This window comes from Aedes aegypti, chromosome 2 (genome assembly GCF_002204515.2).
Source record: "Aedes aegypti strain LVP_AGWG chromosome 2, AaegL5.0 Primary Assembly, whole genome shotgun sequence".
NCBI lineage: Eukaryota > Metazoa > Arthropoda > Insecta > Diptera > Culicidae > Aedes > Aedes aegypti.
Genome location: NC_035108.1, coordinates 54,719,953 through 54,792,041, shown reverse-complemented (window position 1 = coordinate 54,792,041; position 72,089 = coordinate 54,719,953). Strand labels below are relative to the sequence as shown.

The window sequence follows — 72,089 nt, the reverse complement described above, 5'->3', positions numbered from 1 at the left end:
CCTCGTTGACTTTCATCTACTCTCATTGGTTTTTATTGATTCTCATACATTCTGATAGATTTTCATCGTTTTTCAATTATTTTCATCGATACCTTGTAAGGTACATCTTAACTTTCATTTATTACAATAGAGAAAAAATCCAATTCTTTTTCTTTTAGCCTCTCTTCCGACAGTTCAGCAATGCTTCCAAATTCATCTTTGTTAAATGTCTCTTCAGCGAAGTATTATGAGAAGTTGGTATAAATCTATTAAATGGTGCATGGACTTCGATATACTTTATCAATAATGAAGGTTATAGGTGTCATCTATTGTTTGGCAATGACAAACTGTATTCATTTGCTTAAATCTTTGGAATAATGGAAAAGTATTGAGATTGTGTCTATAATTGACCCAATTCCATATTCGTACACCTAACAAAAAAGAAATATACAGCATTCAAAACTAATTTTTAATGGACTAGATGATTACTTAAGCTCTTCGTTGTGTTGTTCAGATGCAGTAGAATACATTTGGAAAATTTAAAAGCGGACATATTTGAAACTTAAGTAAATTTAAGAAAAATACCAGTTTTCCCATGTGTTTTGCTAAAATATTCGGGAAGTCGAACAATAAATTGCATTTTTTTCAACATCACTTCCTTAGGAATGATAACTGCGAATATTGCACAAGTTTCAAAAAATTATAATCAGTTTTAGAGTAGCTAGGAATGGATATCGACAACTTATACTTTTGAATCTTAGGTAGTATAACATTTATAACAAATCCAAAACCAAAAATTTTAGCCAATTTCTTTATGTTTGGCTTCTAAATGTATATACATAATCCATAGTTAATGTTCCTATCAAAACATTGCGTAATTATCATTTTGAATTTACATTTTACTACTAAACATGATTATAGAGATTTAAAGAATAAATATTATTGCCATAACCGCAACACAGACGTTTTTTAAAATGATGAAAACAACAGGATATATTCTATTAAATAGTATATCAATGCTCTCTGCTCATTCAATTTATTTTGTATTTTTCTTATAAAATCAATAAATTGCAAAATAGGGTGCTATTTTGAATATAATTTGAATATTATTTCACAGATTATTGAATTTTACGATGACATCAATTATGTGGAGGTATGTACAGCGTAGTTTAGGGTACTTTATTGTAAAACGAAGTTCGTAGTTCAAATTATTTTTACAGACAAATTCAAAATTAACATTTACCTGTTGTTTAGAACGAAAATTTGGTTTGCATTGATTAAAAATATCATTTTAGAAGAGTTTTGAACTTATGGCACAACAATTTTCTGAACTCAAAAGGGATAAAAACTGTTTATGATTTCTGTAAACTATATATATATTTCAACTAAATTTCTATCAGAGCTTACGAGTATAATCTATAGATTGAATCCAATGACAAAAATAAACGTTATTGTTCGAATTATAGGATTTAATAGCAAAAATCATTGGAAAACTGGCATTTCTCATAACTTTTCCTAAATTTGGTCCCGAGACCTTCAAAACACGAAAAAACGGAAACTATTGAGTTTTTTCATGTAAAAAACACATTTTTTGTGAAATTTTATATTTTTCCCGAAAAGTCAAAATCTTTAGCCTTCATTTCGTCCAAAAAGATTGAAAATCGGTCAAACGGTTCAAAAGTTATAATTTTTTTAAAAACAAAAATTTTGCAAAATCGCGATTTTTCTGGTCACTTTATTTCGGAAATGGTCACCCTAATCAAAAAATCCAAAAATACGTGTATCCGAATTCCGTGCAAATTTGCTATTTTGTTCCTTATCCGAAATAAGGATACACGTATTTTTGGATTTTTTGATTAGGGTGACCATTTCCGAAATAGGGTGACCAGAAAAATCGCGATTATGCAAAATTTTTATTTTGTTTTTGAGATATATTTTTTCGAAAATAAAAAATCAGTCATTTTCCATCGGCACACACTGTAGATCTCAGCGCATTAGATTTGTAATATTTAAAAAAAATCATAACTTTTGAACAGCTCAACCGATTTCCAATCTTTTTCTATGGAATGAAAGCTTAAAATTTCAACTATTCAGACAAAATTGAAAAATCTGATAAAAATATGTTTAAACGTGAAAAAATATAAAAATTTCTAGTTGTGCAAATTTGCTATTTTGTTCCTTATCCGAAAAAACGATACACGTATTTTTGGATTTTTTGATTAGGGTGACCATTTCCGAAATAGGGTGACCAGAAAAATCGCGATTTTGCAAAATTTTTATTTTTAAATAAATTATTACTTTTGAACCGTTTGACCGATTTTCAATCTTTTTGGACGAAATGAAGGCTAAGATTTTGACTTTTCGGGAATAATATAAAATTTCACAAAAATTGTGTTTTTTACATGGAAAAACTCAATAGTTTCCGTTTTTTCGTGCTTTGAAGGCCTCGGGACAAAGGGGCTATTGCTGCTCTCATTTTTTCTTAAAAGTTCAGAAAATTTTACGTAAACTGTCAAATTTTCAGCGATGTATGTTTTTTAGTTTTTGAGATATATTTTTTTGAAAATAAAAAATCAGCCATTTTCCATCGGCACACACTGTAGATCTCAGCGCATTAGATTTGTAATGTTAAAAAAAAATCATAACTTTTGAACAGCTCAACCGATTTCCAATCTTTTTTTATGAAATGAAAGCTAAAGGTCTCAACTTTTCAGAAAAAATACGTATTTGACAGTATACGTAAAATTTTCTGAACTTTTAAGAAAAAATGAGAACAGCGATAGCCCCTTTGGTCCCGAGGCCTTCAAAACACGAAAAAACGGAAACTATTGAGTTTTTTCATGAAAAAAACACAATTTTTGTAAAATTTTATATTTTTCCTGAAAAGTCAAAATCTTTGGCCTTCATTTCGTCCAAAAAGATTGAAAATCGGTCGAACGGTTCAAAAGTTATATATTTTTTTAAATAAAAATTTTGAAAAATCGCGATTTTTCTGGTCACCCTATTTCGGAAATGGTCACCCTAATCAAAAAATCCAAAAATACGTGTATCCTTATTTCGGATAAGGAACAAAATAGCAAATTTTCACGGAATTCTGAGACCCACTAGATCGGTTTTTCATGGAATGGCTGTATATATATATATATATATATATATATATATATATATGTATATATATATATATATATATATATATATATATATATATATATATATATATATATATATATATATATATATATATATATATATATATATATATATATATATATATATATATATATATATATATATATATATATATATATACATATATATATATATATATATATATATATATATATATGTATATATATATATATATACACATATATATATATATATATATATATATATATATATATATATATATATATATATATATATATATATATATATATATATATATATATATATATATATATATATATATATATATATATATATATATATATATATATATATATATATATATATATATATATATATATATATATATATATATATATATATATATATATATATATATATATATATAAGTGAAGAAGGGTGTCACCAGACTAAGTTTTAAAAAAAGAACTTATTCGATCTACTGCCTAAAACGAACTGAACTTTTATTCAATTATTGATTACGATCAAACCTCACTACCTACTGCAATGCTTATGCTGTTGCTGTGGAAGAACTGCTGTTGCCGCGGGTCCAAAGGGCTGTGGCTTCGTTTAGTGGTCTCGTTCGGTGGTTGTCCACGTAAATGCTACCTATGTTGTCAGGTGATGAAATGCTGATGCTAGACTACTGTTTCCGTTCTACTAGCTGGGCTATCGTCGTCGGTGTCGTGGACGTCGTCGTTGTTGTTGTTGTTGCCGGGAATGATGAAAATGATGATACACCAATAAAGCGATTGGTGTATGGATGATTGTTGAGGATCGGTAAGGGTTCGATCTTCTCTTATATATATATATATATATATATATATATATATATATATATATATATATATATATATATATATATATATATATATATATATATATATATATATATATATATATATATATATATATATATATATATATATATATATATATATATATATATATATATATATATATATATACATATATATATATATATATATATATATATATATATACCGTAAAACGGGGTAACTTTGATAGTTTTTTCGAAGAAAACTTGAATATTTATGCATGCTGTTTCAAAGAATAATAATTTATATTTTTAAAACAAGTACTGGCATCCTAGCTATCGATTGCAGTCGATAGATTTCCTAAAGATTTATTGTGAATGGATATATAATTTTTCATATAATCGAAAGTTGGTTTTCTCTTTTGGGGTAACTTTGATAATGGAGTATGAATTGAATGAATAACGAACATTTGTAGGGCATTGCATACCTCTAGGCGTTTAACGTTATATGGAAATTTCTGACTTAGATTACAAAAATGGTCCCAGTTTGTGAAAATGCTATTCGCTAAGAGATTTGAGACCGTAGTCAAGTTCTATGATAACTAGGCTGTCAAAGATAAGTGGCCAACTATTCAAAACTACATCAAATAGTGATCGTAGAACAGATTGTTTGTAAGCGTTTCGAAAATGCTAAAATTGTGTCAATTTTTAATATTCGTATAAAAAGCCTCAAATGCACTTGATTCCAATGAAAATAGCTTTGACATGAAGTGTCATACTAATACTCTTTACTTCTGCATTCGTTTTGCTTAACTGATTAACAGAAACTTCGTTATTTCGTTTAATATGTTGTGGGTCTCGCACTATCAAAGTTACCCGCATTATCAAAGTTACCCCGTTTTACGGTATATATATATACAAGCTTAACATTCGGCTGATATTGTCAGCGCGGTAAAAAGGTTCAAGGTCATTTTTTAGGTCAATAAATAACGAAATTTCTGAAACTATCGCCGAGAGCCAACTTGTGCACTGTCATATTTTGTATTACATGCTAAAAATATGTGAAATTTGTCCTGAAAAAGCTTTTTGAAGGAACTAAACTTTAATCAACTCGTGGGGCAAAACGCCCACCCCTATTTCATAAGACCTAAACAGCCGTTTGAATTGAAATTTTACCAAACGTAATGCCACGTTGAAATTACGCATAAATTGGAACCTTACCGCATCGCCATGAAAACTATTATTAAACAGTAACATCTGAACAAGCGCCCGGATGTATGCAACATATTAAAAAGCATGAATGTGTGCGTACGTTTATAGCACGGCTAACGCCGAACTCAAGCGGGGCGTTTTACCCCACAATACAATACATGTGCAGCAATCATTTTTTTAATTAATTTATAAACCTCGGAAAAGCTGAAATGGATAGCTGTTTCTAGTATTTTAAGAAAACATGTTTGTTTATCCCCCTTAATTATAAAAGAGCATAAACTAATGTTTTTCACATTTTAAATCGCTGTTTCATCAACGTGGGCATACTACCCCCAGTCCACCTAACGCTTTGGAAAGTTTCACTGAAATGTTTCCTTGAGTGCTACGGCATAAAGTTTAAAGCACTACAACTGCAGAATATTCGAGAATTTCCCATATAGACTAATCCAGTTGCCTGCGTAGTAGTGCAATGTTGACAAAATTTTCTTTGTTTGCTGTGAAAACTGTCACAACATTGCTTTTGTTTGCTGTGTGAATCCAAATATAAACATAATTGCTGCAAAACAACCACTTCCTTGTTGGCCTGTCGTTGACCGAAAGCTCAATAGCGTCAAACAAACATCGATACGTTTTCATCACAGACAAACAGACGTAACACTTAGAACAAATCCCGATCAAAATCATAGTCACGATGACATGTACGCCCAATGCTAAAATCGGTGTGTTTGGCCGATGGACCAACAGATGGCGGTAGTGTGTAAACGCCAAACGCGAACAAAAACGATGCGAGCGCTGTGGGTGGTGGATTGGCCACCTACCGTAAAATGGGGTGAAGTTGATCAATTTAGAGCGATTCTGTTCTGTAACTCCTAGTAGAATACATGTATTATCTTCCAAATATTTTTAAAATATGTACTGGTTGGATATCTATCGAATTATACACACGAAATTTCGACAAAATGTTCTCTTCATAACAAAAACATTTAAAAAAAATCAAAAAGTGGGGTTTTTGATTCCGGGGTGAAGTTGATCAATTATTGCGATAAATTTCCTAAGATAAAGAGATATGCTATTCGCTAAATTTGGGGTCACTGAATCCGGATCAAGTCTCAAAAATCTTACAACTCAATGATATATCGGTCAATTTTAAATTTGAATGTTGTAAATTACAGAATACACCACATTAAACGCCTAAGAGTATGCAATTTTCTTTGAAATTAGCAGCTCACGCACCAAAAAATACATTTTTTACTCAGAAAATGATTGTTTATCCACAATGAACATTCTGAACTGGATTCACAGAACATACCTGGAATGTATGAAACAGTTTATTTATATGGTGTCTTTATATAGCCTTGTCAATAGTCGATTGTTTGGAGGGGAACCCTTCAACAGTGCATCAAACATTTCCAAAAAAGTATGTTTTTACATGTTAGAATTATCTTGATTGTCAAACAGAATTTAGGTTGATGATCCAACAGCCATCAGGTAATACGACGCCACATAAATTGTGCTAATTGAAAGCGAATCATAGCTCTCTTGACAGTTTATACATGTGGGTACGTGAATGATCAACTTCTCCCCACTGATCAACTACACCCCGAATTACGGTACCATATATTTGAATCGGCCGTTAAAAAGGTGGTCGATGGACATCGGTGAGAGTGTGACGTTTGTTTATCTGTGTTTTCATTCTGAGGAAATCGACTTGTGTAAGATTAATTGTGCGTTGGTGTTCGTGACAGTTTGCTTGGGGACCTCTATACTTCTCTCCAATTCGTAGAACGTTTTGGAATTTTTAAATGTTTCACTGAAGAAGAAAACAATACAACAGCATTTAACCCTGTGATTTTTGAGTTTGGAGCCTTACAACATCATAGAGGCAAAATGATCAAAGAAGTATGATTAGAGCATAAAATTAGAGTTTCTCCGGTAGCTCCTGTTGGAATTCCTTCGAAAGTTCCTGTAGGAGTTCTTCCGCAATTTATTGCAGGAGTTCCTCTGGACGTTCCTGCAGCAGTTCATCCGAAAAATCCCCTGGGAGTTACTTCATACGTTCCTGTATTTTGTTTTGGCGAATGTTCCTCGGATTTCTTCTGGAAGATGCTTCGGAAATTGCTCTGGTTTTTTGCAACGAAATACTCCAGAAGTTACCCAGGAATTCCTCCAGAAGTTCACCTAATAGTTCCTCCTTCCTTCGAAAGATCTTTTAAAATGATCCTAAACCTTCGAGCTGTTTAGTGGAATACCTATAAGTAGATGAAAAACCGAATTAATTACTATACCATTTAATTCCACTAGAGTTTGTATCCTTGGACAGATACGCGTATTTCGACCTCAAATGTAAGGCCGTCTTCAGTGTCGTGTAGTAGACTGGACAAGTCAAGGAGTTACTACGAAAGTTCCACTAAGAGTTTCTTCAGAATTTCCGCTGGGAGTTCCTTTTAGGAGTTGCTCCGAAAATTCCAGTAGGAGTTCTTCCGAAATTTCCTCTAAGAGTTCCTCCAGAAGCTCCTGTAGATATTTCTGGGTAAAACCAAACTGTAACTGGAAAATCACCCATCACGCAGACAACCACTGCGGAAGGGAACACACGTCTTCCTTTGTAATGCACTCCACTATGACTGATTGATCGGTGAGCCTGCCCGATGGTTGCACAAACACACTGTTGTCATCTCGTCCCACACAGTTTCACTAGGATTTCTTCCAGAAGTTCCTCCGGAAGTCACGTACGAGTACCTCCAGAAGTTTCTTCAGTTTTGGAGTTTTTCTGAAAGTTTTCTGAGGTGTCTTTTGCAAGTTCTTCTAAGAGTTCTTCCGCTAGTTTTCTTAATAGTTCCTCCGCAAATGTAACCAACAGTCACTTCCGGTCTGCAAAGAATTTTTCCGGAAGTTCCGCTAGGAGTTTTTCCAGAATCTCCGCTAAGTTTTCCTTCAGAAGTTCCGCAAGGAGTTACTCCGGAATTTCCACTAGTAGTTCATCTAAAAGTTTTTTCTGGAATTCTTCCGAGAGTTTATCCTAGAAATTATTCTTCAAAGGCGAACACCTTGTTTCTGAAGAGTTCTTCTAGAATTGCACTACAAAGATTAGAGCAATAATGACCGCCATGCGTATTCATTCGATTGTAATAAAGATAGGAAGCTGGATCCTATTCTTGGCACTTTCGATTCACTTCAGCTTTGAGGTTTTTTGAAAGCTACTGAGCACATATTTGGCCACAATATGCATCGTATTGAAGTGCTTCTTATTGCAAAGTTTCAGACGATTCGGCCGAGAAAAAACCCCAATGCCAAAGTGATTCATGGAAGTTCCCAAGTAGGTCTGCACCCTAGACTTACTCTTGTTATACAGCATACTGGATAGTTGCACAGCAGTTGTATAAACAATCAGATTGACATATGGCTCAGTACAACTCGTCCACATCCATCAATTGACTTGCACTCCGAATTTCATAAACAGTATCGCCATAAATGTGTATCATGTATCTAGAAGAAGATTACAAACGATTAGATAAACGTGTGTTCAACAACCTTCTTAGTTATGAATTCAGTCAATCGTTACGTCTTGTGTATTGCATTGATTGCGTTGTTCGTCGCATCTTTCACTACAGCTGAGGAAAACTGTGAAATTTCCGCAAACGAATTGGGCAAAATCGAGCAAACGTTAACTCATATCAATCAACCAATTTACACCGGAGATGACGAGTCGGAAGTAAGTGATAGTGATCAGTGTGCTCAAATGCTGAGGGGTATCCACTTTCAACTTCGTCGCCTGACCCAGAAATACAAACTAATGAACAAAGGCTACGTGAAAGCAGAAGAATTTGCGAAAATGGCTAGAGATTACGAAGATCAATTATCCGTGCTTAAAAATGATTTGGAACAGTTGAAAATTGGCGCTGATAGCAGTGCGAAACAGAAGATGCAAGAGCTCAAGAAAGATATTGCAACACTTGAGCAGAACGTTAACACGCTGCACAAGGATCTTGAAGGGATAACTGACGAGCTCGGGAAAGTGAGGATGGATCTCTGTTTGACGTATATGGAATCGAATCAGCTCAGCAATGCGCAGGATAAAGTGAAAACTCTTGCTCCCAAGTATTTGATGGAACTTGTGGAACAGTTTTTGAATAAAAGTGAGAAAAATTGGCTACCGGTGGTTGATTTATCTGTAGCAATTCCTGATCTGGATGATCGAGGCCAGGTATACAAGACTGTTCACGAGTTTCTCAAAACAAAGAACCGAGATGGAGGCGAAGATTCCATATTGTTGGAAGCAGAAGTTTTAAAAATGAATGCCACCTTCCATCCGGGATCGAAAATTACTGAAGATAGGAAGAAGGAAATTCAAGATTTGCTGGAAAAGCTGAGTTTGACATCGACGAAGATATTCGATCAGTGGACGCAAGATTTGGCCAAGTTGGAAAATTCTGCTGTTTATAAGAATTCAATAGATCGAATGTTCCTAACGCAGATGGAGAAATTTGGAGAACGTGTTATGGCCAAAGATGATTATTACAGCTTACGAAATTTTCTAAAACTACTTGTAGTTTCAACGAATTACTACAAAATTGCTGCATATAGGAAATTGATTCAGGAAAAAATTGGACATACATTAGCTGTACTAATGTTCGATATGATGTCCATGGAAAGAACAGAACTGCAATACGATCCACACGTTCCTGACGAAGTAGTGAGAATGTATGACGAATCGATTACCGCGCTTCCTGACAGTTTAAAGAATATTCGCTCGTGTCTGAAACTAGTGAAAATCTACAACCATGTTACCAATCAATGCATTCTAGCAACGAATGAAGTAGAAGATGTAAATAATTCAAATCCAAAATTCAAGTCAAATGTTCTAGGACGACGTAAGCTAGTAAAAACTGCATCAAACGATTGCACGCCATTTCGACTGGAACCATCTGCCGACAAAGCTTCCATAAGAATTATAACTCCCAAAGGAGATGCACTGACAAACATCAACTCTATACAACCAGGCTTGAGTTGGTTTAACCGCGTGGGAGCTCCTTACACCAATAATCACAATATGAAGCTGGATTATAGCGCGGATTGGATATTGGACGCAAACTATGCCAATGATTCGATCAAGATCGAGTCGGAGTTCAACGCCTATCAAACGATGAAAAGCGTTGACCATCTGATGGTTACTAATGTTGGTAAAGTTCCACATGTCGTTGTGGCACAATATGGCTTGAAAGGAATGGAATATGCAGGAGCGGGCATGAAAGATGCGGAATGGAAATTTAAGTGTGACAATTAAAAATTTATTACGAACGGGACAAAGCTGTTATTTTTGTTAATAATTAATTAAGCTTCAATATCCTATTATCAGATTGAATAAAAAACACCCGCTCAACTTTGAATTCTCTTCCTAGAAATTACTGGACAAAATTTGGTTTACCGAAAACGTTAAGTAATCTACTTTTTTGATTTTCTAAATTTCTCATGAAAACTAAACAAAATGTTTGTGGCGAACTGCTTTCAAAACAATTTGAAAAGATTACCGAGTTTGGTAATGTAAATTAGATATGCAACTAATTTATATGATTCTTAGTTCTTCGCTTTGGTCAGTGGCCAACAGGTTAGCTTGATCGTCATAAGTTACGCTTATCCAGTTTCTTGATGTACATTTAGCTACGGTTGCCGATTCCTCTTTTGATCATTGTACAAGGCGCAACCATAAAACGTTCGCATATCAGTCCAGCTCAGTGTTTTATGGCTTCTGTCTATCTATTTTTTATTATTTTTTTTTTTTATTTCTTACTCATTACATTCATTTCTTATATCTCAGTGTTCTATGTTATTAGACAACACTATCATCCTAATTTGGTAAAACAAATTTAAGCTTCTGTCTATCATTCTCTCTCATTTCTTTGTGTGGCAGCTATCGCCTGCTTTTGTTAGCACTCTCTGGTATTCCTCCGGGGATTTCGTACAGGAATTTCTCTGGAGATTTTCACCAGTAATTCCTCCGGGGATTTAATTATGAAATATCTCTAGGCATTTTCTCCATAAATTCCTTCGGGAATATTTTCACAGAATTTATTCGGGAATTTCCTCCAGAAGTTTCTCTGGGGATTTGCACTTGCTATTTTTCCGGGGATTTAGTCCAGGAATTCTTCTGGGGATTTCATCCAGGAATTCCTCCAAGAAATTCCTCCACGAATTATTCCAGGGATTACCCCAGGAATTCCTGCTGAAAATTTGCTTTAGGAGTTCCTCCGGGGATTTTCTCCAGAAATGTTAGGAGATTTCCTCAAGGAATTGGTCCAACAATTTCCTCCAGGAGTTCCTCCGGGAAATTCAAGGAAACCCCCGGGGATATAAGTACTATTTTTTTTTTCCAAGAATTCCTTCGGGGATTTGAATGATTCTTCCGGAGATATTCCCCAAGAACTCGTCCGGGGCTTTCCTCCAGGAATATCTCCAAAAATTGCTCCGTAGATTACCTCCAAAAAATCTTCCGGGGATTTTCTCCCTTTGAGAATTTCTGCGGGGATTTCACTCAGGAATTTATCTGTGGATTTTATTCTGAAATTATTCCGGGAATTTACTCTAGAAGCACCTCCAAAGATTTCTTCAGGGAGTTCGTTAAGATATTCCGCCGGGGATTTTTTCCGATAATATATTCGGAGATTTCCTCCAAGAATTTCACTGGGGATTTGCACCAGGAATTTCTCGGGACATTTCGTCTAGGATTTCCTCTAGGCAGTGATGTCACACACACACAGATTTATCTGTAATTACACAGTTTTTTTCCTGATCTTGCCTAAAGATATCTGTGATCACAGATCACAGATTTTTGAGATAAAAAAGATTTATAAGATTTTAGGATATTTCTCGAGTTAAGGACATAGTTTTAGAAGAAATGAAAAAGAAATGCTACTTCTCTGTTTAGTTTTTCTCAAAAACTTAAGCATTTAAATAAATAAATAATTGTTTCTAAATTATGCATTTTTATTCTACATCAACGAGAATAAGTTCGAGAGTGTTTCGGAAAGCCCAAGCAAGACAGTTTGTTCTCGGGACGCCGGGGTTTGTGTTTCGTTTTCGCGCGTTTTGCTGGGGAGTTCTGTTTGATCTTTCGACCTTGACGCTTGCTTTTGCCGGAGCGAGCGACGAGGGCAGGATCAAACATGTCGCGCGTCGATCTCGTAAGTGAAAAAGTGGCGTGATCGGGGAGTTCGGTTGGAGTAAGTTAAAAAGTGCCGCGATCGGTTCGTTCATTTTGATCTTTCGACGACCTTGACGCTTGCTCCTGGGCAGTGCGTCAAGAAAGCCCGAGCTGTCGTCCGTGTTTTTTTTTCGGGTCACGCGCCTATTTTTTATTTTTTTTTTCTGAGTGCTAGCCGAGCAAACGAGTGAAGCTGAAAGTGGATTGTGGCTGCTCAGTCAAGGATAACGGATCAATTGGTGAGCTCGTTTCATGCTACTATTTTCTAATCTATAAAATGTATGACTGCACATTTAATCGTTACAATGGTGGGATGTAAATATGATGTTTCAACAAACTATGGATGGTTCGTCACTGTGAGTGTCGACACAAACTCTGATTCATGATTTATTTATGTTTAACATTTTTTTGTCAGAACACCCCTTATATACCTTTATTTTTGTAATTAAAAAAACTTTGAATGGTTCGACACTACAAGTGTAGACTTGCGAAAGGTTCACTTTATTCACAAATCTCCCAACTGGTGGGGGAACGTGCCTTTGGAGCCGGCCTTCTGATGATGTCCCACCCAATCAAGTTTTTTGTTTCTTTTCAAATGAGTAAAATATAATAACACATGCTTTCGTACTGACAGCTGTAGCAATGTTACATTTAGGTATTTGTCCAACAAACTTTGAATGGTTCGTCACCTCAAGTGTCGGCATAATTTTCCTCTACATAGAAATTATATGAACAATTATATTTACGTATAAGCATGTATATATCTCACAAATCATTGTTTATCATGGTCTAATCGCTTATCAAAGTGAATCCTTTGACCCAACGATCCTCCCCATTGACAAACATCCCTCCCAGTAACCTTTGTGGAGATGCAGAGGCAAACACGGTCTCCAAATAGCAAAGGTTACACACTAACATTCCTTCCCTCAATCCCACCTGACTGCAAGGACGTGGCCGGCGCCGTTATTGACCTTGTATAAATAGAGGCACTGAATTATGCACACTGAAGAAGATTATGGCCAATCCCAGCTGAACTTCTAGTTGATTCTTTGTGCATTTTCACTGACTTCGGTCAATCACGGAATAGCAACCATTGATATGTGTAGTCAGTCTAAGCTAAGCTAAGCTAAGCTACATCAACGAGAATAAGTTCGAATAAAAAATGGTTGACATGCGAAGTACAGCCGAAATACGTTCGCAAAGGGTCTTTTTGATCTAAAAATATTAAAAATTAATTTTTTTTGGGACGCAGATTTTTACCAAGATTTTTGGAGGTGGACTTGAGATAAAATAGATTTTTCCGGCCGAAAAAAACAGATGAGAGTTGGAAAAAATGTGGCAACACTGCCACTGGGTGTTTCGTCCAGAATTTCATTAAAAAATTCCTCCAGGGATTTTCTCCAGTGATCGGGGTTTTTTCCAGTGATTTTTTATCCGGAGATTTCCTCCAAGAAGTTCTTTTGGGGATTCCAAAAAGCAATTCCTTGGGGGAAATCAGGAATTCCTCCAGAAATTTTTCCGGAGATTTCCTTTAGAAATTTCGGGGATTTGTTACAGAAATTCCTTCGGTAATTTTCTCCAGAATTTTTTTCAGAGAGTTCCTTTAGGGATCTCCCAAGAACTCTCATTACCCCCGTAAAACGGGGTATCTTTGATAATGCGGGTAACTTTGATAGTGCGTAACCAACCACATACTAAACGTAATATCATAATTTCTGTTCGGTTAAGCAAAACTAATGCAAAACTAAAGAATATTAGTATGACACTTACATGGGCTATTTTCATTTGAATCGAGAACATTTGAGGCTCTTTATACGAATATTTATTAAAAATTGACACAATTTTAGCATTTTCGGAACGCTTACAAACAATCTGTTCTACGATCACTTTTTGATGTAGTTTTGTATAGTTGGCCACTTATCTTTGACAGTGTAGTTATCATAGAACTTGAATACCGTCTCAAATCTCTTAGCGAAAAGCATTTTCACAAACTGGGACCATTTTTGTAGTCTAAGTCAGAAATTTCCATATAACGTTAAACGCCTAGAGGTATGCATTGCCTTACAAATGTTCATAATTCATTCAATTTTGTTCGATTCGTACTTCATTATCAAAGTTAGGGACTGTCCATTAATTACGTAAGGGTTTATGGGGGAGGGGGGGTCTGAGATTTCTTACGCGCCATACAATTTATTTTTAATTTTCATACAAAGAGTCTTACCATGGGGGGAGAGGGGGTTGAAAAACCCCAAAAATTGTCTTACGTAATTAATGGACCGCCCCTTACCCCAAAACAGAAAACCGACTTTCGATTATATGAAAAATTATGTATTCATTCAAAATAAATCTTTTGGCAATCTATCAACTGTAATCGATAGCTAGGATGCCAGTACTTGCTTTAAAAATATAAATTATAATACTTTGAAACAGCATTCATAAATATTCAAATTTTCTCCCAAAAAACTATCAAAGTTACGGTTTTACGGTAGATGATATATTCTCTTTCATCTAATGGAATAATGGAAAATTATTGAATGTGTGTTTTAAACTGAACATTTATACTATAGAACTAACATTCGACAAGAGTTTTCAAGTTATGGCCTATGTTTTTCCTCATTCCAAAGGGACAATATTCCTGTACTGTGGAAGAAATTATGGTTCATTATATTTATACATTTTATAATACCTTTATAATAAACAGATACTAACCATTTTTCGGCTGGCTGCTGGTAAATATTTCCTGCGTCCGAGGTTTTCCGTTGGTGAACAATCAATGTGCTCCAGTTTCGACGTTTTTATGCGATTGCAAACCAATGTGTTTGACCTAATCGGATGGCGCAGATCATTGATGCGTGTGACTAGTTACCTATCTCTTTCATTCTCCCGCTGTTCTTATGCAGCACAAATAGTGCAGCTTCATTTTTAACCACTAAAAAATATTCAAATCGCGATAACTTTTTTTCTCGATATTTTTGCACCATTTTTTCGCAAGCCCTTATAAAAACTCTTCTAGTTTTAGAATAATTGTCGATATTAATAATTGGTCAGCTGGATTCGAAGATATTCCGAATTCCTTGGGAGTTCCAACGCGTAGCTATAACCCAAGTAAATATCTCAGGCTACATAATTTGTATCGTTCCTGGGAATGACACATTAATGCGAGTATGTTGTGAAAAAATAAAGAAATTTGGTGCTGCCGTCTTTGGGCATTTATGTTTCTGGTACGCGCGCTTGACAAATAAAGATCTACAAAACTCTAAAAAACCTCATATCGTTATATCTAGATTTCTCCAAGAATAATGAACCGATTAGTATGATTTTTTTAGAGTATTCAGAGTTGAATATTTGTGCTTGCTGTTTCAAAGAATGATAATTTTAATTTTTAAAGCAAGTACTGGCATCCTAGCTACTGATTGCAGTTGATAAATTTCCAAAAGATTTATTTTGAATGAATATATAATTTTTCATATAATCGAAAGTCGGTTTTCTGTTTTGGAGTAACTTGGATAATCGAACAAAATTGAATGAACTACCAAACATGTATAGGGCATTACATACCTCTAGGCGTTTAACGTTATATGGAAATTTCTGACTTAAATTACAAAAATGATCCCAGTTTGTGAAAATGCTTTTCGCTAAAAGATTTGAGACCGTATTCAAGTTTTATGATAACTAGGCTATCAACGATAAGTGACCAACTATTCAAAACTACATCAAATAGCGATCGTAGAACAGATTGTTTGTAAGCGTTTTCGAATATGCTAAAATTGTGTAAATTGTTTAAATTCGTATAAACAGCCTAAAATGTTCTTGATTCAAATGAAAACCGCTCTAACATGAAGTCTCATACTAATATTCTTTAGTTTTGCATTCGTTTTGCTTAACTGATTAACAGAAATTATGATATTTCGTTTAGTATTTGGTGGGTAACGCACTATCAAAGTTACCCGCATTATCTAAGATACCCCGTTTTACGGTACTTTTTTGAGCAGTACAGTCAACATTCACCTTACTTCCAGCAACCGCATGTTGCTCTCAAAGAATCAATACCGATAATTCACGTTTCATCCTAAGGAAATTAACAAGTCTGCACGACAATGCAATGTTTCTCTACTCTGCGAACTATAGCGTAAAACATTTCCTTTTACAAAGGTCAGAAAAAAATAAAGCCATCCATACGGTAAACACTCATCAACGTAACACAACTCAACAATGGTATATGGCCAAGATCTCAAATGACCAAAAATGACGAAACAAACCACCAAAGTGCACAACACCACAACTAGAATATCAACAGAAGCCTTAGTAGGTATGCGGCCCCATTTATTTTGTCTCTGTTCTTTCAGCAAAACGAAAAGCAAGTCCGAACGCATGATAGGCGATTCTTATAACGTATCTCCATATTACTCAACACACAAAATAGCTTTCCAAGATCTCCAGTTTTGTATTCTCCCACAACCAAGCACAAGCCATGAGCTGCTCATTGCGTTCTGTATCTCTTCTATAACTAATGCAGTTTGGCCACCAAATTTCATGACTGTCATCTGTCCTCAAAACTCAATCCCTCAAAAATTTAAACATAAACCTTTCACAACGCAAAATGCATCGTGCAGTTATCAATCCATTTATTGACTTCACAGCACCAAACCGTAATCACGTTTTTTAGGTGATGCAAAGTCCTCTGAGGCGAAGCCAACGTCAAAGTCAAAACAATGGCATGGCGGCTGTGAAGACTTTCGATGACGTAAATAAACGGCTAAACTGATCTCTTACATACCAAGTCCTCAATCGCAAACTACAAAAAATGCTTTGCAATTAAGACATGATCTTTACATCACATCCCAACTCGCTTCACAATATATGTGAAAGCTGGCGATCCTAACAACGCGCACTTACCATATTTTCTGATGTCAGCAGTTCTCTCGAATCACTATTAATCAAGTTACAAGCGGTCCTCCCAACTCGCTATTATTCAAAGGTGGCGGTCCTCACAACGTGCTCTTACCCTATTTAATGATTTGTGCGGTCCTCTCAACTCGCTAAAAATCTCTTCAGAAAAGGTCCTCTCAACTCGCTCTACAATATAAGTGAAAGGTGGCGGTCCTCACAACGCGCACTTACTCTTTTTCCGATCTCAGCGGTCTTCTCGACTCGCTATTAATCAAGTTACATGCGGTCCTCTCAACTCGCTATTATTCCAAGGTGGCGGTCCTCATAACGCGCTCTTATCCTATTTAATGATTTTTGCGGTCCTCTTATTGGGGATTTTGCCCTCCAATAGACACACACCTAAAAAAATGTTGTCCCACCAAAATATTCTCACACCATGTTTACGATATATTGGATCGTCGTAGCTAACAAAACTAGCACGTAATGTACATTGTTGGATTGTGCATTAAATGCCAGATGCGTACTTCTGATAAATTGCCAGAGAGGTCTACAAGCAAAATGCTACGAACACAAACGCACGATCAATCTTACATAAACCGATTTCCTTAGAATGAGCAACGATCGGGCCAAGACGACACAAACACACTGTAGTCATCTCGCCCCACACAGTACCCAAAAGGAGGAGAATGTTGAATGCTGAAAAATCTCATCGATATGGGATGGTACACAAATTATGTCACGCTAAATTTCAACTTTTTTGACCACCTCCCCCCCCCCCCCTTTGTCACGTTTTTTGTATGAGTCCTCCAAAAAATTTGTAAGGCTTGTCAAAATTGGCTTGACCCCCTCCCCCCTCTTGGAGCGTGACGTAATTTGTGCATGACCCCTATGTACAAACTGTACAGTTTCCGTGTCTTCTACTTCGTAAGCTTGAAGAATGCCATCGTATCCAATAATTCAACAGCAATTGATCAGTAAGTAAATATTATATTTCCTTAGATTTCCATCATTTCCTTAATAACACCATATGATGGGTACAAACTTCTATTTAGATGCTTTTTAAATTGCAATAATGAGATTTTTTTGAAACTCGATACCATTCAGTTACACTGTCTTTTGCAGAATTGAAATAACGTTTGGATTGATGTTTGCTGTAGGAGGTATATTTCCTCATTTTGTTTTTTTTTTTGTTGGCTCAAATAGAATCTTATCTTGGAATGGTTTCTTAAGTAAGTGGATAACCATGGACAAGCATTGTCGATTTTGTGATGTTTTTATAATTTCTGTAATTGGCAGCTTGGCTGTTAATAGGCTTTTTTTTATTAAAATGTCAGGCAGTTTGAATAATTTGTGCTTCCAATGTGCCTAATACACTGTTCATAATATTGCAAATGATGAAGCTTGTTAATTCTCTTCTCAAAATGCTCACAAAATAAATCGGTATACAAACGAATGTGTTCGTCTAAACAAATTAAGTTATTCTTCGATACAACTGGAGATAATATGATTCTGGTAATGTTTATTAAATGACCTATCATCGTCATAAGCTTGCAATCCTTGGGTGCCTTGTAACCAAATAAAAATGGGAACGACCTTAGGAACAGAAAGTTTGGGTGAAGTTACTCATTGGGCGTTTTTTTTCTTTCGGCATATCCGTAGTCGAAATTAGTTAGGGTGATGTGCTAGTATCCATCGTATTAAGCATTGATCGGTGAGAAGTGCAATTTTCCAGTATTGCAGTGAATGGAGCTGATACAAACCGATGCCAAACAATTCTTTCTCAAAACGGCTTTAGCATTGTACAATAACATTTTGATAAATCTTGATCTCTTTTTGGAAATAATGCAAAGAAAATGCATCTTACCGTATTCTCAATCCGTCGTATCGTTTTCAACTCCGTCGCAATCAGTTTCCAGATTCGTCTCACAACTTACGGCTCACTGTGTGTATTGAGTGGTTAAAACACAACATATCAACGCTATAAAAAATGTTTTACTAGAATACATAGATCTACGGGCATCTCCCTCCATTCCTTCAGCAGGTTGGGTGACAAAACGTCGAAAGACAAAATATCGAATGCCAAAACGTCGAATGCCAAAATGTCGAAAGGACAAAAAGTCGAAGGGACAAAACGTCGAAAGGACAAAACGTCGAAAGACAAAACGTCGAATGCCAAAATGTCGAATGCCAAATGTCGGAAGGACAAAACGTCGAAGGGACAAAACGTCGAATGCGAAAACGTTGATTGCCACAACGTCGAAAATAACAAAAGTACCCGAATGTCTGACAAAACTTCGACTTTTTCGATTAACTCCTCTACTAGCAGGACCATTTTTTTACTACAACAAAAAATTTAAATCGTTTTTTTGATAATATCTAAAAAACGATTATTTGTGTATCATTTTTCACAATTTCTCAAAAAACTTTTGTACTCGATTTAGTTTATTGATGATTATCTGGATCCGGAGATTCTTCGAAATTTTCCGAAATCTCAGGCTACAGATTTTTTTCCAGTTCGATTATTCACTTTTCGAAATTATAATTTTATGTAAACCTGTTATGGAAAAATAGTAAGAAGTAATCATATTTTTTTTTTTTAAGATTTCATGAAGACGCCTCAACCGATTTGTATGATTATTAAGAGAAGCTCTTGGTGCTGTATAGCCCACATTTAATTTTTTTATATATTGACTGCAACAAAATGTCGTCAAAAGAAATTTTACATAGGGAATATAAATCCCCCGGGAAAATCGGATCAGTGCAAATACATTGTTTTCCAAAGATATCTACGGGATACCATAATTTATAGCTGGTCTTAGAGAGGAAAGTAAAAAAATAAATAGCCAAGTCTTGTCAGAATTGTTTTAGTATTTTTTTTTCAATTTTTGAAACGATAAAACAATTATTGGTGTCTCTGATTAAAGTGCTCATTTTGAGATTCTGTACACAAAAAAAAAAATCAATCCACAGAAGTCATTTCAAAAGTGCATACAAAAATGTGCTGGAAATCCTGATGAAATATATCTATTTCCGAAAAGCAAATCAATAAATCGATTCAATTGTACTTATCCGACAAAAGAATGAGTAATTTTTTGAAGAATAAAGAAATCACTATATGTTGAAAATCCAGTCAATTTGATGAAATTAATGTTACTGATTAGTTGAAAGAAGAGCGAGTCATAAGGTGCGGCGAAAGAAAGCTTATCATCTTTTTCATCTTCAATCGGTCGTCTTTTTCATCAACAGGATTGTTTTGTCTTGTGTAATTCCATTCTCATCACTTCAGCAATTAAGTTTTGCCATAAGAATTTCCTTGAACATATCTTCACTATCGGACATCATCTCAGGCTTCCATTTCAGTTTCCTTCTCAAAGTGCTTCACCGCTTCTTTTCTCGCCAGAAATGACATTTTTCTGAAAAATTTGTCCCACGATTACTTTGATGAAAATTGTAAAGTTTTGCTTTCTCAGGCCGCGCCGTTCGCATCGCAACCATTTTTTCCTTAGAAACGCTTGCCAATAACAATCGCTAGAAAAATGACTGCTTTCGACGTTTTGTCCCTTCGACGTTTTGTCCCTTTCGACGTTTTGGGATTCGACGTTTTGGCATTCGACGTTTTGGGTTTCGACGTTTTGTCTTTCGACATTTTGTCCCTAAACCCCTTCAGCATGATAGAATATACTAATTTTCTTTAAAATTAATTGTTCGTCATCAAAATTCAGCCCAAACATATGAACACAATTCCCTTTGACCTTACAATTATGGCATTTGCTCACGGTACAGCGAAAACAACACAATCAAAGGAACCGTATTTTTACGTCGAGCGTCGCGCACAAGCTTTTTTTTTCTCAGTACGACGGATTGAACTTTGTTTACATTCTCAATTATACGCGGCGGTTGAGGAAATTTCGTAAAATTTGGTGATTTTTGAAGTTTTACGGCGTGTGGTTGGAATGAAATCCTTCAGTGAAGAAGTTCGAAGGTTTTCCATAGTGAAAATAAGTGCCCGGCGAAGAAAGTCACCCACGGAGGCGGGAAGAAACTTGTGTTGGAAAGTGGTGTGGCTCAGTCGATCGCTAAGCATTTCTCTCAAATCCAGGGTTCTGAATTTTCGTATCAATGATGCGAAATCTACGATTTTTCGCACGTAAGGAGAATGCTTTTTTCGCTTGAACATCTTTTATCGCTCACACTAATTTTCCCTGGAGCTACGATGGTGGATTACCGAAAATCACTCCACTCCGGGGATAATATATTTTTCACTCCATCATATTTTCGCTCACCAACTGCTCCCGAGAATTATCACTATGTGGATAAACAAAAACTAGTGCCGGCGACGGGTTTCGAACCTAGAACATTGCTAAAAACAAGCGCGATGCGTGCACGCTAACCATGCTACCACACCAACTTGACGAAATGAGGGGTTAATTTGGTGCATAAAAGCAACTGCTGCTTGTGGCGATGCATACAGGAAAAGTTCTCCATTGATCGGCGAAAGAGAATACAAACTTCTCACAGCTGCGGAAATGTGCAATTATCTATTTTCGCTTTGTTTTGTGGACGGATAAAATCGCAAGGCCGCTAATCGCTGAAAATTGCTGTGAGGGATAAATCCATTATCGTGAGAGTGAGTGAGAATTCGGAAGCCTGCTCAAATCGTGTTCGTTCATGCGATTTCGGTGAAAAAGTGCAAAGTGGATAATTGAACTGAAGTTATTTACCGAAATACAGTAGTTTTGTTGCATTTTTGGTGTATAAGTGTACAAACTATAACAGCTTTCACAAAATTACACTTGGATAGTGAATCTATGTTGCAGGTAAGTTTGAATATCCGCCGTAGTGGAACATTTAAAGTTTGATACGACGAATAGTAGCGCTTACGACGAAGTAGAACAAAACCCTATGCGATAATTTATATATTCTACAGTAATCCCCAGTCTTTTATTTTTTTTAATAATGATTCAGCACTAACTGAAGGGTTAATTACTAACTTCTATGTCATCCTGATACAGGATAAGTCGTACAGCATCAGGATAAAGTTTTAAATATTCACTTTTATCGAAAAGCATTCTATTTTCGATAGAGCTATTTTCCTTAAATTCGGGAGCTTCAATAAAATCATCCTTTGATTTTAACAGTTCAATGTTTCTGGATCGTGGAAAATGAATTTAAGAGTGTCAACCAGGGATGAGAAAAGTACTGGAGCAAACATTTACCGCCTCTACATTTACATCTTTCTACACCACCATCAAAATCCAAAGCAAACCATGACCGTTCAAAACAAAAAAATGTCACGGCTCTTTAAAACTGTAATCTTCTTCTTCCTAACGTTTTTCAACCCCGAATGCGAAATGACTCGAGCACAGTGGTGACACGATTTTTGCGATTTTCGGGGTTTTGCATTTTTGATCGATAAAGGCAGCATGAAATTGAACTTGAAAAAATGTTTCGTTTGTTGTCATTACTTTTGGAATTCCATTGACGTGTCTAACCATTCGTCTATTCACTGCTAGATCTTGAAGGTATGATTTCTGCTGTGACGACTTTTTAACTCCTTTAAATAAATTGAGATCTTGAAAGCAGGTCAAAACATTTTGCGTCGAATCTGTTTCACAATCAACAGCATTTGTCTTGAGAAAATTCTTTGCACGTTTTAACGAGAATTCCGCAAGCTGTGTTATGATATTTTCGTATATTTTAACGGTTTCAGTTATTTCGGTTTGACGAAGTTCCGTTCTTTTTCTTCTTGGCATTACGTCCTCATAGGGACAAAACCTGCTTCTCAGCATAATGTTCTTTTGAGCACTTCTACAGTTATTAACTGAGAGCTTTCTTGCCATTTTCGCATTCGTATATTTTGTGGCGAGTACGATGATAGGGTAACTGGGGGTAAAACGCGCCCTCTAAGGAAGGAAGCGTTTTTAGCTATGAAGAACATTATAATAAGCCTGTTTTTGTTCATTATCTGATAGACAAACATGTTTTCTATCAAATAGTAGAAACAGTCATCCATTTTATTTTTTCTGGAGTTAATGAATCAATTTTTATAAAATGCTTGCTTATCTGCATTTTTATTTTTTGTGGGGTAAAACGCGCCACCTGATCTCGGCATTAGTCGTTCGCGCGCACGCATGCGCAATCATGCTTGCAAATACGTTGCATACATAAGGGCGTTTAATCAGATGTTATTGATCGATTATAGTATACATGCTGATTCGAAAAATGTGCATTTGTAAGGTTCAAATTGGCACGTAACTACAGCTTGGCATTACGTTTGCTGGAATTTGAATTCAAACGGCTGTTTTGGTGTTAAGAAATAGGTGTGGCCGTTTTGCCCCACAAGTTGATTAAAGTTTAAGTCCTTCAATACGCTTTTTAAGGATAAATTCAACACTTTTTTCGCAAGGAATACGAACTATGGGAGTGTACAAGTTGATACACAAGTGATAGTTTCAAAAGTTTTGGTGTTTTATCGGCCTGAAAAATGGCCTAGAAAATAACACAAAATTACAACGGAAACAGCGATAAACGTTTTTTCGAGTTTTTTACGGTTTTTGCCAGGAAAACACTTAAAAATATATATAGAGAAGCATTTTAATACATTTTCCATTATCTCGGGTGAAAAACAGCGTCCCAAAGCACGTAGTTTGTTCGAAACAAGGGTGGCGCGTTTTACCCCAACGGCGCATTTCACACCCAGTTCCCCTACCAGTTTTTTGAGTTAGATGTTTAAAACTGTTGGGAATGGATGAGCACCTTAGTGTATAGCCACCTTGGCTTAAGAGAAGAAAAACAATGTCGAAGCTGACAACACTGTATGCAATAATTGTTCAGTTTCAATAAAGCCAGTGACTTGTGTACACGTGCCTCAAGTTTTTCTATCCGAGAAAGTGTCCGCGGTTCTTTTGTCTGCTCTCGGCGTTTTCCATTCGTCTTCCCGGTGGTTCCGTTGCTACTCTGCTGGTGTGTCCACTTCATCAGGTTGTGGGCCCAGGTGCCGGAAGCGATTTGAGTGTGTTGTGATTGTTTTTTGCGGTGTCGAGAGCCGGTTTTCCGGAAAGTGATTGATTCCGAAGAAAGAAACGGCGTGCGTGTGGTAGAAAACAAAATGGCGGACGGCATGAAGGTGTCTTTTGCGAAGCTAAGTGGCGGTAATTACGTTTCCTGGAAATTCCGGATGAAGGCGTTACTTGAGCGTGAAGAATCATGGGAAGTGATTGCCGAGCCAAAGCCGGAGGAGGACGACGAGAATTTTGCGCAGTGGAAGAAGAAAGATGTGAAAGCTCGTGCGGCTATTTCGTTGTTCATTGATGATAGTCAGCTAAGATGCGTGAAGAAAGCTGAAACAGCGAAAGATATGTGGAACAATCTAAAAACCTATCACGAGAAGGCGACGATAGGTACCCAGGCAATGCTCCTGCAGCAATTGTGTTCGATCAACCTTAGTGAAAGTGGTGAGGTAGAGAAGCACCTCGAAGAAATTGAGAACCTGTTTGAAAGGCTTGACAGTGCGGGTGTTGATCTCAGTGAGCAATTGCGGGTAATTATGATGCTGCGTAGTTTGCCTCCATCGTTCGCGAGTTTTGTAACGTCGCTTGAAAATCGTGCTCCGGAAGATTTAACAATGGACTTGGTGGTTGCTCGTTTGCGCGATGAGTGCAATAAGCGAGCGGGTTCGAGTGGATTCGGTGTGCGAGAAGAAAAAGTCCTCAAGACTGAGGCAAAAGTGAACAGCGACAAGGTTAAGTGCTTCTTTTGTAAGCAACCTGGCCATTACATGAGAAATTGCCGTAAACTAGCTGCAATGAAGAGCAATGACAGTTCAAGTGATTCGAAGAAGAAATCCTCTGGACAGGAGGCCAAAAAGGTGCAAGCGGGAAGTGAGCAGCAGCCAAAACCGGTGGCAGCAGATGATTCGGTCTGTGGTGCTTTGTGTTTCGTGGCGGGTGGTGCTATTCCGGGCGCTTGGACAATCGATAGTGGGTGTACTTGTCATATGACAAATGACAGGGAATTCTTCGTTGAGTTTAAGAACAATGTCGTTGTTGACGTCACATTGGCTGACGTTACGCGCACGAAATCGTGTGGTGTGGGCAGTGGAAACGTTATTGGTGTAAACGGTAATTGCCAGCGTGTTGTGATTACATTGGAAAAAGTGCTGTATGTCCCCGCTTTGGAGGGCGGACTGGTTTTGGTGCGCCAACTGGCCGAAAAAGGATTCACGGTAGTGTTCAAAGTGAACGGATGTGTGTAAGGCGGTAAGAAAATCCCATACCGATGTGTGTCAACACACATGGCACCGGCGGATCGGTCACCGCGACATGAACGTGGTAAGTGCTATCACGTCGAAGGAACTGGTCAGCGGTTTCGAGATCAAGGACTGCGGCGAGCGAGTAGTCTGCGAGTGCTGCATCAGGGGTAAGTTAGCAAGAAAACCTTTCCCATCGTTAAAAGAGCGCCGGTCAACGCAGCCATTGGATCTGATACATTCAGATTTATGTGGTCCAATGGAAAATGCGACACCGAGCGGAAATAAATACTTTATTACCCTGATTGACGACTACAGTCGTTTTTGTGCAGTATTCCTCCTGAAATCAAAAAGCGAGGCCAAACACAAAATTCGGGAATATGTCCGATGGACCGGAAATGTGTTTGGTCGAAAACCTAAAGTAATTAGGTCAGATGGAGGAGGCGAATATGTCGGCGAGAGTTTGCAAGAGTTTTACAAGGCCGAGGGCATTCGCTCGCAGTACACCACCCCATATACGCCGCAGCAGAATGGGGTAGCAGAGAGGAAAAATCGCAGTTTACAAGAGATGGCCAACTGTATGCTGCTGGATGCTGGGCTGCCGAAGTGTTACTGGGGCGAGGCTGTGCTCACAGCAAACTTCGTCCAGAACCGATTGCCATCACGCGCTGTGGATAAGACTCCTTACGAGTTGTGGACGGGACGTGTGCCAGATTTGGCGGAGCTCAAGGTGTTCGGGTGTGAAGCGCTGGTTCACGTGCCCGATCAAAAGCGTAAGAAATTTGACCCGAAAGCTACGAAGATGGTGTTCATCGGCTACTCAAGTCAGCACAAAGGCTATCGCTTCCTTGACCGTTCAACAAATCGTGTCACTATCAGCCGCGACGCGCGCTTTTTGGAGCTGAGAAACGGCACAGAACAGTTGGAGGAGGAGCTGAAAGTTCCGGAGATTCCTGTGGAGCAGCGTGGTGAGAGTGTGAACGACAATGAAGAAGTTGTTTTGGAAAATCGCGAAGAACAGTTGCAAGTGCAAGATGAACAAGAACAGTCGGAATATGATGATGCTAGTGAGATGAACGATAGTGATTTCCTGGGCTTCGAGCCGGACAATCAAGAGGTGCAACCAGTGCTTAACAGAGGTGATCGACGCACTCGGGGAGTACTGCCCGGGCGTTTTGAGGATTTTGTAGTGGGGCAAGTTACAGTGGATGAAGAGCCCGAAGATCATTGTGAAGCTTTGCAAGTGCCTGATTGGAAGAAAGCTATGGAGGTGGAAATGGCGGCGCACGCCGCAAATCATACCTGGGATCTTGTGCGGCTACCTCCAGGAAAGAAAGTTATCGGAACGAAATGGGTGTTTAAGCTTAAGCGAGATGCTGAAGGTAGCGTGGTGAAGCACAAAGCGCGTATTGTTGCTAAGGGCTATACCCAGTTATACGGAATTGACTTTACAGAGGTTTACGCTCCGGTTACCAGACAGGCGACATTACGTGTATTACTGGCAGTGGCTAGTAAGAAAGGTATGATACTCAAACAGTACGATTTCAAGACGGCGTATCTCAACGGTACGGTTAACGAGGAACTGTACATGTCTCAGCCACCCGGCTGTGGTAGCTAGAGCTGGTCTATTAAATTTGAATTGAAATATTACTTGGGTTTAGTTGAGCATAAATATTTCAATTTAACGTGCATGTTTGATATTAGCGTGCATGTTTAATATTAGCGTGCCTTTTTGATATTAGCGTGCATGGTGTATATGAGCACTATATTATTAGAGTGTAACAATTGACAGTTCGAAAGCTCGAATGAGCGCGAAAATAGACCAGCTCTAGCTACCACATCACCCTTTGGGAGCGTAGGTTCGTGTCCTACCGACTGCGCCATTGTAGTATCCGTAATTTTGAGCTGTACAGCTTTCGGCAGATTCGGCCATCAGTCGATTTTCCACTACGGCTGAAAATTACACTGCCGTTTTCTTCCACAACCATCATCCACAACAATTTTCACTAAACTGAAGTCTGGATTCAAGCCAAGCTGTTTTCGCGCTCATTCGAGCTTTCGAACTGTCAATTGTTACACTCTAATAATATAGTGCTCATATACACCATGCACGCTAATATCAAAAAGGCACGCTAATATTAAACATGCACGCTAATATCAAACATGCACGTTAAATTGAAATATTTATGCTCAACTAAACCCAAGTAATATTTCAATTCAAATTTAATAGACCAGCTCTAGCTACCACACCGGCTTTGCCATCAAAGGAAAGGAGGATCTGGTGTGCAAACTGCGCAAAAGCATCTATGGCTTGCGGCAGTCCGCCAGATGTTGGAATAAAACCCTGCATTCAGTTCTGATGAAGTTACAGTTCAAACCTTGCGAGTCTGATCCGTGCCTTTACGTACGCCATGGACAAAGTGTCGTGTACTTAATAGTATACGTGGACGACTTGATCATCGGAAGTGTTGATGAAGAGATTGAGGAAGTTTTCAAGTGTCTCAGTGATAAGTTCGAGGTCACATCTCTCGGCCTGATTCATCATTTTCTTGGATATGAGATCGAGAGAGAGGATGGCTGCTATTCCCTTCGTTTGACTCCGTATATTGAATGCGTACTTCGTCGATTCAAGATGGACAATTGTCATACCGTGAAGACTCCAATGGATCTCGGATACATTGCCGAAAATGAGGACAGTCAACCATTTGAGGATACAACGTTGTACAGAAGCTTGATCGGCGCCCTGCTCTACCTGGCGGTCAACGCAAGACCTGATCTATCACTGAGCGTTGGATTGTTGGGGCGCAAAGTCAAGGAACCAAACAAAAGTGACTGGAATGCTGCGAAGAGAGTTTTACAGTATCTCAACGGCACAAAGAATCTCAAGCTGAAGTTCGGACCGAAGGACGGATGGAACCTGGTAGGATATTCCGATTCAGACTGGGCCGGAGACAGACGTACTCGACGATCCACTACTGGCCAGGATTCGGTAGCCCTAGCATCCTTGGAGGCCGAATACAACGCTTTAACCTTGGCCTGCCAAGAGACGATGTGGCTACGACGACTGTTAGAGGAGATGGACGAGCGTCAAGAGAAATCCACAACTTTGTTCGAGGACAACATGGGATGCTTGAGTTTCGCAAAAGCGGAGCGTTATAGTGGACGAGTGAAACATATCGATACGAAAAGGAATTTCATACGTGAGTTGTGCGTACAGAAAACTGTTGATTTAGTGTATTGCCCTAGTGAAGATATGGCAGCCGACGCTTTGACAAAACCAGTCGGTCATGCCAAATTGAGTATCTTTTTGAAGAAAATTGGATTGCAAGGACAATAAAAAGATGTTCATCCAGGAGGAGTGTTGGGAATGGATGAGCACCTTAGTGTATAGCCTTGGCTTAAGAGAAGAAAAACAATGTCGAAGCTGACAACACTGTTTGCAATAATTTTTCAGTTTCAATAAAGCCAGTGACTTGTGTACACGTGCCTCAAGTTTTTCTATCCGAGAAAGTGTCCGCGGTTCTTTTGTCTGCTCTCGGCGTTTTCCATTCGTCTTCCCGGTGGTTCCGTTGCTACTCTGCTGGTGTGTCCACTTCATCAAAAACGACGGTCAAAGTGAAGTGTTCGGTTGGTGATAATTTGGATGGTGTGGTTTGGCTGCAAAATGGACGATTCCTACAGTTGATACAATAAATACTTACGGCATATCTGTTCAATGTCTGCATCAGCCTTACTCAACTGTTCGGTAATGAAATATATGGTGCAAATCACTTAATTGAATTAAAACTTTCACTTTTTAGGCTGAGAACCGTTTCATCTATTCGTTTAACTTTTAGTTAACATTTGTCAGTTCGAAAGTTATTTCGCCTCCGATTAGAAATAACCCTGCTCTTGAGCATGGTAAAACTTGACAACTCAAGTTCTTTTCTGCTCCCGGTTATTTGAGAATAACTAACCATCTGTCAACTTTGTTCTGCAATACTACTCGACTGTCAAAACTCAAATGGGTCGACCGCTAAGTTCAATTTAACCATTGGAGGGGAAAATAACTATCCAAATGTCAAATTTTAACTAAAAGTTAAACGGATCAGTGAAACGGTACACAGCCTTAATTAAAACTATAAGCCATTTTACGAGACGTTCGAATGACGTTTTCTGGCGGGCCGCTCATTGTTGTTGTTCAAAAAACTAGCATGATATCTGAATGGCGCTGGTCACATTTTTGTTGGCGATGACGTGCCCGTCTCTTTCAGCGCATGTTTCTACCCGGTTTACATGTATTACAGGTAACGTAGATGAAAAATATCTTCCCTGCCTACTGATTTAAATTATACATGCGAAAATTTAAAACTTTGTTCACTGCCACCAGCGCCATTCTTGATTATGCTCCTTCCAAATGTAACGCTAGAAGAAACGTAAATAAATCGGCCCGCCAGAAACTTTCAAAGCTGGTAAACAAACGGAAACCATATGATTCGAAAAGTCTCATAAAATGGCTTATAGCACAACAACGGAATTCAAGATGACAGCTAGTGGGAGAAGGAAGGGGTTTTACGACGTTTATGTTTTTCGGTAATTTCAATCTTTGACGACTATTTCAGTAAAATCGAGCCAATTTTTCGACGTTTTTCGTATAGCATTACTGAAAATCAGTGAAGTTCTTCTGGATACCCCTGTGATTCATAAAATTTATTGAATGCTCAGTTAAAACAGTGTTTTACGGTTCGAGCCCAGTTAAAAAAAAATACCGAACTCCGAAATGCAGAATGAGTGTGTACGCCTCAATCTATGCGTGATGCTCGGCGTAGAAACCGATTCCTTCGATTTGATTGTCTTCGCTGCACTGCGAGCCGTCATGCGTTTGTTCGGTCAAAAATAATTGTGCTTATATGTTTGGGCTGTACTTTGATGGGGCCAATGAATTTTAAGGGAAATCCACATATTTCATCATGCTGTGGAAGTTGAGAGGGATGTTCGAAGATCTAAACAATCTTGTTAAACATTTTAGTATAGCGTTGAAGTGTTGTATCTGAAAACTGATTGCAACAGAAATGAAAATTAAATGATCAAGATTTATTAAATTCTTGTTGCAAAATGCGAAAGTCGTCTTGGAAAAGAATCGTTAGCATCGGTTTGTATCAGCATCATTCACTGCAATACTGCGAAAATTGCAGATTCTCGCTGTTCAACGCTGATCAACTGATTTCATTCTTAATACGTTATCAATCTAACTACCACCAGGGTGTCCATCCATCCGGGAAATCCGGGAAAAGCGGAAAAAAACCCGGGAATTTCAAATGGCCGGGAAAAATACGGGAAATACCCGGGATATTGTAGAACACACCGGGAAAATATGTATTTCGAATAGTTGAATAGTTTCAATATTAATTACTATGGACGAAACACAAAAAGTTTGAGTGGACGCCTGCCTGATGACTCGAACTTTACATCCTGATTAACTGTTGATGACATGTAAGATGGGTATTTAACGGTTTCCAGTATTTTTTAAATTCCTTTAAAATCGTTGATTTTCTTAAGAGATCTTCAATATTTTTTCTTACAACTTATACTGATTTCTTATGAGATACTTGGTAAATTTCTGGAAAGATGTGAAGCAAATTCGAATGAGATCTTATGAAACATTATTAAAATCCTTGAAAAATTTCTAGAAGAGCTGATAGCTTTTTTTTAAGATGCGTAGTATGAGATTCTTGCGGAAATCCTAACGGAAATACAAGCGATAATTGACGAGTTACTTGAGATTTTTTAGAACATCGCTATAAAGGTTAGAGGATTGTTAATAACAAATTTAGTAAATACTATTAAAGGCCCTTGGCTGATTTTTCGTGACATTTACAGCAGATTCTTAGTGGTTGGTGAAAAGCTAAGCAGAAAAGGTTTTTTCAATTCTCTTGGGAGATTTTGGTGGTTTTCTACTGAAATCCTAGTCAGATTTATCAAGTATTCCTGTTCGACGGATTCTTTGTGATATTTGGTGGAGCTTAGTTAGAAATACTAGCTTGGTTAAGGTGAAGATGAATCGAAGCCAAACTTGAAATTTTCAAGAGCACGGATCTGGAGAACCAAACATCCGTTTGAGCTGAAAACCTAATCGATTGGTCACCACCAGCTAGTGACCAATCGATTAAGTTTTCAGCATAAACGGATGTTTGGTTCTCCAGATCCGTGCTCTTGAAAATTTGAGGTTTGGCTTCGATTCATCGTCACCTTAATTCTCCTGATGTATGACGTGGTAAGGGTCTCTGAAGATATTTTTTATATATTTTTGAACATTTATAGTGAATTCTTCCGCCCATTTTCAATGAATTTAATTTCAGATCGTTAATGAATTCATGTCGAGATCACTTGAGAATTCTTGGACAGATTTGTGTTTATATCTTGAGAAAATTTTTGATGGATTTCTGGGAAGATGCTATTTTGGGTATATGTTATTTCTTTGGCTGGTTTCATAGGGAAACAATAATAGATTCTGTTTTTACACGGGGGATGGCCAAACGGATCCAAAAGATATAAATGATTTTTCGACAAAAACAATTTGGATTGATAATTGAACATCAAAAAATAAGACATGTTCTAAAGGTAACTAATGAAAGCTTTCAGTTTTGATTATTTATGAGAGAATCGCTAAAGAAATCTCTAATGATTTGTTTTTCAAAAATCCTTTGTATGCTTTCCCAACACTCTTTTGAAATTCAAACCATTAACATTTTGAACCTACAATATTTTTTAAAATAAGCGTCAAAATAAATGCATGAATAACTTAGATCAAATTCTCCAGATTGGAAAATGTTATATGGAAAAATTATTAAGTTGCAAATATTTTAAATAATTCTGTACTACTCAATAATTAAAGACAAAAGCAAGTACTAAGGGGCTGCAGAATTTACAAAACTCATTAATGATTGGTTTTAAACACCTGTTAAATTCTCATCTCTAATTAATCCAATATTTATGCCACTACAATGGTATTGCTATCAATTTCTAGTATTTGGCAATCTACCATGTAATCAAACGTTCTAGGGAACGTTTGGAAAATTTCAAGTCGAAGGAAAATGATATCATTGAATTTTTACGCATCCGGAAAAAATACGGGAATTGAAAAATTGATTTTAAATGGACACCCTGCTACCACTGAACGCAGTTGATTTCATGATCAGATTGAAGTACACTTGTGCAAGCCAGCCAAGTTTGCCTTCTTTTTACAAACAACGCGAACAAATATTGTGCATCATCTGTTTCATGTGCTGTAACTAATATTTCATTCGTTAATTACATATCATCCATCAATCACAGCTTAGCGATGAAGTTGAAAGTGTACATTTGCCAAGTAATCTTCTCATTTCTTGCAGTATCTGTCTTCTGCGAGGAAAACTGTAACATTCCCGAATCGGAACTATCAAAAATCGACCATGTACTCAGACACATGGAAAAGCCAATCTACTCGGAAGAACAATTTGCGAGCGACAACGAAGAATGCACCAACCTTCTGAATGGGATCCACGCTCAGCTGCGCCGACTAACCCAGCGGTACAAACTTATGAACAAGGGCTACGTCAAAGTAGAAGAGTACCAACGGATGGCAGACGACTACGAAAAACAACTCAAAACTTTGAACGATGAACTGGTGGAATTACAGCAGCACACTAGCGAAAAAGCAAGTGCCACCATCGCCAAGCTCAAAGAGGACATCAAAAAGCTCGATGAAGAAGTGGGAACTCTTCACGAGAAGCTCAAGGGCATCAAACAAGACTTCGAAAAGGTAAAACGGGACTTGTGCGTGACTTATCTGAACTCGAACCAGATGAGCAAGGCCAAAGCCAAGCTGAAAGAGATGGCGTCGACTTATCTTATTGAAATCGTTCAACAGCAGCTGAACAAGAGCAATGCCAATATTATGCCGATGTTGGAATTTAGTGCGGCCATTCCGGATTTGGACGACATGGGGGAGGCATACAAGGAGATTTATAAGTTTCTCGAGGAGCAAAAGCGATTGGAAGGAGAGGATTCCGTTTTACTGGAGGCGACTGTGTTGAAAATGAATGCTTCACTGAAAGAAGGATCTAACATCACGGATGAAAGGAGAACGCAAATTGAAGGATTGTTGAAAGATTTGGCGACGAAATCTACTATTGTTTTTAGCACGTGGACAAAGGAGTTGAAGAAGATTAACGATGCTGTGGTAATCAAGAATGCGCTAGATCACATGTTCGTGAGTCAGATGAAAGTTTTCGGTGCTCTGGTTGGTGATACATCCGATTTTGGCAGCATTCGAAATTTTGTGAAGTTGACAGTAGTGTGTAATAATTATTATAAGGTGGCGGCATATAAGGAATTGATCGACAGGAAGATCGGTAATGCGTTAGGTACGATTATGTTTGATCTGCTCACGTTGGAAGTGAACGAGATGAAGTTCGATCCGCATGTTCCAGATGAAATTCCCAAACTGTTTGAAGCTACTCTCAGTTCACTCCCGAACAGCCTCACTGAACTACGAACGTGTTTGGGCAAAGTTCAAATTTACAACAAGAAAACCAACAAATGCGTAGTCGCTACGGGAAATGATTTCGATGTCCATAAGGATAAACTCGGCGATTTCTATCGGGTGGTAGTCGCAGATTACGGTTGCACGTCGTTCCGTTTGGAAGCTTCAGGCGATAAAGCTTCGGTTAGAATCGTGACTCCATCAGGGAATCCAATGTCCAACGTGAATTTGCATCTAGAGGGAAACTCGCTGCACAATTATGTTGCAACTCCAAAATCGAATAAACCGGATAGGACTCCTTCCAGTAGTGACGAATGGATACTGGATGCTAATTATAACAACGATACAATCAAAATCGAGTCCCAGTTCAGCGATTACAAAACAAAGAAAACAGAGGTGGATCATTTACTAGTGAGGGATATCAACCATTTGCCACATGTCCTGGTGGCTCGGTACGGATTTATGGGACTGAAAAATTCTGATGCTAAGGATACTATCGAATGGAACTTGAAATGCGGATCCTAAAGCTAACTTTAATTTTAATTCCACTTTTAAAAGCAAGTACCCTCAATAAATCGATTACTGTTTTCGTTTTGTTTCGATGGTTTCGTCCGCCGAAACTGTGAAGCAGTAAGTTAAACCATTAAAAATATTAGAAATGACATAGTTATGGTTATATGAATTATTTCACGATATTCAATTATCCCTTAAAATAGTTTTCAACTATTATTAAACTGTTATACAAATTTCCCAATTGGCGGAAAACGTGTCTCTAGAGCCGGCCTTCTGGTACCTGACGCTTTCATGTGGCACTACAATTCACTTAGCCATGTTGGTTATTCCACAATACCTTGAATAAAACATTGTCTCCAAATAATGCTGTACGACAGAATTACATCCCACAAAACATGATGCACATTTTGCACACGTAAGGCAGTGTCCCTCGGCAAAACATCTTCGCAAAGAATGTGCAATCCAACCCGCAATAAATCAATTTTGATTACATAATCTTCTGGTTGTAATTCATCCCCCTCGAATGCTCCACCAAGCTCCTCTGCACAATCAGTGTTCCAGAACCCATGCACAGTACATATTGTTGTGTCGATGATAGAGGGTAAGAGTCTGCAGTGACAGAAAACCTCCAGGAACTGAGATAGATAAAAATGTTCCCGTAGCTGTCTTCATAAATGCGCACATCGTTTCCTACCTCAGGAGAATTGTTTGGCATGGTGGAAACTATAATCAATATATATCTCGGTCAGCGTAATAGACAACATTTCCCACCCCTTCAAGATTGGCATCTACCGAAGTTGCGTAACCCACCGCTCCTCTTCGGCGAACATCAATGAATGGCTATCGATGCGCTGAAAAAAGTCGTCATCTAACAACCACCCTACTAACATTTCCGCCTCCCGAAGCTTTTCCGTACACACGTTCGGAAAAACATTTCGCTTATATTTATTTCATTTCGACTTCCTGCCGCGCTTTGCTTGCTCTCAGTATCGCAGCATTCGACTCACATATCTTTATTTACAAGGTGTGGTTGAAACTGGAATTAATCAAAAAATGACCATCAATTATGTACTCGCCATTTGTAAACATATGGTATTCTAGTATTCTCTTTATGAATTAGAAAATGTTTCATCCAGGGACATAAAAGCTATGCTGGTTTGAAAATTAAGGGTCAAAGGATATTTGTACGTTTGAGAATATTTCAGCACGCTACATCATTTATACATTCCAGAAGCATTCAAGTTATCAGACTCACTTTTTGTCGGTGTTCAGACAGACCGGACTGGATGATATTTGGCGCTCTAAGCATACAAGAAAAACTACATCAGTTCTAAATATTCCGATGCTGTTTCGATTACCATCAAAAAGATAAGTTCCATTATTACAGCGAATGATGCAAATATTTTGATTTTTCGAATGCCTAGGGTACGTTTTTCTGAAAACATTAAAAACACTTGGTTCAGTCTGTCTGAACACCGACCATTTAAAATTCAAAAGATGTGATATCTAAGGGATCGTCCATAAATGGTGTAGTATTTTTGGGCAGATTTTTGACACCTCCCTCCCCCATCGTAGCCTATTTTACTATACTTCATACATGGTGTGGCAGGTACGAAGATACTCTATACCCTGGGAATCGAGAAAATTTCCTTTACCAAAAGTCCCTCGACCAGCGGGATTCGAACCCACGACCCTTAGCATGGTCATGCTGAATAGCTGCGCGTTTACCGCTACATGAAACATAGTTACTGATTACAAAATTGTAATGCATGTATGTGAAGCATAGTTGCAGAGTGGCAAGTGGTGGAAAAGTGATTTCCGAGGAGTGAAAGAGGGTGAAGAAACGGCAGAGAAAGAGCGCGTGAATGGGAGCTGGCGAGATAAGCGTGGATTGGCATATCCAGTACGAGTAAAGTAAGGGGAGAAAGCGAACGGAGTGGCAACGAAATCGTTTCACAGGATGAGTCGCCCATACTACTACTCTCACACGATTTCCGATACGGTAGACAGGGAATCAGGGAGCGTGACGGATACAAGGTGAACAGTTTCTGAAACGAGAGAGAAAGTGTCAGAAGCAGTGCTGTTAAATGTCAAAATTTTGGAAAAATTCAAATGCTTATAGCACCCTCGCATGCGAAAATTTGCATTAGCAAGTATTGCCAACCGATAGTGATTCGGGAAAGGTCACCGGGAAAAACATTTTCCGATGACTTTTTCCACGGGGAACGATGATATTAGCAATATTCAATTGTCATATTCACGTGATATTTATGACATTTAACAGCCCTGGTCAGAAGAGATTATCAGTAGGGGTGCCTAAGTTTATTGAAGTGGTGTTAGTTGATTTCTTTTTAACTTCGTAATGAACTACTCATTGACGTGAGTGATATATTTTTTCATTTTAAGCCTTCGATTATACTTTAAAGCCCTTGATTCCCTTGTGAAAATATTACATAGATTTGCTGATTCTATAATTTCCTTGGTGGTGTATATAAGGTAAGTCAACATTATTATAAAAATAAATGTATATAAAAATTAAACAACGAGTCGACTAGTACCGATACAAAAGTTGGTAATTCGGGAGACATTTGTGTGGCCAAAAGATCCAATACTGAGAATTCAATCGTTTGTGGAAGAAATTGATTTGACCAAAACTGTATTGGAACAAGTGATGATCAAAGTGGGGGTGGAGAAGTTCTGAATGAGAACGTAAGCAAATTAAAACAAATCATATTTGATTACATCAAGTTTAACTGGAAAAATTTTGTGTGGTAAATTTTTCACCGTGGAGAAATTTGCTGGAAAAATAGCGAAAAAACTATCGTGTGTATCATGTAAAATTTTCGAAAAAATATGTTTTGTTTCATCAATCAATATTCTAACTTTCGTCCATAGACGCCAAAGTGCTATCTTTTACTGTTTAGGTGACAGAACTGAAAAACCGATGACCACCCGCATGCTTCCCATAGGAAAATGTATTCTATTGTGGGCCTTATAACCTTGCGCTGACGGCGGCAGTAATTTACACGCATTGTAAGAGTAAAGCAGTAAACCATCCTTCCCTTTTCAGTCAGAAGAAGCTTTCCGTCAATCGGAGCACTCCCCATCCCCAATGTTAATAGATTGCTGAGGAAATTTACTTTCAATTTTACTGAAAGACTTTTGTTCTACGATGCATAGTTCAGGAGATATGATTTTTTAAAGTTTGAGGTATATAGGGAAATCGTGAAAATTCATCTAGTTTTTTCGGGAAAATAGGCCACTATATTTTTTTTGAATTTCACTTTTGGTCATGTATCCACGAGCTCTACCTCTGGTGAAAATTTCATACAAATCGGAAAACCTCCGGTCCAAACCTTTGAAATGCCCTAATAATTCAGACGTAAAAGGACATAATACAAGGAAAGTCAGCAATAAGTTTATTAGGATTGCTAGTTGGAATGTCAAAGGTTGCAGGAGTAAGGAAAAATGGGAAGAAATTGATGAAACACTCACAGCTTACAATGTAGACATAGCAGCGTTACAAAAAGTAAACACGCTAGGCGATAAAGTCAACACTAAAAATTATGTATGGAAAGTTGCAATCAATCACGTAAAAAAGTCAAGAGGATTGGCAGTAGTAATCAGAAACAATACAAACATTACAAACCAAAATATGAAACAGGTTAGACAAGAAATACTATGGTGCAATATCAAAGCAAAGGATAACATTTTCATTATTATTAATATTCATGCACCTAATGTGAAGCAAGCAGCGTTTTTGAGTAAGTTAAATGAAATAACAGCAAACGAAAAAGACCGTAAACATCTTTTAGTAGTAGGCGATTTCAACGCTCAGTTAGGGATCAATGATATGAACCAAGAAGACGAAAAATGGATAGGTAAAATAATAGGACATGATAAATGCAATGATAACGGAGAAACGTTCAAAATATTTTTTCACACGGCAAAACTAAAAAATGTATCATCAAAAATTAGCATGGACACTGAAATCACATGGAGAAGTGGCAGTAGATGTGGTCAGATAGATCATATTCTAAGTCCAACGATGACAGATTTTAAAATAAAATACATCAGGGAAAATTGGACACACTTAAATACAGATCACAAATTAAAATGAGCCAAACTAAAATAAACCTAGCGCTACTTAAGGATAATAAAATAAAAGAGGAGTATCAAGAACAAGTAAAACTCAACAAGAGTCAAAAAGGAATAGAGGAAAATACAAGTGGATAGCTAAACAAATTACTAAATATGCGGGGCACCAGATTAATATCAAGCAGCATTCACAAACAATCGATCTACAGATGACCACATATTTGTAACTATAAGGGTAATGGAGGAAAATTGGAATGCCTTGACCCAATACGGATAAGGTTGAACGTGTCAACGAGCGACGTTAGTAGATAGAGTAATAGCTTGTATGAAAGACGAAATGACAAGAGTGTTATGGAATGGTCAATTTTCTGAGGAGATAAAAAGAGGCAAGGGCATAAACCAAGGATGTCCATTGTCTCCAATTTAATTCAATTATATTATGCAGGATGTTATAAGAAAAGAGCCGTAAAATTCCAAAATTGAAATTGATGGATGTGAATAGCCTCGAAATACCCTTGCTTTTAGCCTTTGCCGATGACTTGATAATTATTGCAGACCATAATACATAAGATTTTATACGCGAAAACTGTTAGATGGAAAAGCTTTAAATAGAAGAGTCAGAGCTGGAAGAATTAGTTACCGTAATCCGGGGGAACATTGATCATTTTTTTGGAATTTTCTTTGAACATTTCATTTGAAAATGCAAAAACAAGTACTGCCACCCAAAGCTTGTGACTATATACTGTATTTTGCTTTTTGAAATAATTAAGCATGTTTAATAAAATGTTATAGGTAATTTTTTGATTTAGCTGCTATGGGGTAACATTGATCACCTATGTAAACAACGTTCGGTAATATTCAAAATGTCGTTACTTACTTAAATCATGGCTTTTGAAGCCGAATATGAAGGCCAAACGCTTACAAGTCATTTACTTTTTGAGTTATTTCAATATTAAAAACAACTCGAAACGCGGAATACGCCTAAAGGTAGGCAATTTCCTAAGGAAATTCTACATTCTTATCAGTAATTCGTTAATGTTGCCTAATTGATTATTCCTATGAAAATTTTGACAACAGAATCATTTCCAGAGATTCCATTTTTAGTAATAACCGCATTTCTTGCTCATATCGCTTGCAGAACTTATATGAGACATGAATCTTCGGTAGTGTCATCCTTAACTATTGAAATCGTTGTTTCGAAAAATTGACTAATTTACGCATGAAGCAACCGCAATTTTCGCATAAATCTTAATTTTCATTAGCTCATGAATATAAGAAGCAGAAGCGCAATTCATGCTTTGGAAATGTTGCGTTCATAAATGACGATACGAGCTTATTACGAGATGAGTCATTCCGATCAATGTTACCCCGCTGATCAATGATACCCCGGATTACGGTACTTCGGACATATACTTAGAAGAGAGAAAAATCACGCCATCAGATTAGTATATAGACTAAACTTTAAAAAGAAAAAAGGAGGAAGACCAAGTTTCACGTGGAAAGACTCCTTAGAAAAAGATCTGAACAGACATAGCGAAGTAGATAGAGAAGAATGGAAACAATTGGCTTGTACATACAGATAAACTTTAGACAAAAGCAGAAGAATTGTATAAAGAAACTCTCAGTTAAATTTCAGAACGCGAATCATCAGAAGAAGAAGGTAGAAGTAAAAAGTACAAGCATTGGAAGAAGAAAATGAAGATGAGATTAGATAGATAATTGAAAGAGAAAAATGAGTACCGTAAAACGGGGTAACTTTGATAATGCGGGTAACTTTGATAGTGCGAGACTCTCAACATACTAAACGAAGTAACAAAGTTTCTGTTAATCTGTTAAGCAAAACGAATGCAAAAGTAAAAAGTATTAGTATAACACTTCATGTTAAAGCTATTTTCGTTGGAATCAAGTACATTTGAGGATTTATATGCAAAAATGGAAAATTTATAAGATTTTAGCAATTTTGAAATGCTCTCAAACAATCTGTTCTACGATCACTATTTGATGAAGTCATAATGAATTCGTCACTTATACTTGATAGCCTAGTTATAGTAGAACTCGAATTCGGTCTCAAAACTCTTAGCGAAAACTATTTTTACAAACTGGGACCATTTTTGTAATCTAAGTCAGAAATTTCCATATAGCGTTAAACGCCTAAAGGTATGCAACGCCCTACAAATGTTCTGTAATTCATTCAATTTTGTTCGATTGATGCTCCATTATCAAAGTTACCCCAAAACAGAAAACCGACTTTCGATTATATGAAAAATTATACATCCATTAAGAATAAATCTTTAGGAAATCTATCAACTGCAATCGATAGTTTGGATACCAGTACTTGTTTTAAAAATATAAATTAAAATTCTTTGAAACAGCATGCATAAATATTCAAGTTTTCTTCGAAAAAACTATCAAAGTTACCCCGTTTTACGGTAGGAAAGAAACATATAGTTAGATAGTACTGATTCAAACTATTAACCTGTGTACCACCTTTAACAATAAATAGATGTAACGGGACACGTATTCGAATAAAATGTTTAGGTTAATTAAAGCAAATTTATTAGTAGTAGTAATTGCAGTGGTAAATTTCAATATAATTAATATAGCCTGGGAGGGTCATGTTCAGCTTAGTTGTTTAATGTCAGATAAATGATACCTATAAACAAAAGCAATATGATTTACAAGTAACCCGATAAAAAAATATCATAAAACGGCCATATCATAAACGGCCAAGATACTATTAATTGATAAACACGGCATCACATGGATTAAATGTACAGAGAAAAGAGATACATTAATAGGCATACTGTAGAACAAAATAAAGGATGAATACTGATTACTGAATCGTACTTAAATACACACACATAAAGGTAAGATGAATTATAACCGATTGTATACTACATAACATAGGGTAACTGGGGGTAAAACGCGCCCTCTAAGGAAGGAAGCGTTTTTAGCCATGAAGAACATTATTATAAGTCGTTTTTTATTCACTATCTCATAGACAAACATGTTTTCTATCAAATAGTAGAAACAGCGATCCAGTGTCATTTTACTGGAGTTAATAAATCATTTTTTCTGAAATGCTTGCTTATCTGCATTTTTATTTTTTGCGGGGTAAAACGCGCAACCTGATCTCGGCATTATAGGTTCGCGCGCACGCATGCGCAATCATGCTTGCAAATAGGTTGCATACATAAGGGCGTTTGATCACATGTTTTTGTTCGATTATAGTATACATGCTGATTCGAAAAATGTGCATTTGTAAGGTTCAAATTGGCCCCTAACTACAGCTTGGCATTACGTTTGCTGGAATTTGAATTCAAACGGCTGTTTTGGTGTTATGAAATAGGTGTGGCCGTTCTGCCCCACGAGTTGATTAAAGTTTGTGTCCTTCAATACGCTTTTTAAGAATAAATTCAACACTTTTTTTCGCATGGAATACAAACTATGGGAGTGCACAAGTCGATTCTCGGTGATAGTTTCAAAAGTTTTGTTGTTTATTGACCTTGAAAATGACCTAAAAAATAACACAAAATTACAACGAAAACAGCAAAAAACGTTTTTTCGAGTTTTTCACGATTTTTGCCAGGAAAACACTTAAAAATATATGTAGAGAAGCATTGTAATAAATTTTCTATTATCTCGGGTAAAAAACAGCGTCCCAAAGCATGTCGTTCGTTCAAAACAAGGGTGGCGCGTTTTACCCCAACGGCGCATTTTACACCCAGTTCTGGATCTGGACTGCCTCCTGCCCTGTTCTTAACATTTCGTGGATTGAGGGTGGGCTCTTCGACCCCATCTATTAGGAGTATTCTGTCAATCGAGGGCTTTATCTTACAGTTGTTCGTAAGAACTTTCTTCTGGAAGGAGATTCTTTTCCCCTGCCGCGGGTTTCGTGCAAGTGTCTATGTTAGTGGATCCGCACATCCATTTTTGGCCCTTCATACAGAAGACTGACTGCTCACAAGCAAAATTACATTCTTGATTAAATCGCTTTTCAGATTCTTTCAGTGCTATAGGCAGATGCCTTGCTACAATAGATGGTAGATCATCATAATCATATCATCATTTAAATTTAAAATTGTTCCATCGTCATTTAGCTCATAAAACGTAATGAAATGAAATGGAACATTGTGTAACGGGACTCAGAATCAAAACAATCCAGCCAATGACGTGACTAGAAACACTAGACTAGACTAGTTCTCGTTATGCGTAGGATAACTAGAAGTTCAAATTAAAAATAAACCGGTTTGCATGAGATATCGTTCAAATTAGCGGAGATGCACTGTATAACTGTACCTCACCAGATTTTCATGCTTTTTTTTAGTGCAAAACAAAATTTATATCATTCCTATAGCAGTATTATTAGACAATTCCTGATATATTTTTCTTGGCCTAATCCCTTTCCGATCTCTCCAGCTTCTTGATGAGATACTCGAAAAGCTTTTGGCAGTTCCTTAGTGAACTATTGACGGGATTAGAGAAAAAAAGATTGTTCACTGATTCCATTATGATAATTTATGACAAGATTTTTGAAGAGTTAACGAATTCTTCTCAGTAGGAAAGTATTTTAGTATATTCGAAGCAGCTTGAAGAGATGGAATCATTACATATTTTGACTTCGTGAATTTTGGTGAAAACTTTGAGAAAACCCGAACACCCTTTTTTTAAATAACGAATTAAAAAAATACGTTTCTCAGATAAGTCTTAAATGAACGTGCTCTTGTTTATTTTTTTTTAACATTTCTGGCGGTAGTTTTTGTTGTATTTTGGTATCACCCTTTAGAAATTTCTTATCGGACCCTTCCTAAGACGTTAGATGGACTCCTGGCAAGATTTTTAGTGAACTTCAAATGATCTTGCAAGAATTCATACATAATCTGTGGTGGATTACAGACAAAACATTTGGGTGTGTGTTTACTTTCAGGGGTCCGCGGAAAGTTTATAGAACTTTATAAGGGGTCGCAGCGTCAAAAAGGTTGGGAATCATTGTTCTTAGTGGACAGGCTGCTGAGCTATCCGCAAAACAAAAATTCCATGCTCACTAGCACCACCTGGTGGCGTAATTCCGTATCAGAATGACCACAAAGTCATCATCGTTCAAGCCAGGTAAACAATCCACAATTCGTCGGCTGTTGTGTGAGTAGAGCGATTATAGAGAACACACATTTTCGCATCTGTCACTGCCAGTGTTGCCAGTATTCTCGACTTTTTTGGAGTAACGCTTGAGTGACGCTCGTGTAGTCACACGACCGATTTGAATCGACCGTTGTTTTCACGATGGAAATCTGCAACAGTTGCGCAGTCATTATGAATACATCGGAAGTGGCATGCGGCGGTTTTTGCAAAGCAACATTCCATTACAAGTGCGCCAAAATATCGGAATCGTTTTACAAAGAAATTTGCGGAAACTCGGCCGTTTTTTGGATGTGCAAGAGATGTTGCGATATGATGAAGAACTCTCGATTCAAAAATGCAATGATATCGACAAACGCCGCTACTTTGGAACTCAAAGACGCTTATCAAAAAGTCGTCGAGGATCTTAAAACTGAGATAAAGGATAGTTTGATCGCCGAGCTGAAGCAAGAAATCCAAGGTGGTTTCAAAAAATTGTCCCCTGCTGTGCTTTCCAGTTCCACGTCATTTCCAGGTCGCAACACTCCTAAGCGCATCCGTGACGAAGACGCCTCTGAACCTACGGAACACCCAACAAAAATCTTCTGCGGTACCAGCCAGTCAGCAAGCAACGCACTGGAAGCTAGATCTGACGAAAACTTCTGGGTGTATTTAACTAAAATATCACCTGAAGTCTCGGAGAACGACGTGCTCAATCTAGCTAAGGAGCGCCTGCAGACTGAAGATGTAGTAGTAAGATCCCTGGTTCCTAGAGGTAAGCCGCTATCAATGTTGTCCTTTAAGGTAGGGGTCCACAACGATTACAAATCGAAAGCAATGGATCCAGCAACATGGCCTAAGGGAATACAGTTTCGTGAGTTTGTTGCAACGATTTCAATTCTCGACATTTTTGGAAACCTCCGCAACGCATCGATCCAGGAGCAACCTCTTCGATCCAATCGCAGCAACTGTCGAGTCATCCAGTCCAAGAGCCACTTCCAACGTAGATGAATCGCACAGCCACCTCAAGTACCCCTCCAACTTCTCTTCAGTCTACTATCAGAACGTTAGAGGCATCCGAACAAAAACGCAAGAACTACTCTTGAATTTATGCTCTTGTGACTATGACATCGTAGTACTCACCGAAACTTGGCTGCGCCCGGATATTTCTAATGACGAATTCGCCTCAAGCTACAACGTATTTCGATGCGATCGGAGCTCGGCTACTAGCAGCCTTCAACGTGGTGGAGGAGTGCTAATTGCAGTTAAGGCGGAATTGAATTGCAGATCGGTGGAACTAGAAAACTGCGAATCCCTCGAACAAGCCGTCGTTCAGATCAAGCTTTAAAAGTTGTCAGTTTACGTTTGTGGAATATATCTACGACCAAACTCGCAGCCCGAGCTTTATTACTCACATTCCATGGCAGTGCAACAATTATGTGAACGAACTGCGAGTGCCGACAAGGTTATCGTCATGGGAGACTACAATCTTCCCCAGTTGATCTGGCAGAACGACGAAGATATTGACGGTCTACTGCCTTGTAATGCTTCATCCGAACAAGAAATCACCTTGGTCGAAACAATGGTTGCTTCAGGACTGCGTCAGATCAATTGCCTACGAAATTTGAACGGCCGCTTACTGGACCTAGTTTTTGTCAATGAAGCAAGGGACATTGAGGTAATCGAACCACCGTCACCGCTCCTCAAAATTGATTATCACCATAAGCCGCTGGTTCTTCGTATGGACTTAAACGATGCTCGTATGCAGTTTGCCGAGGATTCGAGCCAACAGCGTGACTTCGATTTTCAACGCTGTGATTTTGCGGAGTTGAACGATGCTATTTCAGCCATTGATTGGGAGATAGCGTTTGACGGTAGGGGCTCGGTGCGAGACGGTATGTATTTTTTACGACATTCTGTACGGAATTTTGGACGAGCACGTCCCTCGTAGACGACGCACGCGTTATTCTTACAAACATCCTTGGTGGGCTTCCGAGCTGCAACATCTTCGCAATGTTGTTCGCAAATCTTGAAGACGTTATTTTCGAGCGCGAACTGATGAAAATCGAAACAATTTACGTCTTATCGAAACCAGTTATAATGAGTGTCAAACTGCTGCATTTTGAAGCTACGTCGCTCGTTTGGAGACAACCGCTAAGCACGATCCCACAGCCTTTTGGAATTTTATTCAAAATCGCAAACACTCAACTCGATTTCCTGCTGAAATGACTTACAAAAAATTATCGCTAGCTGCCCTGAAGATGTTGCTAATATGTTTGCCGACTGCTTTAAGAACGTGTACAGTTCGAATCCACCAACGTTTTCATCGGACAACCTCAGAAATTGCCCAACTTACGATCTGAATCTCGCGCCTTTTGATATTTCGCGGCAAGATGTATATTCAGCTTTGAAAAATCTGGACGTAACCAAAGGGGCTGGTACTGACAATTTGCCGCCGTTAGTCTTAAAAGAATGTGGAGAATCGTTGCAAATGCCACTGGAGATTATCTATAATAAGTCGCTTCGTAATAGCACTTTTCCGCCTCAATCACTCCTATCTTCAAAGCTGGTTCTTCTCATGCTGTCGAAAACTACCGTGGCGTTTCAATTTTATGCTCCGTAGCTAAAGTTTTTTAAGGTTTAGTACACAATGTTCTCTACGCTGCATCTACTCCAATAATTTCGGAACTCCAGCACGGCTTCGTCAAAAAGCGATCAACGACAACTAACCTTATGATGTTCACTAACTTCCTATCGACAGAAATCGAAAAAAGGAGCCAAGTAGATGCCATATACTTCGATTTCTCCAAAGCGTTCGACAAAGTGCCACACGAACTAGCAATAGCGAAGCTAAGACACTTGGGCTTTCCGGATTGGATAACGGAGTGGTTGCGATCGTATCTGACGCAACGCGTAGCATTCGTCAACATTAATGGCACACACTCTAGCGTTTTCTCTATTGCTTCTGGTGTTCCTCAGGGAAGCGTTCTGGGGCCACTGATTTTCATATTGTTTATAAACGACCTGTGCTTCCGACTGAAATCGGGAAAGCTGTTCTACGCTGACGATTTAAAAATATACAGAACTATAGCATCTCATCTGGATTGCTGTGTGCTACAAGCAGATATAAAGGAACTCGAGCTGTGGTGCATGGAAAACGGCATGGAGTTGAACATCAAAAAGTGTAAGTCCGTTGTATTTTCCCGTCGACAATCGTGCATCGAATTTGGATATTCGATTGGATCAGAACCATTGGAACGCGTTGAGTCAATCCGAGACTTAGGTGTTATTCTGGACAGTAAACTGCGGTTTAATGAACACGTCAATGCTACAACTGCGAAGGCGTTTGCAGCCTTAGGATTTGTTCGACGAAATGCTAGCTGCTTCAAGGACATCTATGCTCTCAAGGCGTTATATTGCTCGCTTGTTCGTAGTATTTTGGAGTATGCTGTATGTGTATGGTCTCCACAACATACTACCCACATTATCCGGATTGAAGGGGTCCAGCGTAGCTTCATCCGCTTCGCTCTTCGGCAGCTGCCATGGTCGGATCCGTTTAACTTGCCTGATTACACGTCACGCTGCATACTCATTGCTTTGCAAACACTTTCTTCGAGACGCAGTAACCTACAAAGGCTTTTTATGTTTGACTAAATCAGAGGAAATCTTGACTGTCCATCGCTCCTGCAAAATGTTTCGTTCTACGCACCAAACCGACATCTGCGACAACGTGATTTGCTGCTCATCAGACGGCATAGAACTTCCTATGGCTTCAACAATCCGTTATGTGTATGTTCTCGATTATTCAATAGTGTGAGTGACTTGTTTGACTTTAATGTATCCAAATCTGTGTTTAAAAGTAGAATTAGAGTTTTAGAGTAAGAGACAGTCTGAGGAATCGTACTAGATTCAAGACAGTGAATAAATAAATAAAATAAATAAAAGACTCAAATCTTCCAAAACATCAGGATTTAGAGATATCATATGTTACAAAGTCTACAGGACAGTACTGTGCTATCTATGGTATACGAGAAATTCAACAACACCCCTAAAGTGATTAAATCTCATAAGCCCTGGGTCTTCTATAACGCGTATTCCTATAACGCCCCACAAACATGTGTCTAATAGGAGTCTTGACTGTAGACGATTTGACTGTTCAAAAGGTGGTTTCAGTCTTCGCGCAACACTCCATTCATAGACTCTAGGGTGCTATATCTTTTGACTGGTGAGTGCAGAATTGATGGCCATTTTTTTGTTAATATTGGACTTAGACACACCGTGCCAGGTACTTCTAATACCCACTGCTTCGGACGTTACGTGGCACCATTGTCGGTTACTACCCGTTCCATTTCTCCCCTTTCTGGACAACGGCAGCCGGCAATATGATTGCATAAATCCATTGCTGGTTATTATTTGTATCGTTTCTGATAATATTCTCAACTTGCTCTGGGTTCTTCGAGGGGACAGTGCGCACCGAAGCCGTGTTTAGTTGCAGCATCTCCTACTTGCTCCTGGTGAGTGTTTTTTTTGTTTTGCCTCGCCCGTAACAGTTAGGAAACCCCGTTCGAAACTGGGTTATGTTTGTCTGTATAGCTGTTGCTTCGAATGCCGACACGTAATCGGAGGAGTAGGACTATTGTCGTCTCCATCGCCATCAACAACTATATAACTATAACTGGCTGGCTATGGAGGCCACTTTGAAACAAACATCGTCGTTTTGTTTTATTTATGGGCAAACGATTGCCTTAGAGGTTCTTTCGAAAATATGGGATGGAGGATCGTTCATAAGCAGTTACTGGAATGCGGCGAGGGTGGTATATTCATATGGTGTGATAGGGATGGATTGAGAACGTTTGAAGTCTAGTATTTGTGATGTAGATCATATAGAGCCATGAAAGCGCAGCTCTAGTGCATGACGATTCATTGTCCGAAAGAACTTGAAACAATAAAGAACCTGAGCCAAGTGGACAATTCTGTAACGTGCTAGCATCGAGGAGGTGACCTCTCTAGCGTGATGTTGCTAGCGCCACCCTGTTAGGTGGCCAATCGGAGAAATCTCATCAACCAAGAAAAGCAAGTACTTCTCGTGTTGCGGTAATGCTCTTTACCAAACATGACGGCACTGATTGTGTTGGACTTTTCGCTTTTTAATTTCCGTTTCCGTCGTGCGATAAGATGTTTCATTTTTCGATGACTGCACTGCCTATTATTCGACGATAACGTTCTAGAAAATTTCAATTACTGAACAGGTCATAAATTTTCCGGTTTCGGGGAAAACTCGTAAACGGCACACGTGTTTAACCTGGCTGTTGAAGACGAGCAATAAATGTCATCCGGGCCAACGAAGCATAATACCAACGCACACGCCTTTCACCGTTTGATAATTATAGAAAATTGTTCCAATTTAATCTCCGAACCCCGAAAGTTCACATTATAATTAAAATATAATGAATGTGACTCAAATTACGCCCATTGCGAGCAGTTCATTCTGGGCCACTGATTCCTCGGTATGGAAAGAGCCTCCCCAAGTACTTCTAGACTTTCACGATCAAGGAACTGGCAAGTAAACATACCACACTGAGTGACCCACCTCCCCTCGAGTTTGATAGGCACCAATGCACAGTGTACTATTTTGAGAGAAAACTCGAACTCTATTTTTATGAAAAACTCAAGAGTTCTGGGTGATTTTATCGGAAAACAATAGAAAATGGAAGAAAAAATATTGCTGTTTTTTTTATATAAAAGACCAAAAAAATATTAGATGCTTTAAATGAGCAGTGCGGAACTCAAATAGTGTCCTATTTTTTGCCCTATTTCCTAAATATCAAAAATACTTCTTCAAAGCAGATTAAACCTACAGAAATTTGCAAACATGCGTTTAATGTTTTTTGACGTTGGATAACGTCTTACGGCAACATACTGGGGTACAATTTCGAAAAACGAAAAATCGCTCGCGTCACAAAAAGTGGTTAGATTTTGACTGTTAATAACTTACTAACGCCCGGATAAATTTTTAAGATTCTTGCACCAATCGATTGAAAATTTTTCTACGAATCTACTCCAACAATGAAAACTATTGATTCTCAAGACTAAACTATTGAAAAATTACGAAATATCGAAGCATGTCTTATTTTTCATAGAATAGCACATTTTTCTTGTGTATTCCTGACACAGACATCATTGCGCGATATCTTAGCCACTTTCGTCATTCAAAGGGAAAAGCCCCTTTTGGTCTTCTTCTTACTTCTCTCTATGATCTCGTGATCAGTCGAAGCCAATCAAATTCCACTTCACGCGCACGCGCACGACCGGTAATCTTTTGGTGTGTTTCTGTCTAAGAATGGAATGAAAACCCAGTTCGATCTATTGTGACTACCACCAACCGTCCTTTTCAGGACGACAATTTCATTTTGAAAGAAAGTTATGATAATTTTACACCGTGAAGAGCGATTTTCATATTTCGGTCAGTCATTTGCATGCAATCACTCATCAGCGTCAACATTGATGTTTTTCGAGAATCACAGGTCTAAGAAATCAATTTCCCATCGCGCTCTCGCAGGGCAATCTTCGACATTGTGTGCATGAGAGATAAATTGCGGACGGCACTAGAATGGGGATCCCGGTTTGCCTCGCATTTAGCGATGATGAATAATGACGTTGTCGTCGTCGCTAACCACATGCATGCCAAAGCGATCAGTATAAACTTGTCGAATTGAAAGCTAAAACTTATCAGCAACAGCTTTGTTGATGATTTGATTTGGTAAGAAATTATCGATCAAAACCAAATAAGCGCACAGAGAAGACTGCAAAAATGCTACCGCCGTCCGACGGGAACCTAGGTAAAACTTTGTGTGCCATTTCATTTTCTATTGGCAATTAAATAAATTAATAAATTAATAATAAATAATAGGTGAAATATCTTTAGCCGTAACTCTTTTACGTGGAATGCATTGTTGTGGCTCTGAAAAGGGCCGTTTTGCTTGAAATTGTGTCCCAATTCAATTTTTAAACTCGTTCGCCACGGATACGACGAGCCAGCTAGAGGGCCTTCGGCATGATGGTGACACGCTTGGCGTGGATCGCGCACATGTTGGTACCCTCGGAGATAGGCCTCGCTCGTTCCCTGCAGGGCCATGACGGCCAAGTTCTGTAATCGCAGATTGGTCTTGAAGTCCTGAGCGATTTCACGGACCCGGCGCTGGAAAATCAACCACTGGATCAGCAGCTCCGTCGAATTCTGGTAGCGACGGATCTCACGCAGAGCGACTGTTCCTGGCCGATAGCGATACGGCTTCTTGACTCCTCCGGTGGCTGGGGCGCTCTTGCGAGCGACTTTCGTGGCCGGTTGCTTGCGAAGGGCCGCTTTCCACCAGTTGACTTACGGGCAGTCTGCTTGGTAAAAGCCATCGTCGCAGTAGTGTTCTCTGGGCGGATTGAAACAAACGAATGTTGAATTTGCGCGGCTGCCGGTCCCTTTTATGACCTTCTCTTGGGAGCGAGCGAGACGAACAGTGAACAGCGAGCGAGCAAGAAGAATTCATCGATCGCGTACCGCATAAAAGCAGCCGAGCCGGCGGCCGAGCATCAGTTTTGTTACAATTGTTGTCGAAGTTAGACCGGCCTCGGAAAAGGAAGAGCCAAGTGTCATCGCAAGGTTTTGCGTGACAACATCCATTGCATCATCACCAAGCCCGCCATTCGCCGTCTGGCTCGCCGTGGCGACGTCAAGCGTACCTTTGGTCTCATCTACGAGGAAACCCGCGGTGTGCTGAAGTCATCCAGAATTCTTTCGGCTACGCTCTGAAATGGCAGGGCCGTACGCTGTACAGATTTGGAGGTTAAATCACCTCCATCACCGAGACCAGAATTCAAAACTACCATTGAATCCACAAAACTTGAGCATGGAATGGTGATCGACGATATACTCACTCAACCGTCCTTTTCAGGACGACAATTTAATTTTGAAAGAGTTTTGAAAATATTTCTACCATGAAGCGCAACATTATTGGCAATTCTCACAGCAACAGAACTGTCGGTGAATTTAATAATTGTTTTGGCGAAATGTTTAGTGATTTGCGGTAATCATTTTACCAAAATCAGTAAAATTCCACCAAAAATTTACAACCATTAAGCTGCTGCAAATCCAGTGTCCGGTTTGTGAAATCGCTGGCTACGAGATGGCTGAAGAAAATCAGCCCAAGCTACTTGTTCAAGCGCCCATCATCATCGCCACCGCAAACCTTATCGGGCGAAGAGGATTTCAACCTGTTTGCTGGCAAAATGTGTCCGTGTTACTCGATTCTCACAGTTCAATCGGCCCTCTTCAGGGCCAACAAATGTGTCCTAAAGAGTTATTTGTGTAATATTTGCTAATGTGTTTACCACATTCTTGCTATAATTCATCTCGTAGCATCATACAATATATGATTAGTTATGAATAATTGAGAAAACGACAATTTGAGAATGTTTCCGAGGACGCTGCTGCAATGCTGTCGGAATGCAATATATTTTCTATTGTTAAGGAATGATTCAAATATTACGTAACCCAAAATCAATGGAAAAGAGTTATTTTGAATTAATGGCTCCAAATTACCAATGATTAGGTATACACTGGAAAATCAATTCTTTAATATAATGGCCTAAGCTTTATTCAGAAAGTGATTATTTTGTATTAACACAAAATAATAACATACAATGTCTATAATAAATCTGAATTGACATGCAACAAATAGTGTGAAAATTAATTGGATTTTTAGCAGTAGAAATCTTCATCCCCTAAAAAACATGCAAAAGTGTTCAGTCCGTATCCCTGTGATTACACGTCCAATAGAAATTCTTTAAGACGCATTTGAAAGGCAAAGAGTTGTTCTTTCTTCGTATGTTTTTCCAAAATCATTCTTTGAACTTTGTATACTAAATTTTTATTTACAGTTGTGACATTTTTCAAAAAACGCACTGAAAAAACATAGCTAATTTCCTCAACGTTGGATCGACCAAAATTTTAAAACAAGGTGTCATTAGAATCGTAATCTTATATTCTTTGAAGAGCACTCATGTTTTTTTTGCGGAAAAATCTTAAAAATATTCAAAATTAATGAAACAGTCAGTCAAGTCATCGTGCAAAAGTTTGGGTTCACCCCTCAGTATGATGTATCGTGCAAAAGTTTGGGTTCATCTGAACTTACTTAAATCTGTGAAATCTCAAACCAATCATGTACGCGCCATTATTTGCGCTCAAAAAAGCTTTAAACTATTAAAATCGGTTGAAAAATGGCAGAGATATTGACAAAAATGATGTGCGTGCGGCTCAGGTGAACCCAAACATTTGCACGATTTGCATCATACTGAGGGGTGAACCCAAACTTTTGCACGATGACTTGACTGACTGTTTCATTGATTTTGAATACTTTCCAGATTTTTCTGCCAAAATTTCGTGGGTTCTCTTCAAAGAATATAAGATTACGATTCTAATGACACTTTGATTTAAAATTTTGGTCGACCCAATGCTGAGGAAATTAAATATGATTTTTGAGTGTGTTTTTTGAAAAATTTAACAACTTTAAGTAAAAATTTAGTACACAAAATTCAAAAACTGTTTTTGGAAAAAATTATATGAAAAATACTCTTTGCCTTTCGAATGCGGCTAAGAGAGTTTAAATTGGACATGTAATCACAGAGATATGGACAGAACACTTTTGCATGTTTTTGAGGGGGTGAACCCAAACTTTTGCACGGGAGTGTAAGTTCGTGACGGTTCCTAGCCAGAAAATAAAAAAGGCTAACGTTATCCAACGTCAACTTGGCGGTCGTATCTCGGAAACAACCTCTTACTTTTTTTTCACAAGCCTTTCGATCGCGACTGAATTGCGTCCGTTTTCCGTCCCAAAACAGTACACTGTGCAATGCGGAGGAAAGGGGAAAAAATTACAAAGATTTAATTAAATTCAAGCTACGCACCAAGCAGCTTCCACAGCACCTGTCGAGCCATTTGCTCCGGAGCAAACAAACACATTCTGGAAGCCAGCATTTACTCTGATCGTTCGTACGCAAAAAGGGTTCCAATTTCAATGCGACGCCGCCGCCCGGTAGGGGAATGGAATTCCACAAGTCACGTCCCCAAAGAATAACAGCAGCAGAAGCATGCGGCGGCAGCAAACATATAGGCAAGGCAATAATTTCCAGGAAAATGGGTACCTCAATTTTGCCGGGCCATCAACGTGGTTCTGCAGCAGGATTCCGACAAAGTGCTTCCAAGCCGAATGTTTTGCCCATACTGGTATCGGTTTACAGTTATGGAAAATGTTGTCGAAGGGGGCAAAGTTGTGGGAAAACCATGCAAATTGACGGTTATGGGATTCGGTGATCGTATTTCATCGAAGTTTATGCACGGGGAAAGGGTTTGATGGACCATTTAGCGCTGGAGGAATAATATGAACTAGGAATTTGCAAAAGTTTTGGATTAGTTCCTTGGAAACTATATAGTAGTGAAGAAGGTACCTCACGGGAAACAATATTTTCATATATCACAAGGTAGTCAAACTTTTCATCAACTTCGAATACATCCCCATTAAGCATTGCCTTACCTACCAAAACAACAAGGCTACTCTCGTTTTGTATTTGCAAACATGTACGTCGTGTTGGTAGATTTGATGATTGCGACAAAATCCTGGTAGGGATTCCTACAGCATACTGGTTACGATTCCCTCAGAATCCTGGTTATGATTCCGACAGAATGTTGGTTATAATTCCGACCGAATCCCGGTTTGGATTCCGACAGAATTCTTGTCAAAATTCCGACAAAATTCTGGTCAGAATTCTGATTAGAATTCTAGCAGACTTCTGGTCAGAATTCCAATAGAATTGTGTTCAGAGAATTACAACAGAACTCAGATTAGTATTGTGACAGAATCCCGGTCAGAATTCCGACAGAATCTTGACCAGGATACCAACAGATTCCTGATAAGGATTTTGACATAATCCTGGTCAGGATTCCAACAGATTTTTGGTCAAGATTTCTACAGAACTCTGGTCAGAATTCTAACAGAATCCTCATCAGGATACCAACAGAATCCTGGGTATGATTCTAACAGAATGCTGGTTAGGATTCCCACAGAATCCTGATTAGGATCCGACAAAATTTTGGTTAAGATTCCGACCGAATTCTAGTCAACATTCTGAAAAAATTCTGGTCAGTATACCAACAGAACAGTGTTCAGAATTCCAACAAAACTCAGGTTAGTATTGTGACAAAATCCTGTAGGCGAATCCCGTCGAAAAAAAATTTTCGAAGAGAAGAAATTTTCTACTATTACTCTCTACTAAGAAAATCTGTTTTTTCATCGATGAAAATACGTGTCAGAATTCACCTACTGGTAAGGGTTCCTACAGAACCTGTTTAGGATTCCCATATCATCCTAGTTAGGACTCCGACAGAATGCTGGTTGTGATTCCGACAGAATCCTGGTCTGGATTCCGACAGAATTCTGATTAGGATTGAGAAAGAGTTCTGGTCAGAATTCCAACAGAGTTCTGGTCAGAACTCCGACATAATTCTGGTCAAAATTACGAATAGAACTCAAGTTAGTATTGTGACAGCATCCTGCTCAGGGTTCCGACAGAATCGTAGACTGGATTCCGACAGAATCCTGACAGGAATTTTTGGAATAATCCTGGTCATGCTTCCAACAGAATTCTGATCAAGTTGCCGACAGAATCCTGATCAACATTCCGACAAAATACTAGTGCTCAGTATTACGACAGAATTTAAGTAAGTATTCTGATGGAATTTTTGTCAGGATTCCGACAGAATGCCGGTTAGGATTCCGACGAAATCCTGGAAAGGATTCCATCAGAATTCGGTTAGGATTCCCACAGAGCCCTGATTAAGATTCCAACAGAATCATAGTCAGGATTTCGACAGAATCCTGGTCATGATTTCGACAGAATCCTGGTCAGGATTCTGACAGAATCCTGGTCAGGATTCTGACAGAATCCTGGTCAGGATTCTGACAGAATCCTGGTCAGGATTCTGACAGGATCCTGATCACGAATCCGACAGAATCCTGGTCAGGATTCCGACAGAATCCAGGTCACGATTGCAACACAATCCTGGTCAGAATTTCAACAGCATTCTGGTCAAGATTTCGAGAGAATCTTGGTCAGAATTCTGACAGAATTCTGGGCAGAATTCTGGGCAGAATTCCGGCAGAATCCTGGTCAGGATTCCGAAACAATTCTGGTTAGAATTCCGATAGAATCCTGGTTAGGATGGCGACACAATGCTGATAAGGATTCCGACAGAATCCTGGTCAGGATTCCAACACAATTCTGGTCAAGATTCCAACACAATCCTAGTCAGGTTTCTACCAGAAGATTCTAACAGAATCATGGTCAGGATTTCGACAGAATCCTGGTCTGGATTCCGACAGAATCCTGGTCTGGATTCCGACAGAATCCTGGTCTGGATTCCAACAGAATCCTGGTTAGGATGGCGACAGAATGCTGATAAGGATACCGACAGAATCCTGATCAGGATTTCAACACAATCCTGAGCAGGATTCCGACACAATCCTAGTCAGGTTTGTACCAGCATCCTGGTCAGGATTCCAGCAGAATCCTGGTTGAGATTCCCACAGATTCATGGTTGTGATTCCCACAGAATCCTGGTCAGGACTCCGACAGAATCCTGGTCAAGACTCCGACAGAATCCTGGCCAGGATTCCGAAAGAATCATGGTCAGGATTCCAACAGAATCTTGGTCTGAACTCCAACAGAATCCAGGTCAAGATTCTCACAGAATCTTGGTTAGGATTCTGACAGAATCTTGATTAGGATTCTGACAGAATCCTGGTCAGGATTCCGACAAAATCCTGGTCTGGAATCCGACAGAATTCTGGTCAGAATTTTGACAGAATTCTGGTCAGGATTTCGGCGGAATCCTGGTTAAAATTTCGACAGAATTCTGGTCTGGATTCTGACAGAATCCAGATCAAGATTCTCAGAGAATCTTGGTTAGGATTCTGACAGAATCTTGGTTAGGATTCCGACAGAATCCTGGTCAGGATTCCGACAAAATCCTGGTCTGGAATCCGACAGAATTCTGGTCAGAATTTCGACAGTATACTGGCCAGGATTCCGACAAAATACTGGTCAGGATTCCGAATGAATTCTGGTCAGGATTCCAATAGATAGAGTCCTGATCAGAACTTCCAGTTCTCTGACAGAATCTTGGTCAGGATTCCGACAAAATCCTGGTAAACATCCTGATAAAATTTTTGTAAGGATTTCAACCAAGTTCTATTCAGTATTCCAACAACAATCCTGGTCAGTAGGAATCCTGATTAGTATTCCGACATAATCCTGGTTAGGATTCCGATAGATTGCTGGTTAGGATTCCGATATAAACCTTATAAGGATTGAGACAGAATCCTGGTAAGGATTGAGACCGAATCCTGGTTAAGATACTGACAGAATTCTGGTCAGGATTCAGTCAGAATATAGGACTCCGACAGAATCCTGATTAGGATTCCGACCGAATTCTGGTCAGGATTGCGGCAGAATCTTGGTCAGGATTCCGTTAGAATATAGGACTCCAACAGAATACTGGTCAGGATTCCGACAGAACCCTGATCAGGATAACGACAGAATCCTGGTCACTATTCCGACAAAATCCTGGTCAGAATTGCGACAGAATCCTGGTCAGGATTCCGACAGAATCCTGGTAAGGATACTGACAGAGTTCTGGTCAGGATTCCGACTGTGTTCTGGTCAGGATTCCGACAGATTTCTGGTCAGGATTCTGACAGAATTGTTGTCAGTATTCTAACAGAATTCTTTTAAAATTCTAACAGAATCCTGGTCAGGGTTCTGCTAGAAATCTGGTAAAAATGTCGACAGGTCAATTTTTCCACATAATCCTCGTTAAGAGAGCTCTGATTATGATTCCGACAGATTTCTGGTTAGTATTCCAACAGAATTCAGGTAAGAAATCTGACAGTACTTGCAGACCCACTGTTTGTTTATTGATTTCAAGGCAGCGTACGACTTAGTGAAAATAAATTAGCTGTAGCAGGAAATGTCTGAACGTGGTATTCCGGCGAAACTAATTAGACTGATAAGTGCAACTTCAGGGCCGGAATAACAAATGTGGGGGCCAGAGTTCTGTGGGGGCCTTTTTCCCAGAAAAATATTTTGATGCTATAGTATGTTGTCATTTTCTTTATATTTTATGCTAAATTTGAGTTCCAGATTTAAGTGCTTTAAGGTGAAGATGAATCGAAGGCAAACCTCAAATCTTCAAGTCCACAAATCTGGAGAACTAAACAACAGTTCAAGCTAAAAATTCGATCGATTGGACACTTGTTGGTGGTGATTTCGAATTGCCTGCTTTGCTTTTGTCCACAGTTAATCAGCAGAAGTTTTCTCATTTTATTTTGTATGGAGAAAAGCATATGACTACAAATTTCATGTAAATAAAAGCTGTAATCGAAAGAGTATTTGGTAGACGCAAAAATCATCATCATGACGCCCAGCCGGTACCAAATTTTTTTTCTAAAATAGCTCCCATTTTTGAGAATTTATTTGTAAGATGCATACAAATATTTTCCGCGTTAACTTTTAGCAATTTTTCGTACATAGACACTAGCGTTACTATATGGTGAGTAGCGAATCAGGCCATCCATGTAACACATTTTTCAGCATAATTTTATGATTTATGTATAAGACTATCGAACAAATACTAAAACTCTCAGATCCAAAAATAGAGCAAATATATTGCACATTACAGACAAGCCAAAAAATCATTTAGACTTCAAGCCAAAAGATAACACTGTAATTTAAAATTAGAAACCCTTAATTTTCAAATCTTTCGACTTGATTCAAAAAATTGGCACCATTTCATCGGTTTTTATATTTATTCTTAAATGTGCAATGATGATTATTTTAGTCGTATTATGTGGGGGCCCCTAAAATGTGGGAGTCCGGGTCCACCCTTGGACCCCCCCATGAATACGGCCTTGAGTGCAACACTGTACGTATTGCAAATGAGGTGCCAATTTCGTTTGTGATGTTGAACAGATTATTGTAATACGTCTTAGGTCAGTGGAGGAGGCCTTCGTGCCTCTGAAGAGGAGGATAGCGTCGAAAAGAATGACCATTAATTCTATTAAAACGAAGTACATGGTTGAAGGGAGAGATAGAGTCAGGCTTGGTGGTGTAGGTGCTGAGGTAGTGTTTGATGGGGATGTGTTTGAAGTTGTTGAAGAGTTTATTTACCTTGGAACACTTGCGACATGTAACAATGACGTTTACCGGGAAGTAAAAAGACGTATTGTGGCTGCAAATAGGGTCTTCTACGGATTATGTAACCAACTTTAGTCTGCGACTTACAAACAAGACCGAAATTTTCCCCGTATTAAACATTGATTCTTCCGGTGACTCTCTATGAAGCGTGAACGTTGAAAAGAATATTATTAAACGTGTGAAATACGGCAGACTTCAGTGGGCTGGTCACTTAGGGCAAATGTCAGAAGAAAGAACTGCGAAAATAAAATTCACAAATACGCTGACTGTATGCAGTAGAAGGAGGACCTGGCGGCCCTAAACGTTCGAAGCAACTGAAGAAGTATCACCCAAAACCAACGAAGATGGAGCTCTAAAATTCGCCCGGTAATGGCATGACGCTAAGGTGAAGCCATCAATATATAAAGATATAGAAACAGTCCAACACTCAACATAACCACTTTCCAATATGAAAGTATATCTATAGATGGAAGTCCATTTTTTGGTATCTTAGATAAAATACGTAATGTGCGTTGTACGACGGAGTTTTACTTATTTTTGTATTTAACCATCGTTCATCATGTTGTTGAAAACAGAAAAACTAGATTTGAAGCATCACATGAAGAAGTTCTGTTAATCTTGATAACTGATTTCTTCGGGTTCAGACCTCTAAAAGACGTCGTCCGTCAATATTGTCTGGGCCAAATACTGGGCCTCCAATGTATTGTCATGAATATCATTTCTATCACTCTAGAAGTTGAAAGTATTGAAAATAATTGTGCTGAAAATGCAAATAAAGTTTAAAATACTATTTGGTTTTGTTCAAAATTATAAATTAGCATCAAAGTAGAGCAATTCGCCCAAAATCATAAATAATTTGTAAATAGTTTCATAAAAATGTTATTGAAAAAGGATTATTGGTTACGTGTTTGACTTGTCTTGGGTACATACACCATATCACAGAGTATGAAAACATTGTCATTACAGCTCAAAAAAGGAACAAACTAATCTCGTTCATATCATACCAACTATAACAACAACCAAACGAGACAGGTTAAACATTTCCAGCTGACCTTCATCATAAGTGCCATTTAGGAGAAGCTGCATAATCAAAAAACCGAGAATCATTTCAGAGTCCACAGTCGCTACCTACTACTCCTTCTATCACATCGTGTATTATTCAACAAAAGAATCGACCCCGGTCCAGTCAGTGAGTGTCTCGTATCACTTCGGTACGCCCTCACCCACTCATCGCAGCCTCCGAGAGCACACAACAACAACGACGGGAGTGGTGAAGCGCTCGTTTATCCTGATAAGGTATTTTTAATTAATCCTTTTGCACATCTCACGTGCTCCGCTCGCTCGTCGGTTCACTTTTTTTCTACTTCTTTTCCCAGATTTTCCCCCTGCAGGTTTTTTGCGCTTCTGATTCTTGCACCCCGTGGAAGACCCTCCTCGATCGATACAAGCTCGCATTCTCTGTGGAAAGGCTCCCCGCTTGCGTTGTTCTGCGTCTAATTCTTCGGGCTGTAGGAACGAGATGCTGGAACTAGACCTGTGCGCCGGTGTATTTTTAATCAGCGGTGACGTCAAGGCCTTTAAATACCGAAGAAGGCGGCATGCATCGGAGCACAGTGATACAAGGGCGGAAAATAGTCGAATATCTAACATACAGTTTTAACTAATGTTCCGCAAACTTAAGGCTTGCAGTGTCTTCAAATGCAGCAGTTACGCATAAATCAGTTGATATTTAGGAAAACAATAATTTCTTTGCAAACTTTAACTATGAATAATTGACTTCGCTGATAAATACGAATATATAATCGGGTCTCCTACTGAACGCATTTCTATAACGCGTATTCCTTTTACAGTATCAGGTATCAGAAATTTGGCTCAGGCGGCACGTTCCCCTACAAATGGGAGATTTGTGCCTCGCACGTCATCGCCGTCTCATCACTTACCCGATAGAAAGGATTATGGAAAGGGAGAGGATGGGAGTAAAAGGAAAGGAGGGGAAGTCAGGAGAAGGAAATATCGTAACAAGCACCCCAAATGGGATGCTTATATCGATTGCATTGGTTTTGATGTTACGCGGGAATGATAGAAAACCAAACTAAAAAAAAAAGAATGATTTACTAGTTCCCAACGTAAACATAATGTTAAGAATTATGTTCAGCACCCCTCGAAAGGATACTGTAACTCATTCAACTTATCAACATCTGCGTAACAACGGTTCTTCTGATATAAAAGTCCGTTGTTGAAGATGCCCCTGTTTTGGAGCGCCTTGCTGGGTAGTGCTTCGTGAAGCCCAAGCAGGACAGTTCGGTTTTGCGTCGTCCGATTGATTTTGCTGACGGATTTGCGCGTGTTTTCGTCGCCGGAGTTATGATAACACATTTTTTCTTGAAAGCGTAACTTTTATGTAATATTAAAACAAACTTTGTATGGTTCGTCACTATAAGTGTCGGCATTATGCTTTTTTCTTATACAACTTCAATATACATATTTTTTTTGACTTTATTAAAAATTATCTCTTGAATTGTTCAACATTGTGAATGTTGACGTATTTTCTAAAACTTCTACCATATCGAGACAAAATGCACAGTAATACTCATATGTAATTTTCAAACAAACTATGTATGGTTCGTCACTTCAAGTGTTGGCATTATTCCTGTTTCATTTAAGTTAAAATATATACATGCAATTTTCAGTTTTCGTCATTAATAAAAACGTCTTTTGAATTGTTCGACATTATAGATGTTGACGTATTTTTTTTCCAAAAACTTCTCGAGACAAAAATACAAAACTAGTTTTAAATACAAGTCGTATATTTCCCCCTTGTCCATGGATCGCATCACCGACCAGAGGTGACTCCCAGATCTTTTCCTCCCTCACTAATAAACACCCTTCCCGTGGTGATTGTGGAGATGCAGAGGTATTCTCGGTCTCTAGAAGCAACAATCATTACACCCTAACATTCCTTCCCCATCCCAACTGACTGTAAGGACTTGGCCGGCGCCGTTATTGATCAATAATATTAGATCTGCTAAAATTGCACTTCGAGAGTAAGCGGAAACTCCCATCCCTTATTCATTTGGATCGTAGTGCAATTCTTACCAGTTCCGATCAATCACGGAGTAGCAACCATTGACATGTACAGTCAGTCTATGCTATGCTATGCTATAGAAGTCCGTTGTTGAAGACGTTGACAAAAGAGCTTGAAGAGGGCTTATTTCTTCGAGAGAAGACGAGCAGAAATTTTATGAAAACCATAGTTAATCATAAAATTTTGCTTCCTAAGAAGTTCAACAGAGTCATCACCAATGCTGCAGAAGAACAGACGATATCCATTCTCCATTGACTTGACATTGTTGATCTTCCAGAAGTTTGCCAAAATCGAGGGATTCTGGAAAACTATTCAATTCAGCACATCAGTTTGGTTCAATTTTTCATTCGCATTCCAAGGAACGCGTAAACAAACATTGATTGAAGATTGAACGGTTCAAAAACAAATTTGCAACCATCAATCGCTGTCTTGTGGATCACCATCAACTTCTGCTTCAACCAGTCATGGCTTTCTTGGTTTTCGGGAGAAAACCACATTCGGCCATATCTTATCCCGCAGCCACAGAATGTAGGGATCAACGAGCCAGGCGGCGTCTGGTATAGAAAAACGTTTAAATCGCTAAGTAATTCATCCTTCAGAGCGTTTGTGAAAAAGCGCAATGACGATCGTGAATTACTAGCATTAACTTCCGAAAGAAGAATTTTACCTGCGGTAGCAGCTTTGCGGTTAAACTTTTTCCGCTGGTTCTTTGCATAGTTTTTTCCCCTAGAGGAACAACTAATTGCATCACCAGTAGGGGTAGAAGAAGCAGCCACTGGTAATTCTTTGTCATCATTCTGAGTTCTCTAAAAAGCATGTTTAGTAGATGATTTTGAGGAGGACTCGGCATGTGATTCCGAACGACCGGTATTATTACCCACAAAATCAGCCATGTTAGAGATGCTGTGTTCTATAGCACGAACGAGATGATCAGCTATCCAAGGCGTCCAAAAGAGAAAAGAAAGATCGTCTGAGTTCAGATAATCTCTTGACCCATTGGAAGTTTTAACTCACCAACACAATTAGTTGTAATGAGAATAAGGAAGAGCGAGAATCTTTCCAAAGTCGAACAAAGATATCGTAAACTAATTCGCAGTGCATACTACTTTACACATTCACATACATACCTAGAACAGTACTCAAGAAAAAAGTACTTAAGGTGAAGATGAATCGAAGCCAAACTTCAAATGTTCAAGAACATAAATATAAAGAACCAGGCAACCGACCACACTGAAAATGTGATCAATTAGTGACAGATTGATAAAGGTTTCAGCCTGAACGGATATCTAATTCTCCTGATCTGTGCTCTTGAAAACTTGAAGGGTAGCTTAGATTAATCTTTACCTTAAGCCGCTTTCAAATCATTCACTTGTTTCTGTGAAATAAATCTGCATTCGTATGTGAACACAGATTCTCACAGCGATACGGTAAACCCACAAGGCGGTTTGTTTCTTTCGAATACTGTGCCAGCCAGTGATGCAATGGTATGCTGCAGTCGTACCACAAACAATCCACTGCATGCGTTTGATTTCCACACTGTATAAACAGAAGAGAATTTACACGTACAAACAGTATGACCATATATCACCTCGAAACACACTACATGAACAATAAGCACACGCGGTTGAGAATCAGGGATGTATCATTACCATTAAGATGAGTGTACATGGTGAGTGTACAATAACGATGATCTAGTACTGCATCATCTCTGCCGAAGAGATTTTTTCCCCTCGCTAAAAGAACATTCTCATTACGCTCATGAGAGGTTTGGAGAACGGAGTATCAATACTACCATAAGTAAATTGAAATACATACATGGGAAATTTAGTAAAACTTTTATGTATGAAAACAAAACACGACGATCAAACCACCATGAGCTACCACCGCCATGCAAATTTAGGAAATATTTTGCACAATATTTCCTTATACACATAGTAAAATCACTGCACTGCACTAATCCCGTACTGTAAGTGCACTGTATGGTAATTTAATAAATGCCACAAGGGCATTATGACACGATAACGCCGATAAAATAATAAAATAAAGGGTCATCGCCAAAAGGCGTCCACTACCCATGAACACTACCACATCCACTTTTATTTTGTGGATATCTCAGAATCCTGACCACTTCGAAAGATTTGGGCTTCGGCAAAGTTGTTCAATACCAAAAGGGCTGTCTTTATTTGAGTAAGTAGTCTGGAATTTCAGAAGACAATGGTCTTTCTTTAACTTAGCCTTGGATACAATTCAATTTGAAAAATTGTTTCAATTGAATGCAATCAGCTATTTAATACATTAAACCAACAACACTAAATAACTGTTAAAATAAGTTGATCCCGTCCTATTTTATGGGATCTCAAGTAGAAGTTAAAAGCGTTGAGAACTCAGATATTTTGGAATATATCGCAAGTGAAGAAGAGCAGATGGTTACATCAAAATTATGTCATGAAGAAATTCTAGACGTCATTATTGAACAGTTCAGTAACCGTGGAGGAGATTATCGCTAGTCTTAAGCCGGATTCTGATGGAATGGAAGATATCATTATGGTGCAACCAACCTCCGAAGAAATACAAACTAAAATCAACCTTATCGATGAACTGGAAACTTTCTAAAATCTGGACATCCACGCGGATCGAAAAGAGCAAATGGGAGAACTACTGAAGAACATCCAACTTCAAATGACGTGTTTGCTCATGGAATGGAAAATGAGCAGGTTCAATGAATTGTCGCACTTTGTTTTTTTTTTTGTTCATGGTGGAGAAAAAATTATGAAAAAATACGCATTCATAATAATTACAACTCTGTGATTATAAATTCTCAGCCTGAATTTCAAACTTAGTGATCCATCATCTCATTGTACTTAGCCCAAAACGTAATGTTTTGTTGTCATCAGAATCTTGTATACGTATTTATTGAATAAAAAAAGTCATGCTCACTAGTGCTGCCTGATGTAGAATTGTCGATTTTTAGTTTGTGTAGCTTGATCTACTGATCAACTTTGAAAGAGACCATCTTTCTGATTATTAGGAATCGTAAAATATCTCCAAATCAAAAAGAGTAGTGCTAGATCCATCGATTGTCTTGAGAGCGTTGCAATAAAGATCAATCGTGTCCGGTTCGCGCAGTGCGAAGAAAGAGTGGCGTGGCCAAGTGTTTGGTTTATGGATTGTGTCGCTTGCTCCTGCGAGATGGGGCCGAAAACAAACTCGATTGGCATGAAGTTTGAACCTTCTTTTATTGATGTTTTTCTTACTTTAATAGTAATGCCATAAACTTTCGAATCGTTTGGTAAATATTGCAACTCATGATACTTTCTGGGCATAGGGTATCTTCGTACCTGCCACACGATATACACATGCAAAAATGGTCAATCGGCAAAGAAAGCTCTCAGTGGAAGTGCTAAGAACACTAATCTGAGAAGCAGGCTTTGTCCCAGTTGGGACGTAACGCCAGAAAGAAGAAGAAGAAGATACTTTCTGTAAGCGTGGTGGGAACTGTGAATGGCTAATATTGTCTACCCTGGCTTGAGAAGTGCAACTGGCCAAACCCCGAGGCTTTTCCCACTCATATTCTACAGCTCATATGACGACGAACCAACCTAGGTTGTAATGTTGATGGGATCTTTCGTGTGCTTTTTCTAGATTATTGCTGACAAGTTCATAAATTCGAGAGAATATTCTTTTTCTTCGGTCGTTTTGCTTATCAGTTGTAAGGTTTTCTTCGTGTCGTGCCAGTTTGTTATCGGCCCCTGATTTGGAAAGCTCATGTCCGTGGCCATGAGTTACGAAATACGGTGTAAAACCGGTAGAGGCATGCAAGCTTGTATTGAGCATTTTTATTTCAGCAGTTCGAGTGTCCCAGAGTCTTTGATATCTTCCTTGACGTACGTTCGAATGGCAGCATTTATCGTACGTTTGACCCCTTCCACAGGATTGGCCTGGAAATGGTATCTGGAATTGAGCCAATGTGTTATCTGAAACTTGTTCAGCAGTTCCCTAAGATCATTGGACGTGAAACAAGTGCCATATCGGTGATGATCACTTCGGGTGCTGAGTTTCGGAGGAACCATTGCTCTTTCAGGATGGAACAGAGGCTCGAACTGCTAATGCTTCGTACTGGTTGAAGTGAAACCCACATGGAAAAGTAGTCAGCTACAACCAGTAGGAATTGGTTTCTTCTGCGATTACGTGGGTGTCACGGTATACACAACAAGGTAGGCTATTCCCACGTGTAAACAACGATTTTTCCATCAAACTATCGTCAAGCATGAGGCCTTGAGGATAGCAATGGAGAGCAGGCCTTGCTTTCTTTTGCACTCGTTCGAGTTTGCGATAGGAATGACGTCACTGCCAAATGTCATTTTTCGGAGTATAATACCTTGCTTCTTTTTACCGTGCGCGGGAGTGGTGCAACGTAGCCGGCAGAAATAACCGGCATCAAACAGAGTTGCAATTATGCATAACACATTTCACCTACGTGAACCATAAATCCGTACAGCATTAATTATAATATTCTCAAGCATAGCATAGTCCGTAGGAAATAAAATGTCAATCATATTCCCTGAAGCGTTGATTCATAACTGTGGAGTTTTGAAATCCATACCACAGTTGTGAATCAAAGATAAGACTATTACAATACAAACGCCAAAACATATGCTTTCACTAACTATACACACTTAGATTTTCTTTCGTTGTTCGGTAAATTTTGTTACCGAAAACGTACTGTAAACAAATATTCAACTGATGTTTCGGTATTTCAAACGAGCTTTACCGAAAAAACGTGCACAATTAGGCGAATTCAAAGAATATTTGTTTGTTTTCACCTAAGTCGTCATTTTGTTTACCGAAAAACTTGTAAACCATTTAGATTCGCCATAGCCAGTAAAAGTTTACCGTAGTTCGGTACCTAGTGCTACGGTGCTTTACCGAACAATTGATAACTTGTGTTTTTAACCGCCATGTTTATTTATGTAAGCAAAATATAGGTACCGTGAGAAAAAAAGAACAGTGTCAGGCATCGTAGAATAGATCGAGGTAAATAAATCAAATTAGATTTACTACAGAATACTTACATCGAAGACAGAATCGGCGGCACCAGTTTTGTTCGCTAGAAGGAGCGAATAGCTGCAAACGTTTCGCAGGACTGTTGCATATAGTGAATAATCAATGGATTATTCAATTGCAGCAGAATTTGCAACTTACTTTTGATGGTAGAATCGCTAACAGTGAAATATTTATAAAAAAAAATAAACATGTCGAAACGATCTTGAAATGACTTCGATCATTTCTTTATACATCACAATATCCATGTTCAGTCTGTGCAGCCTTTGGCTGAAGACGGTGTAAATTGTCTTTTTTTATACATCACAATACATTGCCATTATTTTTTTTTTTTTCATTTTTGATTATCCTATCCAATTCTGACTGCCTGCAAATATGAACAATGCGTTCGGTAATTGAATGAACGTTACAAATCGTTCATCAATAGTTACCGAACGATTTGTAATATTTTGACAGCTGTGTTTTGATTTGAATTACGGATTGTTCGGTTATTATTAAGTTTACCGGAAGCATTACCGAACGCTCAGCGGTTTATATTTCGGTAAAAAAAATTACCGGAGTCGGTGATATTTTCTAAGTGTGTAGAGCTAAGTGACATTTGAACACACGAACACTTGCATACGCTCATCATACTCAGTTTGTTTTTGTTTTCCTCAACGAAACTGGCACACACTTTCCAGACTCATCAAAATGCATATGGGAATATTACCCAATTTGAAATATTTACACCCAGGTTCTGGGTGTCTATCGAGACAGAGTGCATATTGTTTTCCTCTAACAAGGGAAGGTCACGATGGTGTTACACGGGGTTTTCAACCGGACTATTTTTGTTATATTCTACATGTCGAAATATGAAAAACCCCAAAGCCTTTCGGGTGATGGAACAGTGGTGTAGCCAGGAGGGGCTCTGAAAGGGGCAATTTTGTACGTATATTATATTATTAGGCTAATTGGAAATTTGACAGAAATAGTTTTTCAATATCTATTGTGATGGTAGAGAACAGAATTGACATTAATTTATGTTTAAAATGTATTTTCCATGCCATAGGCGCAATCGGGAAACCCATCCCGATTGCGCCTATGGCATGGAAAATACATTTTAAACATACTTTAATGTCTATTCTGTTCTCTACCATCACAATAGATACTAAAAAAATATTTTTGTCAAATTTCCAATTAGCTCAATAGTATAATATACGTACAAAATTGCCCCTTTCAGAGCCCCTCCTGGCTACACCACTGGTCCATCACCCGAAAGGCTTTTGGGTTTTTCATATTTCGACATGTAGAATCTAACAAAAATAGTCCGGTTGAAAACCCCGTGTAACACCATCGTGACCTTCCCTTGTAAGGTTCACAACTACATCTACACTAGGGCACCCATACCATTGAGCGTGATAACCACTATATGTTTACCACGCAGATAAATTGCTGTTATAGTGTTTTGATCCATAATATGAGTCGAATTGATCCATAATAAGGATCCTCCTCTCCCACTGATCCACATCTGTGGGGTGGACATCGTTTGAAATTTCTGTCGAAATCGACACTTTTTGGTAAATAATCGCGTATTCTGAAATGTATTCTCAAAAACAACTATATTCTGCAGTGCCAGGGAGGTAATTTTGTTTTGCAAAGCGACACCATGTTTTTCATTCATATTTTGTTCTGACAAATGACCCTTGGCTGATCCATAACTGTGTGGTTACTGTACTTTAAGAATTATAACTAGAAACTGCAACGACAAGCAGGATGAACTCTTACAGGATTCTTTGGAGCGAAACCTTCAGAAATTAAAAAAAAAGAACTGTTAGAGTAGTTCTTGGATGAGTCCTTGGAAAAACTCAGGCCGGAACTCCAGAAAAAGCGTGTACAAATTCCTGGAAGGTTTTTTAAATTTTTGTTAGAATCCATACACGATTTTTTTGAAGTTATCTCTACACGAATTCCTGAAGTTATTGAATCATTTTCTTAACGGAGTAGGTAGGGCAATAACTAGTGGAAAACTCTATTAAATAATTCATATACGAATTTCAACGGAAAATTCCTAAGAAATTCCGGACAAAAACTGAAGTAATCGCGAGTCAAATCCTTGCAAAATCTTGGAGAAATTATTTGAAGAAATTTGTAATCTTACACTGAGAGGATTTTTCAGATGTATCATGTGAAGAAACTGCTGAAGAGTGTCGTGTTTCGAACCAACTTCTCGCGCTGGAGAACCACCGGATTCGGAACATCCATAGCCTGACTCCATTTTTTTATCCGCGCACTAAATTTTCTCTCAACTCCACACTAACACAGGGTGTCTACTCATTTACAGAAATGAAATTCCCTGAGATTTCCAGGTTTTTCCAGGTTTAAAAAAACTATTCCAAATTTTACAAATTTTAAAAACAAAAAAAAAATTGTGATTTGTTTTTTTATTTCCACAAAAAATATTTTTTTTTCCAAATGATCTGAAAATGCATTCAATCATCAAGAGCAGATGAAGAAAATAGTCTTTTCGAACTTAAGGGAAAAAAACATTTCCCCAAAATTTCTTTAGAGGGCATTTTGTATATTTTCCAAGATGATATCTTTGGGAAATCAACATGAACCACCACGTCATGAAATTTTGGTTCCTCATTTCTCTAAGAATGATTCTAAGTCTGTAAGAGTTTTCGGAGTCCCTTGACATTACGACAAGTATTAATTGTTCGGCTTACCGTGGATTTCTTTCACATATCACCCCAACGATCTTTTCAGGAGTTTGTTTGTGATTTTTTCAAGAATTTTATTAGTAATTCTTCCAAGGATTTAGTTTTTGATACCTTCAAGATCGGTGATTCCATCAGGAATCCCTCCAAAGACCTTTGGAGACATTTTCAAAGGAAGTTCCATGTTCTCAAGAAATATATCCTTTGATTTTTCCATTGATTTGCCTAGGACTTCCTCAGACATTCCCATTTAGAGCATCTTCAAAATTCAAAATTCATTCAGAAATTCCTGTTATTTATTTTCAAATTTCAAAAATCAATTCTAGTCGTTCTTCTAGAGATGTCTCCAGGGAAATAGGGTAAGTGTTCGCTTAGTTGTGGATGTTCCTATAGTTGCGGTAGTGCCGTTTTCACTGATTTTATTACATTTACCACAGAAGCGACACTGCCAATCAACGTATAGGCTTGTTGATACGCGGAATAGTTGAAAAGATCGTTCAAATTACTTGAAAACTGATGAAATATCACTAAAATTGCTAAAACCTTACTTGCTTGTACCAATAGTTGCGGTAAAGTGTTCCTATAGTGGAGGATCCCATAAGAAAACAACGGATACCGCAACTATAGGAACACAAATTAAAAACATACGCAACTAAAGGAACAGTGTACCAATAGTGAAGGTATTATTTTTCACTGACATGCCGTGGATTATTGCGATGAAATCATTTTTCTTATTAAGTCAACGGTCGTTACTTCCCGTTACAACATTAACATGTACATTAATTGCGCATCTTGAATTTTGAGGGGTTAAATGAAGTACAATCGTGCCTAGTACCTCCACTATTGGTACATCTACCCCAACAAGGATTTAGAAAGAAATGTTGAGAAAAATCCGAGTGGAATTTCTAAAGAAAATTTTTGTGTGTGTTCTAAGTATACCTTGATGAATTCCTAAGAGGATCTCTAAAAGAACTCCTGCATTCTTGATGAGATTCTTCTTAGGGTTTTCTTGATAAAATGCTAATATAACTGAAAAACCCTCGAATCTCTTAATATTGTCCTATAAGACTTTTTAATGAAATGAGAAGAGACTTCCTGAAGAAATTCAAGTATGAATAATTAGAAAAATACCTGTAAGAATAGCTTACTTATGTGGAACCTTGAATGAAGTTTTGAAGAATCCACGGAACAAATTTTTGAAAAATATTAGATAATTGTTTGAACCACAACAATAACATTTTGATGAAATGCTGGAGATATTCTTAGAGAAATTTCTGGGGAAACTTAATGAGGAATTTGAGGTCGAATTTTTTGAGGAATTCTTGGAAAAGTTCATAAAAGATTTCATCGGAATAAGGCCTGAGGAAATTTTCGGAGCAATTTCTGAAAGTAATCGTGAATGATTTTTTATAGAATCCATGTGAAAATGTAGGATTCTATGCAAAAAAGGCAATGGAATGAACCTTTGTGCAAAGAATCTTACAACTCTCTCTGGTGAATCTCACGACCGGAAAAAAAATCGGCCAATGAATCAGTGGAAGAACATCTGGAAGAAATCCTAGGATAATCGCTGTCATTTTTTCCAGAGTAATCTATGTGAAAATTACTGGAGGAATAATGTTGCAGTGTTCTACGATTTTCTTGACAAAATTTGTGAATAAATTCGTTTAACGTTCAACGTTCCGTCATCGTAATCATCGTCATAATCGAAACTTCAAAAGCAGTTTTTCTGTTCAAAACTGAAAATTATTCGATGAAAATGTGTTCACTGTGTTTCGGTTGGAAAATATAATACAGTGAACACATTTTCCTGTAAAATTTCTTGATATTTAACAAAAAACTGCTTTTGAAAATTCTCAAATCAATGACGGATCCTGCCCCCTTAAGCATCCCTTGAAAAATTGCTGGCAGCATCCCTGGAGAAGCTCATAAAGGTATTCCAGAAAGAATCACTAGAATACCTGAAGCGTTGCTTGAAATTTCCTCCAGAACTTGTGGAATTTTTGTAAATAAATTTGGAATGTTTTCCATATGCTCATGAACGACACCCAACTGTAAATGGGAACTGTACTTGCCTTTACCAACTTTCCAATCTTAAGTTTATGTTTTATGTTGGATAAAATAAAAATCATTTTAAAAAATAAGGACTGAATATTTCTAGTAGCGTCTTGATAGCGGCGCATCCGAACATTTTTATGATTTAAATGATTTTCTGTCATGAAAA

General features: G+C 38.3%; 2 protein-coding genes and 1 pseudogene across 2 annotated transcripts; 2 read left to right on the top strand and 1 right to left on the bottom strand.

Annotated features, from left to right (window-relative positions):
• Positions 1-8,614: 8,614 nt before the first annotated feature.
• Positions 8,615-10,545, top strand: LOC5566274. Its single transcript, XM_001650616.2, has one exon. It carries the CDS (start codon positions 8,700-8,702, stop codon positions 10,440-10,442), a length of 1,743 nt encoding a protein of 580 aa, XP_001650666.1. The 5' UTR covers positions 8,615-8,699; the 3' UTR covers positions 10,443-10,545.
• A 22,232-nt stretch (positions 10,546-32,777) lies between these two features.
• LOC5566275 lies at positions 32,778-35,005 on the top strand. The gene has a single exon (XM_001650617.2). The coding sequence runs from the start codon at positions 32,816-32,818 to the stop codon at positions 34,520-34,522; it is 1,707 nt and encodes a 568-aa protein (XP_001650667.1). The 5' UTR covers positions 32,778-32,815; the 3' UTR covers positions 34,523-35,005.
• A 15,735-nt stretch (positions 35,006-50,740) lies between these two features.
• LOC110676926 lies at positions 50,741-51,231 on the bottom strand (annotated as a pseudogene).
• Positions 51,232-72,089: the final 20,858 nt, after the last annotated feature.

Excerpts from the sequence above, each read along its gene's own strand:
- LOC5566275 (XM_001650617.2), top strand. The coding sequence starts at position 32,816 with ATGAAGTTGAAAGTGTACATTTGCCAAGTAATCTTCTCATTTCTTGCA.
- LOC5566274 (XM_001650616.2), top strand. The coding sequence starts at position 8,700 with ATGAATTCAGTCAATCGTTACGTCTTGTGTATTGCATTGATTGCGTTG.